Below are 72,089 nucleotides of genomic sequence, written 5' to 3'. Positions count from 1 at the left end.
ATCTCAGTTTGAAACAGGAAACATGAGCTTTATTACATCTGTTCCTCCAGCACAAAAAGCAGAATGGTTGTATGCTATGATTATCTATTACACCATGCCCACAAAGCATTTTAAAGGCATATTCAATAAGGATTCACGCCCGCGATTACGCGCAGCTGCATGGGTCCCGGTACCGCAACATTGCGGATTTCCGTTCACACCCCTGATGCGCACGGATGTTGTGGCACCATAATATCACTTTACACTCGCAGACCTGTGTAATCGCCGGCGCAAATCCTAATTGAATATGTCCCTAAGGGCTGTTTGTACTGCTGCCTGATTCTATCTTTCACCTATGCCACAAGCTGCTCCGGTTAAAGGGACTCGCAGCCAGCTATGATTCTGTCCCTTCTCCATGATCACCATCTACCAGTATGCTCCTTTCACTCCCGGCAGGTAAATCAGCCACTTCTGGATTAACTATAGCTCAAGTGAATGACAAATAGTTTCTGCCCAGCACTGTGAAATAGATGATGATGAGAAGTGGACATCCTTTGTTGGAACCTAAACCGGATTATAATTTACTTTATGTGTCTCAGCATTGACACTTGTTTCTATTACCAACACTGGACTACTTTTCTTTTCATTCATCCAAGGTTACCTTTGTACACTAGTGTCAGTTTATGACACCATATAGTTGCTTTTGCCCATTCAATTTCTTTCATTTGTGGCCCACACAATATGAGCCCAACACATCACTCTCTCTAAACACAACCATCAGATTTTCATTATCACCTTTTTGCGTCCTTGGCCATACTTCATGCAAGTTACTTAAAGGGGCTGGACCTCCCCCCCTGATGTCCAAATAGGCGGTGCAGATAGTCCCTTATCCTTTGTCCATCTTCTTCATTAAAAAATGTTTGTAAATATGCATATAAGGGAACAAGTACACCTTGCACACTGTCCCATTAATTTCTTAAAATGCCCGTGTTCCCAATCATTTCTAACAAAAATGGGAGACCCTCTGCCTTTCTCGCTTAGTCACCCTTTCTGACTCACCCAAAACCTTTTTTGGGAAGAGTTAAGTGTGCCAATCACCTTTATCTATCTGCCTAGTACTGTTGGCCATCTGTCCCCTCCAGACTACTAACTTGGTCCATCAACCACCCAGTCTCGCACTATTTCCACCATAGCTGAACTGTTAACAGCCACTTAAAAATTACAAACCCAAAACAGCCTTTTGACCCCACTAAACTCAAAGGGGTCTGTGGCAGGCTCTCTTCTACAGGCCCTTCAGGTTGACTACTGAGGGTCTTACAGTAACAAACAATGCTTACAGTAACTAAACAGTGGTGCTTACAGTTACAAACAGCCGTACTTTTACACATTTTAGGAAACAGAACAGTATAAAGTAATTTACACAAGTGTGACTTTTGTTTGACTAAAAGGGTTACTGAGTTAAACTGATGAACTTAGCCACTGTGAAATGCTTTTTGCATTGTCACTAACTGACGTCTATAGTTTCCATCTCTGAAACATTTTAAAAATGACAAGATATAAATCTTGTGTGAAGAATAGTCTGTTGTGGGAAAATATATTTACAAGAAAAAAGCATCCTTTAACTAGCAATGTTGAAGTTCAATGAGTTTCTACTGACTACTGTCATATTTGCAAATATTAAAACCAATACATAACAATTCTCTAGAATGTCATTGTATGCTGCAGCATTAAGATGTTGCTTCACCGAACTAAAATCCAATCAGAACTCCCTAAATGTATACCACCTCATATAAAGGTGGTTGATGCAGCCATTTTGTAAGCTGAACCAATAATTATTGGAATAAAGACTTGTGATTTACAATTACTAGTGGCCCATATAATGGCTGCCTCCACTATCTTTAACCACTTTGATTATTGTGGACTATGCAGTATTTGTTGTTATATTGTAAGGTGACACTGATATAATGTACCATACACCATATTGTACAAGTGAAACATATGAAAAATTCTGATTGCACTGACTTTTTGTAACAGGAACCCAAGGTTTAAACTAGAGATGGTCACTGACCCCCATGTTTTGGTTTTGGTTTTGGATCTGGATTACCTTCGTGTTTTGGTTTTGGCAAATCCGCCCTTGCGTGTTTTGGTTTTGGATTTGTTTGGTTTTGTTTTGCAATTTTTGTAAAAAATACCATATTTTGGGAAAATAACCTAATTCAGTGCTCCACCTGTTTCTTGGATAAGTGAGTCAATAGAAATGCCCAAAGCATCTTTTCTGTTTGGCTCTAGTAGTGCAAATTAAGAAAAATACAGTTTAATCCCTGGTAGGCCGTCCTTAATTCTAACACTTGCCTGCAAATTATACAGACAAGCCTGGTTGTCTTCCTCTCCATCTTTGACTATTGGCAATGTAGCCATCGTCTTTGGGTGTATAATACACCCTACACTTGTAGTTAAATAGAAAAAAATCAGCCTACATTGACTGTACGTTAAATAGAAATGGACAAAGGCAGTTTGGTGTCAGTCTGTAAATTACACCCCCCACTTGTAGTTAAATAGAAAAAAATTCAGCCGGTATAGACTGTAGAATATAAATAGAAATGGACAAAGGCAGTTTGGTTTCTGTCTGCCTCAGCCCCCTCTCCACTTTTAGTTAAATAGAAAAAAGCAGCCTGCATAGACTGAACAATAAAATTCAAATGGACAAAGGTAGTTTGGTATCTGTCTGTATATTACACCCTCCACTTGTAGTTAAATAGAAAAAAACCAGCCAGTATAGACTGTACAATATAAATTGAAATGGACAAAGGTAGTTTGGTATCTGTCTGCATCAGCCCCCCCCCCCTCCACTTGTAGTTAAGTAGAAAGAAATCAGCTGGTATAGACTGTACAATATAAATAGAAATGGACAAAGGTAGTTTGTTTTCTGTCTTCATCAGCCCCCCCTCCACTTGTAGTTAAAAAGAAAAAAAGCAGCCTGCATAGACTGAACAATAAGATTGAAATGGACAAAGGCAGTTTGGTGTCTGTCTGTATCACACCCCCTCTCCACTTGTAGTAAAATACAAAAAAATTCAGCCGGTATAGACTGTACAATATAAATAGTTTGGTGTCTGTCTGTGTATGACAACCTACCCTTATCGTGAAATTGACAAAACAGCAGCCTTTCAAGACTGTATGTGATATAGAAATGCCCCAAGTCCCTTTCCTATTTGGACGTAGATTACACCCTACACTTATATAGAAAGTTTTAAAAAGATGTTGTCATCATCATCTTCAGCATCATCCTCACCCTCATCAGTGTGTACATCATCATCACAGACTATCAATTCATCTCCGCTTTAATCCGCCATTAGAGAACTGTCAGTGCTTGGATGTTGTTGATGGTAAAGGCCTTCCTCGTGGAAGTTGTAGTTCATTTTTATCAACATCATCTTCTCCACAATTTTTGACTAGGTTCCCGGCTGTGCTGAATACTCTTTCAGAGTACACACTGGAGGGTTGGCAGCTTAGGTATTGCAAAGCAAGTTTGCACATGGGTTTCTAAATGGCCTCCTTTTCTTCCAGGCAAGGAAAGGGACTGTCTGACATTTCTATATCAATTACCTCTTGAAAATAATCCTCTACCATCCTTTGCATGTTAATACTCGGATTGGATGGAGTTATGGGCAAGGTCACACATTTTTTTGAAAAATCTTTCAAACCAGCCCATATGTTAAACTGTAGTGGTCTGCCCCCTGCGTCATCCCTGTTTTGCTTTTGAAAGTTTAATTTTTTCCGAGCAGCAGCTGCTTGAGAAACTGAAGGAGGACACGTCGTCAAGCCAAGGCCCAGTTCAGCTGACAACTTGCTGATCAATAGCTCCTTGCAAAGGTTCACATGTCGCTCATTTTGAAGCAAAGAATCAATGTAGGTCTTAAACCTTGGATTAGGCAAAGTGGCCAAAACGTAGTGATCCAAGTTCAAGATTTTAATTACTCGAGGATCATTGCGAAGCGAATTAAGTACTTGATCTACAAGGCCAACATACTTTGCGGAATTCCTTTCTTTCATCTCCTCCTTCAGCTTCTCAAGCTGCTTTTCCAATAGTCAAATTAAGGGAATGACTTGGCTCAAGCTAGCAGAGTCTGCACTCACTTCACACGTCACAACTTCAAATGGTTTCAGCACCTTGCACAGCACAGAAAGGATTCCCCACTGTGCAAGAGTGAAATACATCCCCCCTCCTTTTCCAATGTCATGGCTTGTGCAATACGCTTGGATGGCTTGCGCTGTTCCTCCATCATCTGAAGCATGTACAGGGTGAAATTCCACCTAGTTAACACCTCTTGCTTAAGTTGGTGGCAGGGCAAGTTAAACTGTTCTTGGAGCTGCTGCAATCTCCCACATGCTGTGGCAGAATGCCTGAAATGCCCTGAAATTTTACGGGCCACCGAAAGCATCTCCTGCACCTCACGGTTATTTCTTAGAAAGCTCTGCACCACCAAGTTTATGGTGTGAGCAAAACAGGAAATGTGATGGAATTCATCCAGCTGTAATGCTCGCACAATATTGTTGGCATTATCAGAAATGACATATCCTGGGGAGAGTCCAAGTGGTATAAGCCATGTATCAATAACATTTCTTAGTTTGCGTAACAAATTGTCAGCTATATGCCTGTTAGTGAAGTCGGTGATACAAAGAGTGGCCTGCCTGTGACAAATGTTACGTAGTGGTGTACATGCTGCTCCTGTTCCTGCTGGTGAAGGCAAATGACCAACCCAGTGGGCTGTCACAGTCATATAGTCTTTGGTTTGCCCACTTTCACTTGTCCACATATCTGTGGTTAAGTGGACAGTGGGCAGAATGGCATTTTTCAGTGCAATCACTACATTTTTACACACTTTTTGGTATAGTTGTGGAATAGCTTTACGTGAAAAATGGTGTCGCGATGGAATTTTGTAACACGGACACAAAACATCAATTAATTGTGAAAAACAGCTGCGTTTATTGTGGATATTGGACGCAGATCTAACACTAACATAGTAGCCATGGCGTCTGTGATTTGCTTTGCGACTGGGTGACTGCTGTCATATTTTCTTCCCCTAGCAAATGATTGTTTCACAGTTAATTGTTGTAATGTAGGACTGCTCTTTTTCTTGGTCTTCTTCTGGGGTGAAGATTCACCCCCAGCAGCAGCAACAGCAGCAACACTTTCTTCAGAGGAATCAATTATAGTGCAGGAGTCATCCAGCCTTAATAAGTGGGATGCAGGGCTAACTCCGAGCGCTACTGAGGATATTGATGAGGATGGTGTTGTGGGTGAAGAATGCAGCCGTCGGGATGTAGGTGACAGAAAGATCCTAGCTGATGATGGAGTGCTTGTAATTTTTTTTGAAGTACTTTCAGCTTTTTCCAAAACCTTGCCATGAACTCTCGTCAAATGTCGTAACATGGATGAGGTTTCAAGATGGTTAAGGTCCCTCCCTTGACTGACTGTGGCTTGACATACACTACAAATGGCTATACAACTGTTGGCAGGATTTAGGTAGAAATAATTCCACACATAAGAAGTTGATTTTTTTGTTTTATGCCCAGGCATGGCAATGACCTTTTTTTTTGTCCCGTGCCAGAACTGCTGCCACTGGTGCAGGACTTACACAAACAACCTCATCCTCATCAACATCCTCATTAGTGCCCTGGTCGCCTAAACAAATCTCCCCCTCATCCTCTTCCAATTCCAAAGTGGCATCCTCAATTGGTGTATCACCGGCTACACTCGTGCTGTTCAGGCACATATCAGCAGAAATGCTGAAAGGGCCCTTCTTTATGGATACACTAACAGAATGCTCACGATTACACATACCACTAGTGGATGGACTCTCAACAGGGATTGGTGTCATTTTTGATTCTGAGCATATATTTTCCTCTAATACGTTACTGTTTTCTTGCAGCTCGGCTTTCACGTGTAACAGTAGTTGTGCACCACTTTTGGACTCCAAATTACTTGGTCTTGCTTGGTCATGAGTGATTGTACAAGAAGAAGGCTCAGTAACATTTTTTGATCTGCCACTAATAGAGAAAGGTGAAGGCCTCATTCTTTCTTTGCCACTGCGTGTGTAGAATGGCATGTTGGCAATTTTTTCTTTTTCGGCAGTTAACTTTTCCTCAGTTACAGTTGTTTTTCGCTTCAACACGGTAAAAATTGTTTTGCTGTGTGTTTTTTTTCCCTGATTTAAAAAGACTATGTACTTTTACGTAGGCTTTACCAGAGGAAGTACAGGGAAGACTATCATCAGGACTGGTGCCAGCACCTGCTTGCTGATCCTGCTCATATGTGGACTGCTTTGAATCCATTTTAATGAGCCCAAAGCACTTGTAGTGCAAAATATTAAATAGATAGTGCTGCTAGATAACACTTTCAGCACCAGAAAAATTGTTGTTTCACACTGGGGAATATGGGACACCCCAAAGCAATTGTAGTTCAAAATATTAAATAGATAGTGCTGCTAGATAATACTTTTAGCACCAGAAAAATTGATGTTTCACACTGGGGAATATGGGACACCCCAAAGCACTTGTAGTGCAAAATGCAATACTGCTGGTATATTTCTATTTCTGGAGGAGGGAATATGACACCCCAAACAGTTGGTAATGTTTGCAAAAATGCCTCCTTTATCCACCTCTCTTCCTGCTATAACAATTGCTAGAAGAATTGCTAGAAGAATTGCAAGAATAATTGCTAGAATAATTGCTCTCTCCCTGCTCTAATGCTGCCTGTGACCTAACCCTTCTCTCTCCCTCTGTCAAATGGCGATGGATTGCAGTGGAGTCGGGTATTTATGGATTTCAAATATTGCGAGAACTGAGCTCCGAGATCCGACAACATCACAATGACGTTTTGCCTTAATTTCGATTCTGAATTGGCGCCAGAGTACCGAGCCTTCTCGGCTCGGTACTCGGATAGGTGAAGTTCAGGCGGTTTCGGTTCTCGGGGAACCGAGCCCGCCCATCTCTAGTTTAAGCTGTCATATCCCTGTCAGTATACAGAGAAATAATGCTGCCATGTAAATTACACAGTGAATATTTTCTCATGTCTGCAGACTGTATGTGGTATTATAATTATTTAAAATTCTATATTTGTTTTATGAAAGATTTACAGTGCAAGTTATAATTTTATTTGACTCAAGAGATCTTAGGGTTTAACAGGCAGATTCCTTTATTTATAACAAGGGGTCTCCTATCTTTCCTAGAGATGCTCAGACAAGGTTCCTCGAGAACCGAACACACCCGAACTTAGGGGATCCGAGTACCGAGTCGAGCCGGCTCGGTGCTGTTGCACTCCCTCGGAATTGAAAATTAGGCAAAACGTCATTGTGACGTCTTCGGATCTAGGGAGTTTTGAATTCCTTTTTAAGATCCAACATAGCGAGGGGTGGGAGGGAGGGCGGACCCCCTTTCTTCTTTTCTGCCACTGCTGTGTGCCAATGTGTCCTAGATGTGCTAGGACCTGCCGTGTGTTTGTGTCATTGCTCTGTCGCTTAGCATCCAGCCAGGTCGCTACAGTATTTGTCTGAAAGTGTATGAAAATAATATTGTGACCTGTGAGGTAGTCAAAATTGACTGCAAATTACTTTAAATTAGTGTTAATAATAATGTAGGAACAAAAAAAAGAGCAAAATGATGTGATTTTAGCATATTTTAGTTTTTTTTTCTAAAAAATCCAAAACCAAAACACAGGAGGCTGGTTTTGCCAAAACCAAAACCAAAACCAAAACACAAAGCTAATCCAGATTCAAAACCAAAACCAAAACCAGTTCACGGGGGTCAGTGAGCATCTCTAATCTTTCTAAGGCACCAGGAGTTATTTTTATTAAGACCAGTCTACTAACAAGATTTTCTATCTCTATGTAATGCACCATATTAAATCTTTTATCGGGCAATATATTTAACCAAATGTCATTGCGGAAGCTGAGCTGTTGTACTGGCTCGCAGCAGTAAGAAGAGTCTTACCATTTGCCAAGCCAGTCCTAGGATCACTTATGGATGCTTGAGCAGGCTCAGACATGCATACTGGAACTGTAAGTCAGGGCTTGGGCTTCCAATTCCAGATTCTCCCTTTAGTAGCACACACAATTTCATGAGCCTCTTCCCTTGCATTCCCTCAGTGGGCCATTCATGCCGCAGTCTGACACTGCCTGTCAGTGCAAGCAGACTTGTGATTGGCAGTTCAACTGTTAACGAATCACAAAGCTTGCTGTATTTCCATTGCACCTCTTAGCTAGAGAGTGGGATGAGCCATTCGACTCCTTTGTAAGAGCAGGAGACAACTCATAGCTTCTTTAGTGCGCACACCCCTCCTGTACTAAGAACAGATCTGACAACCGTTTACTTCATAGCAAAATACTCTGTTGTTAAGTGCAGAGAGCAATGCTAGAAAGGGCGATCTTCCTAATCAACCTCTGCCCTCTGTATCTGCCACTGTAAACACCAGTATTACAGACTAAATAATTAATAAGTCAGCACAAGGAATACAATTAGAGAAAAAATAAGCCTGCGCTTGGTATATCCCACATTATATACGGTACCAGCTGCACAGCAATATAAATGCCCTATATGCATACAAAACAAAATGACAGTTGTCAGCGCTTATCCTTAACACTGCATATCTGTGTTTATGTAGCAAAACGAAAACATGAGGTATTAGTTCAAAACATTTAAGCCTACATGCCAGGGTCTAGGGCACCTCATTATATGCAGGTCCTACATTGACCTATATGCTGTAAATACCATTAAAATGCAGTTAAATTTAGAAGCACTCACCTCCCAGGTTTAGGGGCTTGCATCTAGCAAGAACTGGCTTGTGAGCCACACCCAAATGAGCCTAAAATAGGCTTGAAGGACAGTTTCCAAGCCAACCCTTGCTAGATGTAAGCCCCTATACCTGCATGTAATAAGGAGCCCTTGACGCTAGCATGTAGGCTTAAATGTTTTGATCAAAATATGAACTAATACCTCATATTTTCACATGGCGTATAATTGTAGCATATAACTGTTTTGATCTAACATCAGTCTAATTTGTCAGAATACTCATCATCGCATGTGAGTTGTAGAACACAAAAAATGATGAAGTTTTAGTAGTTTTTATGTTGCTGGTTTACATACAGAACTATGACCACATGTGGCCATTAACGATTGTAGCACATTGTTCCCAAATGCTAGTAGAAGTGGCTTTTTTTTTTATTAAGCACAATTTGGGATATTTTAATGTATAATTAGTAAAAAAAACTATTCTCTGTTTCTATTTTTGAAAGCATAGACTATATAACTTTTCTTCCTATAAGAATTATTTTTTTAGATTTCATCAGAGATATATATTATAAACACAACTAAAATTTATTGCAATGTGCAAAATACAGATTCTATTTTGTGCTGATTTTTAGTCAAATAAGTGAGTAGTTTGCTTCCTGACTACAATTCAATGTGTCATGTATCACACTAATTATCTGCTGATAAACTACTATCAATAGAACTACCTGCCTGCTAGAGAATCATCAATTACCTATCTTTACACTATAGCATTCAAAGCAGCAAGACATTTGACAGGATAGTTGTAACACTAGAGTCTTATTGGTAGGACTATGACACCAGCTCAGTGTCGCCACCTAGTGGGAACAAAGCTTTTACAGGACTCCATCTATAAACGTTCCTAATCATGGTAAATTAATGAGTCCTTTACCTGTTGGGGGTAATTAAGGGGAGAGATCAGAAGTTTGAGACGACTTTTACATTTTCATAATTGCCCAGTTAACAATAAAGGGCCTCATTTAGAGTTGGGCATACACCAAGTTTTGTGATGTTAATATATGCATTTTCATACTGTACATGCTTAACAGAATATGTCCTTTCTAGATGTGTATCTTAGGCTTGTGCTCCCTTACACCGTAAGTGGATGCTTGCCTGCCCCTGTTCTGACACTCCAGGGGGTAAATGTATCAATCTGCGCATTCTGCAAGGCAACGATATTCGGCCAATATTCTGCGATTTTGCAGGGCAGATTTATAACGACAATGTCTTTACAGGCTTCGGGTTGTTGTTTACACCAAAATGGGGGAGAAACGTGACTCTGGCCAAGTAATGATTGTTGGTGCCAGGTGAGGTAGTTTTAGTTTCTCAGAAACTACTGATCTCCTGGGATTATCACAAACAAATGTCTCTAGAGTTTATGGAGATTGGTGTGCAAAACAAAAAAACATCCAGCAGAAGTTCTGTGTGTGCGAAAACGCCATATTAATTAGATAAGATAGAGGAGAATGACCAGACTGGTTCAAGCTGACACTGACATGAAGGCAACAGTAACTCAACCATATGTCACAACAGCGATATGCAGAAGAGCATCTCTGAACTCATTGAACCTTGAAGTGGATGAGCTACAGGAGCAGAAGGCCACACTAGTTTTCCCTCCTTTCAGATAAGAACAGGAAACCGAGGCTACAATGAGCACAGGCTCACCAAAGCTGGACAGAAGAAGGTCGGAAAAGTGTTGCCTGATCTGACAAATCTCGATTTCTGCTGCAACATGCAGATAATAGGTTCAGAATTTGGTGTAAACATCATGAATATATGGATATATTCTGCCTTGTGTCCAAGGTGCATACAGGTGGTGGCGTAATGTGTGGGAAAAGTTTTCTTGGCACGCATTAGAGGGTAAATGTATCAAGCTGGGAGTTTGAAAAGTGGAGATGTTGCCTATAGCAACCACTCAGATTCTAGAAATCATTTTGTAGAATGTACTAAATAAATGATAACGAGAATCTATTTGACTGCTATTGGCAACATCTCCAAAACCCGCTGGAAACTCACAGCTTGATACATTTACACCTATGTCAATTAATACCAATGGAGCATCCTTTAAATGCCACAATCAACCCATCTTCTAATGGCTACTTACAGCAGAATAACGCGCCATGTCAAAAAGCACATGTCATCTGAAGCTGGTTCCACGAACATGACAATGAGTTCAGTGTGCACCAGTGGTCTCAATATTCTACAAGGTTTTAATTTTTTAATGATATTCAATAACACTGAAAACAGGGCTTTTTTGCATGTGATATAAAAACTGCATTACACAAATGATTAACATTAATATTAAAGATAAACACCAAAAACTTGAAACCCTTTTATAAAGTTCAACAATATAAGCAAGTCGTGAAAATAAGTAACAGTAATAGATATAATCTTTTGTCAAGTGTTTGAATGTCAATCAGCTCTCCTAGAGCTAATAATATATCTTCATTGTGTTCATAGAGGATGTCAAAACAACTATGTTTACTCCATACATCGATTTATATGTATGTAGTTTTAAAGGTCAGTGTTTGTTGATGGTGTAAAGTTCTGTGTGGTGTTATGTCACAGCAGTGTTCAATGGGTGAATAGAACCAAAGTATGAATAGAAACATCAGCATTATTCTGTACTCCACTCAAACTTTGTCTCTTACCACACTTGACAACTTTTTGCACCTCAGAGGGGAGGTCCAAGGGGCACATGCAGTGGGGCATGATGATACAATTCACAAGATCTCAAGTCTGCCCCCCACAATTGCTCAATTTGCAATCTTGTGAAGTGTGCTCCTGGTGACCTAATCTGGGGTCCTCCAGCACTAGTGGAACCCCCCCTTTCCCAGAACACATTAACACAGTTCACATGTGGGCATACACTAGCGCAGTGCAAAGATTATTGGGCGCCAGGTAATCTCAGTTTCAAACAAGAAACATGAGCTTTATTACTTCTGTTCCTCCAGCACAAAAAACATAATCATTGTAAAAATGTACACTTTTAAAACACCTCCTCCTGCACATTGCTTAAGCAGACACTAAGGCTTTCTCTTTATCTCTTCACATTCCTGCACAATATTTAGAAAGTAACAGCCGTTACAGACCAGCCGCTGCTGCTGGGAGCAGTAGTCCACAGGCACATCACACAGGCTTTTCAAATTGATTCAGTTAGCCTGACGTCAGGCATGCAGTTAGCCACCTCACAGATCCTCCACGACCTCCATCCCAATATCCAGGTACTCTCTTCATTCATAAGGCACAAACATCCCCTCCTCCATGGACTCCTCTGCCATGCATTCTCAAACCACACACCCAAATAGCTACGCTGCACTGTTTGGTGAATCCCCTCCCTCCCTCAACCTAGTACCAGGCTAATCTCCAAAATGAAGATCTGTTTTTACAGAAGTTATGGCTCTTTACAATGCTGTCCACATGACATACAGAAGAGAGCCTCTGGAAAGTATAGTCAGATGAAGAAGGTAAGTGTTTTGTGGGGGGGGGGGGGGGCAGATATACTTATTACATGTGAATACTATTAATTTAATGTCAGGGCATGTTGTTGGAAATGGACCTATTTATTAATTCTAAATGCTAGTAACCTAATTATGGGGCTTGTCAGGGGGAAGAAGGCCTTGTGTTCAGGTCAGTCAGTCCCAATTTTGGGAGACTGTCCCGCTCAATCAGAGACAGTTGGACGGTCTATCCCACTTGACACTGCTTTGTTAATGTAGGGGGAAACCTAACTGTAGTGCAAGTGTATTTGAAGAGGATGAGTAGAGTTGGAGAGCAGCCCAGCACTGTCTAAAATGATAGTCACACCCCTTGCAGGCTGGTCATGCACTCCTGCAGCTTGGCACAGAAACCCCCCTCTAGAAATCCTGCATTTGCTCCTGAATCTGCCCTGCCAGACCTCTAGTACCATGCAATGCAGCACAGTCACTAGAACCCTGGGCAATCACATTGACTAAAGTTGGCTCTGCTGAAAATCTGTCCGTCCTAGTTTCTCTTTGAATGCTTGTTGTGTTCTAAGTCCTGGCTTGTGTATCAGCACCTGTTGCCCCATATATCCCTGTTTATGTGGTATGATCCTCTACTACACCATGCCCACAAAGCATTTTTTGTGTGTTTGTACTGCTGCCTGATGAGAGCTGCACATCTGTCTCTCACCTATATCACCAGCTGCTCCAGTTAAAAGGACACTCAGCAAGCTATGATTCTGTCCCTTCTGTGAGGTCACCACGGGGGGAGGGGTGGGGATGTCCGAGCGCCCAAACACCACAGGGGAGGAAGGCCCCTGACTTTGTGTGCAGGGCACTTGTTTTGCTGTAAGGGAAAAGGGGAGAATACGGGAGGGACAGCTCCACAAGATGAGTGCACCAAGGGAACAGCCCTCGCCACGGCTATACTCATGTATGCGAGTCTACGATGATGACTCCCTCTGTTCCTTCCGCACACCTTGTCTTACGACCAGCACCTGTAAAACAAGAGAGACAGCACAAAGAGCAATCCCTTTCCCAATCCCCCATTTACTCACTCAATCCCGAGGGACCGCTATGGGACTCACCATACCTTGCTTCTCCTACACGGACCACTCCCACGTCCTGAGACGCTGTACCCTACATGCCTTCGCCCGCGGCCCGAGCCCTGACTGTTAAGCCCGCCTTGCCCTGGGGCTCAGGACTTAGGTGCCCTTCCGAACGGATGGAGGGGTTCTATAAGCCACTCCAGAACTCTACTTGGTAACTACTGTAACAAAGGGAGGCATTTAGTTGGCAATATGCAGAGAAAGCATGGAAGTAGAGCTCTCTCTCAGGACCAGCCAGCTTTCCCAGTGTTGGTCTCAGTGCACAAATGATACAAACAAGCTTTTATACCTGATACTCCTCCCCCAGCCTTAGCTTGATGGACAGGTGACACACCCACCTTCTCTTTAAAAGGAAACGCCCCATCACTGGCTCTGTTTGTACTAAAAGACACACCCTGTCTGTTTGCTGAGAGGAAGGATTTCTCTATCAGGTAAGTTAACCAAACTTAAACTATTGTTTGTTACACATAAGTCATCAATCTAGGTGCATTACTGCACAAATGTTTTACTCTACTTCCATGCTTTCTCTGCATATTGCCAACTAAATGCCTCCCTTTGTTACTGTCACGGGCACTAGGAGTCTTTACCCAGGGATCACCAGGTGATAGGCTTACCAGAGCAGTATAGGTGGTAATATGGTACTCTGGTAGCAGGGTGATCACGGAACAGGAAATAGCAGATGATGAGATGCTCAGGAAAGTCTATGACTAGCAGCACTGGCAATATGGAGGTAGTAATACACGAGGAACTGTATGGACAACGGATACGTGAAGGTAGTCAGTGGTCTGCGGTAGCAAGTTGTACCACTGCTATAGTGAGGAGGAATGTCCAACAGAAACGAGGAGGTGATGAGAGTCCGCTGTCTGCGGATAGCAAGTTGTACCGCTGTCTGAGTGAAGGAATGGAATCCAAGTGGAGGTATCCGGGGAGTCAGTGGTCTGCGTTAGCAAGTTGTACCACTGCTATGTGAGAGGATACTGGAGCAGGTGAAACTGGAAACAGGGGTCAGTGGTCTGCCACTAGCAAGTTGTACCACTGAATATATATGTGAGGAGGTGCACGGGGAGAGACTGCAACACAATATATACACGGGCACCTTGACTTTGATCCACAGTAATATGCACAATATAAATGTATAAATGACTGAACAACACTGCCAATATAGAAAGTCTCTTGAAGTAATCCAGCATGAGATAACACAGTCAATGATGGCAATAGACTCAGCGGATAGTACACTCCAGAGGAGAACCAACACAGTCCAGCAAGGTATGCAATACACAGCACAGTCAATGGGAAGTATGCATACCGTGGTTCAGGAGGAGGCAGTCAGACAGAAGTGCAGAGATACCTGAACGGCAGGAGGCCGGCAGGATGCAAAGTCCCTGGATGGGTGAAGCGGTGGTCTAGCAGGTGCAGCGCACAGGTAGGTAGACCAGCAGGGAACCCAGGAAGGCGTGGAGAGCGGATCAGCAGTAGATGGATGCGTAGCGCTGAGAAGTAACAGCAGCGGGTCTCTGCGGGAACACGGAGGTAGCCAATAGCAACCAGCAGGTGCAGTAACGATGGGACACCAGAGCAGAGTTGAACTGGAACAGTTGATCACGGAGAGTAGCGGGTAGCAATAGTGGCAGCAGACTCCAGGAAACACGGGAGAGTTGACAAGGGCTGAAGACTGAAGCGCACAGAGGCGGCGGATAGGAATCAGCTAAACAGTCACGATGAAACACAGACGGGTTGCAGGTTGAAGACTGTAGTGCACGGAGGCAGCGGATAGGAATCAGCTAGCAGTCACGATGATGAAACACAGACGAGTTGCAGGTTGAAGCCTGTAGTGCACGGAGGCAGCGGATAGGAATCAGCTGGCAGTCACAATCATGAACAGGTGAGTGGATGTGAATGAAAGACTGTAGTGCACGGAGGCAGCGGATAGGCATCAGCTAACAGTCCCAATGATACAAGGTAAAGTTGAAGTGGTAAGAAGACTGTAGTGCACGGAGGCAGCGGATAGGAATCAGCTCACAGTCACGATGATACAGTAGATGGTAGAAGTGGTATGGGAACCACAGTAGTAGAAGTGGTTTGGAAACCACAGGAATCAGCAGCGCTGAATACACGAGGAAACACAGGAACACCTTCAGAGGCTCATGGGGAATGAGACTCCAAGATCAGGCAATGTGGTGATGACCACAGGTGCTTAATATAGGGAGGTTGCCTGATCTGCCAATTAAGTTTAAAGGAACATACACTGGAGGTATAGAAAGGGCTGCGCATGCGCAGTCCCTCAGGATGGAGGACGGCCACGGTTCCTAAATGTCCGGGAAGAAGCACTCACAGTCCGGTGAGTGACAGTACCCCCCCTTTTAAAGGTGGGCACAGAACGCCTGGAACCGGGCTTGTCCGGATTTTTGGAATAAAACTTCTTCAGAAGGGCAGGAGCATTAAGATCTTCAGCTTTGATCCATGAACGCTCTTCAGGACCAAAGCCCTTCCAATGAACGAGGAAACGGAGGGCTCCTCGCGAAATTTTTGCATCCAATACCTCAGTAATCTCGAAATCCTCCTCCTGATGAACTTGAACTGGCTGCGGTGCTGAGGGAGGAGTCGAGAAACGGTTGATGATGAGAGGTTTGAGCAAGGACACATGGAAGGCATTGGAAATCCGAAGATTCTTAGGAAGAAGAAGTTTAACACATACTGGATTGATAACTTGAATGATCCTATATGGACCAATAAAACGAGGGGCGAATTTCATAGATGGAACCTTCAAACGAATATTTTTGGTAGATAACCAGACACGATCTCCAATTTTTAGTGGTGGAATAGCCCGCCTCTTCTTATCTGCGAAAGACTTATATTTATTAGATGTCTTCTTTAAACAGGTTTTGACCTGAGACCAGATATTTTTGAAGGTTTGACAAGCAGTCTCCACAGCAGGAACTTGGGTGGGCGGGAGGGCAGGAAATTCCGGAAAAGACGGATGGTGACCGCAGACCACAAAGAATGGAGTTTTGGATGATGACTCATGGTACATGTTGTTATGGGCGAATTCAGCCCAAGGGAGCAATTCTACCCAGTTGTCTTGGTTGGCTGAAGAGAACATCCTAATAAAAGTCTCAAGATCTTGATTGACTCGTTCCGTTTGTCCGTTAGATTGCGGATGGTAAGACGATGAGAGTGCTAATCGTATGCCCAAGGTTTTACAAAGGGCCCGCCAGAATCTGGAAACGAATTGTACTCCTCTATCCGACACAATCTCAGACGGACATCCATGGATGCGGAAGATTTCTTTAATGAAATGTTCAGCCAGAGTAGACGAGGAAGGTAAACCGGACAGAGGGACGAAATGGGCCATCTTCGAAAATCTGTCTACCACTACCCAAATAGTATTGTGATTCTTACTTGGTGGCAAATCAGTAACGAAATCCATACTAATATGGGTCCAAGGCTTGGACGGAATGGGTAGTGGTCGCAGCAACCCTGCTGGAGTTCTGCGGGAGGATTTGAACTGAGAACATAAATCACAGGAAGCAATAAACTCTTTGACGTCTCTCCTCATTGAAGGCCACCAGTAACTACGAGAGAGAATCTCAAAGGTCTTGTGTTCACCGGCGTGTCCAGAAAAACGAGAGGCATGGAACCACGAAAGGATTTTCCTCCTCAGAGTAGGAGGCACAAGGGTCTTCCCAAATGGTAGCATTTTGAGGGATGAAGCAGCCAAAGAAATACATTTGGGGTCTAGAATAGCATGGTTGGGAACCTCTTCTACATCAGAGGACGTCACAAAAGCTCGAGATAGAGCGTCAGCTTTCTTGTTCTTAGCGGCTGGTTTGAAGGTTATAATTAATTCAAAACGGGAAAAGAAAAGAGACCATCTTGCTTGACGAGGGTTCAAGCATTGAGCAGATTGCAAATATGACAAGTTCTTATGATCCGTGAAGATCGTCACCGGATGGCGAGCTCCTTCCAACAAGTATCTCCATTCCTCTAATGCAGCTTTGATGGCCAGCAACTCCTTGTCCCCGATAGTATAATTTTTCTCTGCGGGCAGAAGACCCCGAGAGTAGAAGGCACAAGGATGTAATTTTTGTTGCTCCGAGCGTTGGGAGAGAATAGCTCCTAAGCCCACATTAGAGGCATCTACTTCAAGGAAGAAGGGGAGTGTCACATCAGGCTGTCGCAGAATGGGAGCAGACGAGAAGGCCTCTTTGAGGATTTGAAAGGCTTGGAGAGCCTCAGATGACCATTGCTTAGTATTAGCCCCTTTCCGAGTTAGGGCCACAATGGGAGATGCAATGGATGAAAAGTCTTGAATGAAGCGTCTATAGTAATTGGCAAAACCTAAGAAACGCTGGATGGCACGAAGAGTAGTTGGCTGAGGCCAATGTAGTACAGCATTTACTTTGTCTGGATCCATCTTCAGGCCAACTCCGGAAACTATATACCCCAAGAATGGAATCTGGGGTAACTCGAATGAACATTTTTCCAATTTACAGAACAACGAGTTTTTCCGTAGTCTGGAGAGGACCTCTGCCACATGTTGGTGATGAGAAGGCAGGTCCTGTGAGAAGATCAATATGTCGTCTAGGTAGACAACGACACATACATATAATAAGTCCCGAAAGATCTCATTGATGAAACCCTGGAAAACAGCGGGGGCATTACACAGCCCGAAGGGCATTACTAAATATTCGTAATGCCCATCTCTGGTGTTAAACGCGGTCTTCCATTCGTCACCGGAACGGATTCTAATTAAATTGTAAGCACCACGAAGATCCAACTTAGTAAATATCCGAGCTCCCTTGATTCGATCAAATAGCTCAGTGATCAGCGGAATGGGATACCGATTCTTGATAGTAATGGCGTTGAGTCCACGAAAATCTATACAAGGGCGTAATGATCCATCCTTCTTTTTGACGAAGAAGAACCCAGCTCCAGCGGGAGAGGTGGAAGGTCGAATGAACCCACGCTGGAGATTCTCCTGTATGTACTCAGATGTGGCTTGAGTTTCAGGTAACGAGAGAGGATAGACCCGACCCCTGGGAGGAGTCTTGCCAGGTAGAAGGTCGATCGGACAATCCCAAGAACGATGAGGAGGAAGACGTTCAGACTGAGCTTTATCAAACACATCGGCAAATGAAGCATACTGAGGAGGGAGTCCCGGGGAGGAAGATGAGATGGAAGATCGCTGTACTTTAAGAGGAATAACTTGAGAGAGACAACGATGGTGACATTCAGACCCCCAAGACGTAACTTGAGGGGTGCGCCAGTCAATCTGGGGAGAGTGACACTGAAGCCATGGAAGGCCTAAGACAATCGGACTTGTCGTAACTGGAAGAATTAAAAACGAAATTTCTTCATGGTGTAGTACACCAATCTGAAGGGTTACTGGAGACGTACTCTGGGTGATGAGACCATTGATGAGGCGTGATCCATCTATAGCCGTCACAGTAATGGGTGTTTTTAAAGTGATCACTGGTAGGGACCATTGATTCACTAGTGATTTAGAAATGAAATTTCCTGCTGCTCCGGAATCAATCAATGCCTGTGACTCAAAGGATTTGGTAGCAAAGGAAATCGTAACATCAAAAGCGCAGACTTTAGATTTCATAGACAATGGAGAGGACTCCAGGGACCCTAACTTCACCTCTCCAGAACTAGTTAGGGCCTGGCATTTCCCGATCTCTTAGGGCAAGAGCTGAGCATATGCGTGGAATCAGCACAATAGATACAGAGTCTATTCTTTACTCTTCGTTTCCTTTCCTCTGAAGATAATTTGGAACGTCCTATCTCCATGGGAATCACAGAGGATGGAGCTGGACGAAATTGAGGGTTTAAACGAAGAGGTGCTTTGACAGCTGTTGTTTTCTCAGACTCTCTTTCACGAAATCTCATATCTACACGATGGCAAAGAGAGATCAAATCTTCTAGTGACGAAGGAAGCTCTTGGGTAGTCAGTGCATCTTTAATTTTATCAGAGAGCCCCTGCCAGAAGGCGGCAACTAATGCTTCAGTGTTCCACTGAAGTTCAGAGGCTAAGATCCTAAATTGAATGACATACTGTCCTACTGTATGGGAGCCTTGTCGCAAACGAAGAATGCTGGAAGCAGCGGAGGTCACACGACCTGGTTCATCGAACACACTTCGGAACGTGGAAATGAATTTGGCACTATCTTGTAGAATTGGATCGTTTCTTTCCCACAGGGGGGAGGCCCAAGCCAGGGCTTGTCCCGAAAACAATGAGATAAGATAGGCCACTCTGGAACGATGGGTAGAAAAATTTTGAGGTTGGAGTTCAAAATGGACTGAACATTGGTTAAGGAAACCTCTACAAGTTTTGGGGTCCCCGTCATATTTTGACGGAGTAGGCAGGTGAAGCGTAGGAGCTGTAGACACCTGGGATGGCACTGGGGAAACGGAGGAAAGCACAGGAGCTTCAATATTAGCTGTAACAGTCTGTCCAGATGTTCCTTGGGAGGTTAATGATTGGTAACATTGAAGTAACAGCTGTTGGCGAGCATCCTGTTGCTCCACACGGCTGACCAGATGCTGCAGCATCTCTTTAGCGGTAGGTTCCGTATCTGGGTCTGTCATGGCCTGATCTTACTGTCACGGGCACTAGGAGTCTTTACCCAGGGATCACCAGGTGATAGGCTTACCAGAGCAGTATAGGTGGTAATATGGTACTCTGGTAGCAGGGTGATCACGGAACAGGAAATAGCAGATGATGAGATGCTCAGGAAAGTCTATGACTAGCAGCACTGGCAATATGGAGGTAGTAATACACGAGGAACTGTATGGACAACGGATACGTGAAGGTAGTCAGTGGTCTGCGGTAGCAAGTTGTACCACTGCTATAGTGAGGAGGAATGTCCAACAGAAACGAGGAGGTGATGAGAGTCAGCGGTCTGCGGATAGCAAGTTGTACCGCTGTCTGAGTGAAGGAATGGAATCCAAGTGGAGGTATCCGGGGAGTCAGTGGTCTGCGTTAGCAAGTTGTACCACTGCTATGTGAGAGGATACTGGAGCAGGTGAAACTGGAAACAGGGGTCAGTGGTCTGCCACTAGCAAGTTGTACCACTGAATATATATGTGAGGAGGTGCACGGGGAGAGACTGCAACACAATATATACACGGGCACCTTGACTTTGATCCACAGTAATATGCACAATATAAATGTATAAATGACTGAACAACACTGCCAATATAGAAAGTCTCTTGAAGTAATCCAGCATGAGATAACACAGTCAATGATGGCAATAGACTCAGCGGATAGTACACTCCAGAGGAGAACCAACACAGTCCAGCAAGGTATGCAATACACAGCACAGTCAATGGGAAGTATGCATACCGTGGTTCAGGAGGAGGCAGTCAGACAGAAGTGCAGAGATACCTGAACGGCAGGAGGCCGGCAGGATGCAAAGTCCCTGGATGGGTGAAGCGGTGGTCTAGCAGGTGCAGCGCACAGGTAGGTAGACCAGCAGGGAACCCAGGAAGGCGTGGAGAGCGGATCAGCAGTAGATGGATGCGTAGCGCTGAGAAGTAACAGCAGCGGGTCTCTGCGGGAACACGGAGGTAGCCAATAGCAACCAGCAGGTGCAGTAACGATGGGACACCAGAGCAGAGTTGAACTGGAACAGTTGATCACGGAGAGTAGCGGGTAGCAATAGTGGCAGCAGACTCCAGGAAACACGGGAGAGTTGACAAGGGCTGAAGACTGAAGCGCACAGAGGCGGCGGATAGGAATCAGCTAAACAGTCACGATGAAACACAGACGGGTTGCAGGTTGAAGACTGTAGTGCACGGAGGCAGCGGATAGGAATCAGCTAGCAGTCACGATGATGAAACACAGACGAGTTGCAGGTTGAAGCCTGTAGTGCACGGAGGCAGCGGATAGGAATCAGCTGGCAGTCACAATCATGAACAGGTGAGTGGATGTGAATGAAAGACTGTAGTGCACGGAGGCAGCGGATAGGCATCAGCTAACAGTCCCAATGATACAAGGTAAAGTTGAAGTGGTAAGAAGACTGTAGTGCACGGAGGCAGCGGATAGGAATCAGCTCACAGTCACGATGATACAGTAGATGGTAGAAGTGGTATGGGAACCACAGTAGTAGAAGTGGTTTGGAAACCACAGGAATCAGCAGCGCTGAATACACGAGGAAACACAGGAACACCTTCAGAGGCTCATGGGGAATGAGACTCCAAGATCAGGCAATGTGGTGATGACCACAGGTGCTTAATATAGGGAGGTTGCCTGATCTGCCAATTAAGTTTAAAGGAACATACACTGGAGGTATAGAAAGGGCTGCGCATGCGCAGTCCCTCAGGATGGAGGACGGCCACGGTTCCTAAATGTCCGGGAAGAAGCACTCACAGTCCGGTGAGTGACAGTTACACTACTTAGGAACCGAGTGTTCCCTACACTATGTCAGGACCTAGCGTCCCGCTAGCCCTGAGCCGAATTCCCACTACTAACTATAAGGGCCTACTGCCCGCTCACCATCAGGGACCTTATGTCCCTCTAACAGCAAGGACCCGAAGTCCTACTATGCTACCGGGCAGCCACCCTGCTACGCTCCTGGGAGCCTATACCTCCCCTCAGCAGAGGCCTCTTCCGCTCTACACTTCCAAGGGCCTCGTGCCCTGCTACACTCAAAGGGCCTCGTGCCCTCCTAAAGCTCAGTGCCTCTTGCCCTCCTAAAGCTCAGGGCCTCTTGCCCTCCTATAGCTACCAGGGCCTTGCGCCCTCCTACAGCTACCAGGGCCTTGCGCCCTCCTATAGCCTCGTTCCATCCGTCTCTCTCCTACTCTGTGCTCCTTCAAACGTGCACTCAAAACTCACCTCTTCCTCAAAACCTACCAACCATCTACTTACCCCCCATCTCTTCCCTTTGCTCGTCCTCTCTTCTCTTCTCTTGCCTCAACTGGCTCCTCTTGTGCTTGGTCTGTTTACCCTCCCTTAGGATGTAAGCTCGTATGAGCAGGGCCCCCCCCCTCCTGTCTCCATATCTGTTCTCCCGCTCCCTTTTTACTGCATATGACTAGCCGGAGTTTCTGAAGTATTGGTACTTTTTGTTCATTGTTCTGTATGGTTTCACCCTGTATAGTCTACTGTTAGTACTGTGTGCGGTGCTACGGATATCTTGTGGCGCCTAACAAATAAATGATAATAATAATAATATAGCTACCAGGGCCTTGCGCCCTCCTATAGCTACCAGGGCCTTGCGCCCACCTATGCAACTAGGGTCTTGTGCCCTTCTATGCAACCAGGGCATTGCACCCACCTAACTGTCTGGGGCTTTGCGCCCTCCTAACTGTCTGGGGCCTTGCGCCCTTCTAACTATGGAGCCTTGTGCCCCTCCTAACTGGCTACGGGCCTTATGCCCTACTAGCCTACCTATCGGGCCTTGTGTCCTCACCGAGAAACTACGGGGGCCTTGTGCCATGGAATCCCTACAATGGCCGCCGCTACCTGTGCCACAGGCCTATTGCCTGAACGGTGCCCCCGGGCCTTGTGCCCGACCTAATAGAGTAGTTTATAATCACCTGCTCCACGCAGGACACTGAGCTTGTCTCCCCATCTTCGGGTCTTCCACATTCTCCAGCCGCTGGCGCCTCTTCTCCTCTTTGGTGCTCCTGGAGTCTTCTTGGCGGGGGGGCGCTCTGAGCCCTTACAAGGGCTCCCCGCCGATGTTCTCTTCGCCGGCGTTTTCTTTTCCTTCTTCGGGCGGCAGTGTAGCTCACTGCCCTTACTAGGGTTCCCTGCCGCTTCTGCTGCTGCCGCTGGCACTGGACAACGGAAGGTGTCCTCTCTCTTCCTCTCCACCGCTGGACAGCTGTAATGGCGACTCCGGCACACTGATGTCATCAGCCAGTAGTTCAAATGGCCGGAGGCGAGCCAGGATAGGCTCTCCGGTCCGGCCACTAATTGGCCAGCAACGGGAAGTGAGCCGTGATTGGCTCACTTGCCAGCTGCTGCTGGGACCTGCAGGGAGGAAGGAATACTCACCACTGGAATGGTGAGTAGTTTCTTCCTTCGCCCTCTTCTCGGGCACCTTGTCGACGGGGCACCTCTCCACACCTTCTCCATGATTACCATCTACCAGCTCCCTTCACTCTCAGCAGGTAAATCAGCAACCTTTGGATTAACCATAGCTAGAGCTGATTTTGACTGTGAAGAGAAAACACAGCCATTTGATGTGAATGACAAATATTTTCTGTCCAGCATTGCGAAACAGATGATGATGAGAAGTAGACATCCTTAGCCCCTACAAGGGCTCCCCGCCGATAACTTCCATGTCGTCTTCGCGTGGCAGGGTAGCTCCTAGCCCTTACAAGGGCTCCCTGCCATTTCCGTCTGCGTTTTTTTCTTCTTCTTTTGCGTTTTATGTCCCACAACATCCTCTTTCTTCTGCTCCGCCGGTGAACTAACTGAAAAATAGCGGTGCCCGGCGGCTTAAATAGCTGCCGGCGTGCTGGCGTCACTCAGCGCCGCCGCAACAGCAGATTGGCCTGCCGCGGCGCCAAAAATTCAAACGGCTGAGGTGAGCCAGGATTGGCTCACCTATCCGGCCGCCAGATGGCCAGCAGGGGAAGGTGAGCCCTGATTGGCTCACTCGCCCTCCACTGCCGGAACCTGCGGAAGAAGAGGAAGACTTACCAGCGCTGGAACGCAGGTCTGCTGAGTTGTCTTCTTTCTTCTGGAGTTTCAGCTTCACCCTCTTCCAGGGCACGGCAGCGGAGCACACCTCCACAGTATCATCAGCTGTTGTCACACTTTCTGACTCACCCAGACCTTGTTTGGCGGCAGAGGTTTCTCCTGCTGACATCCTCCTTGCCTCCCGTGGACAACTGCAACAACAGTCACTCTAGACATTTTTTTGTAAAGTGCCTTTCACTGCATCCATAGCAGTCTGCCATTTATTTCTTGGAGAAGACAAGCATTTTACAAGTAAAATCATCCTTTAATCAGCAATGTTGAAGTTCAATGAGTTTCTACCGACTACTGTCGTGTTTGCAAATATGAAAACCAATACATAACAACTCTCTAGAATGTCAGTATATGCTGCAGTATTAAGATATTGCATCATTGGAATTAAAAACAAAACATAACAGTGCATTCCAGTTAACATTTTTTCCTAGAGTAATGTTTTCAGTTTGAACAATTAAATATGACTTCAATTCAATACAAACAATCTCACTAACTGATTTGTGATTGCATTAACCTTAAAGGTTGAAGCGTAAGCTAAAATTCACATATTGGGCTATATGTTATTTATAAAAAGTGTGTGGAAATTAAACATTGTAAAGTCATTAGTGGCTCATACAGCAGATCTGAGTAAATCATAATTTGATGTATTTATTTAGTCATTCACTTTGTCTGAAATTGCACTCATTTGAGTAAATGAATGTCATTATAGGGTTTATATAATCTATATATCTCATTTATGATGGTAGTGCTATTAACTGTCATGGTTCCCTCCAGAATTACAAATATTATCAGTAAAACCAAAACACCAAAAGACGGCAAAGAATTCCTATAAGCTCATCTGAGCTAGTTTAGGTTTACAAGGTGTACAGAGTTTTTGGTGGCTGTCCCTTTATTTCAAGTTCAAGAATAATTAATAAGATGGTGAAACCATGCCATTAATTAATACTTGGTTGTCAGAGGAAGAAGTCCAAAGGCGACTGAAGAATATTAAGATAAATAAAGCTCCAGGTCCAGATGGCATACACCCAAGGGTCCTTATGGAATTAAACTCGGAAATAGCTAGACCGCTATTCTTAATTTTCAGAGATTCAATCTCATCAGGCTCAGTACCAAGGGATTGGCGAATAGCAGATGTGGTGCCGTTGTTTAAAAAGGGGACGAGATCACAACCAGAGAATTATAGACCTGTAAGCCTGACATCAATAGTGGGGAAACTACTGGAAGGTATTTTAAGGGACAGTATTCAGGATTACTTGGTACGCAATAAAATTATTAGTGGGAATCAACATGGATTTGTGAGGGATAGGTCATGTCAAACTAATCTAATTAGTTTCTACGTGGAAGTTAGTGGGAACTTAGACCAGGGCAGGACAGTAGATGTGGTCTACTTAGATTTTGCAAAGGCCTTTGATACAGTGCCACACAAGAGTTGGTTTACAAAATAAGGGAACTGGGTCTAGAAATCAAAATTTGTACTTGGATCGAAAACTGGTTAGAGAAAAGGGAACAGAGAGTTGTGATAAATGGAACATTTTCTAATTGGTCAAAGGTCTTAAGTGGAGTTCCTCAAGGTTCCGTGCTGGGACCACTCCTTTTTAATATATTTATTAATGACCTTGGTGATGGTTTAGAGAGTAAAGTTTCTATTTTTGCAGATGACACTAAACTCTGTAAGGTAATAAAATCAGAGCAAGATGTAGCTTCTCTACAGAGGGACTTAAATAAACTGGAGGATTGGGCGGCTAAATGGAATATGAGGTTTAACACAGATAAATGTAAGGTTATGCATTCAGGGATCAAAAACAAGAACGCAATCTATAAATTAAATGGAATTAATTTGGGAGAATCTATAATGGAAAAGGATTTGGGAGTGCTCGTAGACAGTAGACTTAGCAATAGTGCTCAATGTCAAGCAGCAGCTGCAAGGGCAAACAAAGTATTGGCATGCATAAAAAGGGGCATAGATGCAAGGGAAGACAGTGTAATTTTGCCACTGTATAAATCATTGGTAAGACCTCATCTTGAATATGCAGTACAGTTCTGGGCACCACTCTATAAAAAAGATCATTTGGAACTAGAAAGGGTTCAGAGAAGGGCGACAAAATTGATAAAGGGTATGGAGTCATTAAGTTATGAGGAAAGGTTAGCCAGTTTAGGCATGTTTACTTTAGAAAAGAGGCGTCGAAGGGGAGATATGATTACTATGTACAAATACATTAGGGGTCAATACAGAGAGCTTTCATGGGAACTTTTTACCCCAAGGACCATACACAGGACACGTGGTCATCCCCTAAGGTTAGAGGAGAGGAAATTTCACAACCAGCAAAGGAAGGGGTTCTTTACAGTAAGGGCAGTCAAGATATGGAATTCATTGCCAGGGAAGGTTGTGATGGCAGATTCAATAGATATGTTTAAGAAAGGGTTAGACAAATTTTTAGCGGAAAGGTGTATCCAGGGATACGACCGTTAATTTAAAATAAAGGATAGTAGTGGATATAGGGTAAAAATTGGATTGCAATATTGAGTCTGGGGGGATTTTCAAAATTGAAACAGATGGGCGGTTGCCTACTCTGGATTAATTTCAAATATAAGTGCAGGATCGCAGGACATCCAAAATAGGTTGAACTTGATGGACTGGTGTCTTTTTTCAACCTCATGAACTATGTTACTATATGTGCAAAGTTATATAATCACCAATTATTGCATTATATAAATTAACTAAGCTTTGCAATTAAACAGGTTACCGCATTCAACCCCACCATGATCACCATATACTATGCAGCCTTGGAAAAAAAATGAAGGTTTTCATAAAATTTGATGTGGATTTTGTAAACCGTAAAATTTACTAAAGGCAAAACCAGACATCAAATTTCATGAATCAAAACAAAACTTATGGCAATCCACTGCCTAATAGATTCTGACACCAGAAATAGATCAAACTGCATGCTGTTTTCTCCTGTGAGAAATGACAAAAATAAAATAAAAAATTGAATAAACTTAAAAAGTCCCCTCCTTTACATTCCCTAACACACCAGCCTACTTAGTATTGTGTCTGATCCTCTTGGAAGGAGGCGAAAAAATATAGGGTCTGACCTAGACAGCACCAGCTCAATGATGATTTGCACTGGACCCCTACTGGTACCTCTAGCCATTGGGTACCAGGGTTAAAATGTCAAAATATAGTGTATCCTCGTTTGGCACTACAGATGTAAGCTTGCGCTGACAGCCTATGATGGTTATTGTATGCTGGTGCTTTTAGAACTACAGTTGCAGGTGCATGTGTATATGCACAGTTGTAGTGTCATAGTAGCGTGCACTAGAAATGCTGCCACCATATTAATGAAAGTGCAACAGGCTGGGCTATTAAGTCATGTATGGGTTTTACCATCCGTTCTGGCCTAAATCGCATGTGGTTAGTCCTAAACTGCATGTGGTTTAAGGGTTTGCAAATTACCATACATCAGATGTGATTTGAGTTTTCACCCTCCAAACCACAGGATGATAAATCCTGCAGTTTGGATTTGAAAACCACATCCAATGTGTGACGATTGAGCGGGCAGAATTAATAATGGGCTGGATGGAGCTCCAGGCCACTTCCCACAAATATGCCCATAAGCAGTGCTGATGAATTTTTCCTTTCGGTTCTAGACTCCTTGGTCCCGCAGGTACCAATAGTTATGTTAATGCCGGCATGTAGTCACTGTAAACTAGAATGAAGAGTGCAGCTTCTCTAGCGTATGATGTAACACCTTCCCTACACACCATTACTGCCAAGAATGCACATATGAGGCAGTTATACGTGTTCCACAGTGGAGTACATATATACAGTCACAGTGCCACGGTTGCTCTACTAACAAAAAGCAGGCTTGTTTTGAATTTTTAATTATATTTGCCAGTTGCAGTATATTATTTAGGAGCCTATGAATATAACAGCGCTGTATTTAATACATTTATAATATCATTATTGGTCAGGAAGTTTTGTTAACTAAGAGCCCCCCCCACACCCATATATGCATGCATGTACAAGAACACAGGATGATTGTGGAGTAACCAGAGGGACCCCAACACCACGAACCTCTAGTGTGAGTATCAGAATTCCATAAGATCCCAGCTACGTTCCTAGGGGTATATTTTCATTATCCTAATTTTGGATTCTTTCTTAGGGAATACAATCTGTGGGAATGTGTTGGATATCCTAACCTGTGAACATCGGGACTCTGGGTACCTGGAGCTAACTTAAAAACTGTTACCTGATCACATTAAGGAGAGATTGATTTTAGTCTATAAGAACTACTGAAAAACTTGTGCATTAACTATTCACCATCATACAGACTGCTATCCATATCATGAATGACTTTTGTCCAAGTAGTCTATCTGGTACACCTAATTAGAAACTACACTTAAAGTACTTGTTGAGCATTTCATTCCAAAACCATGGGCATTAATATGGAGTTGGTCCCCTCTTTGCTGCTATAACAGCCTCCACTCTTCTGGGAAGGCTTTCCACTAGATTTTGGAACATGGCTGCATGGATTCACATTCATTCATTCACAAGAGCATTTGTGAGGTCAGGCACTAATGTTGGGCGTTAAGGCCTAGCTTGTAGATGGCATTCAAATTCATTCTAAAGGAGTTTGATGGGGCTCTTTGCAGGCCAGCCAAGTTCCTTTGTCAGTTTCAAGTTTCAAGTTCTTTGTACATCGAGGCATTGTTATGCTAAAACCTGAAAGGACCTTAACGAAACTGTTGTCACAAAGTTGGAAATATACAATTCTCTAGAATGTCATTGTTTACTGTAGTATTAAGATGTTGCTACACTGACACTGAGGGGCTCACGCCAAACCTGGAAAAACAGCCAAACAACAGCAACTGTCATTATTGATTTAGCCAGTTTTTCTGCGTTTCGTATATAGAATGCTGGTTACTTATATTGTAAGCAAATATTTTTTTCATATCTCCCCCTTTGGTGTGCGCCGGAGTCAACTATCTTAATGTAAGTGTGAGCTGCATTGTGTGTGTGTTTTTTGTTCTCTCTGTCTCTCACTCCCCACTGTTTGAAAGTGGATAATAATAGCCTCTCATCTAGCACATTTAATATAAAATTCATATATTGCAATTGTTTACGATACACATAATAATGTATTTCATGTTAATTACATTTTGACACATATTGGATCACAATCTAAATATGAAGGGTTTATATACTAAGAATGTTCAAGTAACTAGTTGTATGGACAAATCACATCCATAACAGGACATGCAAAAGTGTTTATATAGTTATTTATATAGCTGCTAATATTGAATAACACAAAGGTGCATTGAGTTTAACCTTTCATAAACTCTAATTGTGTAGATAGCATTGCGAGAAGTCAAAGCAAAACCCCAATATGACAGATGCCTATTTAACCTCACAGGGAGAAGAAAAAAATTGCCTTCTGGCCTGAAATGGCACTTGGATAAATTTCCTGGATCAATCATCCCCCTAATGAACACTACTAATTAGAGCTACAGATATAGCTATAATTGTAAGAAAGGTATCCAATCCATTTTTACAGCTGATTTCCATAACATTAGTGACCTAATTGTCATTCTGAAGCTTTACAATGAGAGCAACAGCCTACCAAAATTCAGTGGACTGACTTATTTATTTCTTTATTGCATATTATGGGTGTTAAAACCAGTCTCCAAATGTATTTGTTTTGTAGACACTTTAGATGGAATTTCAGATGGAATGTTTCCATAATCACAGTGTAAACATGAACTGGCAGTTCTCGTGTTTTGGTTTTGCACATGCTGTTGGCTGATTGGACGCTGTCATTATTACATTATTATACAGAGCTATAAATCTCTCAATAGATGTACATCAGATGGTACACTTGACTTCTCAATCCTCTAGACCAGACTAGACAGGGGACTCATCCATCATGGAACAGGTTTGTTTTCCCCTTTTATACAGATTATAAATATCGAAAAATAAATAAACTGTTTTTAGGACTATCCAATGTTTTAGAAAATTGGTAGATTTAGGAACACTTTTGTGTGCCTTTTTGGTAAACATTTTACATATTTTGTTAACTTTTACATACAAATCAATCTGATATATGACAATCAAAGAGCCACAAATGTTACATAGCACTTCTAAGTCAATTTCAATATTATTGAAATTGACTTAGATATTGATATTAGCGGACTCTATAGGGTAGCTTCACAATTTCAAATAATAATTATAAAACATGCTATTTAGCCATTTAATTACCATATAAGCCTGATTTTGTAGTTTATTGTGTGCATTTCTGTGCAAGTAAAATACACTAAGAACATATCTTAGCAGTTCCTCGCTAAAATCTCTGCTGCTCAGAGTTACTTCAAATATCTCCTTTAGAAACAAGCACAAGTTTTAATTGGAGAATTGTTTATGCACATTATATTTTTTATGTATTTAATCTTCCATTTGTCTTTTTTTCCAATTACTATATATATATATACAAAATTGATTGCGATTACTATTAGGCCTACTACCCGGAGCATAGCTTCTTAATGTACGAGTAGGGATCCAAAACATGACCCACTATGATCCTCTTTTTGCCAACAAATTCTGTACTGTGACAATTCATAATCTAATTATTAATCATATTTCAATATTTTTGTGCCAATCCCTTTTCATTTTATGATCAGTTATATACTTAACAGAGCAGTAAAGTCATTAAAAGAAAATGTAGTACAGTATGTGACATTATATATAAAAAAAATGATTTCTGGCTTGCAATTATTACCATTTATTTATATAGCGCCACTAATTCCGCAGCGCTGTACAGAGAACTCATTCACATCAGTCCCTCCACACCAGGCTTATAGTCTAAATTCCCTAGCACACACACAGAGACACATGGACTAGGGTCAATTTGTTAGCAGCCAAGTAACCTACTAGTATGTTTTTGGAGTGTAGGAGAAAACCGGAGTACCTGGAGGAAACCCACGCAAATACAGGGAGAACATACAAACTCCTCACAGATAAGGACATGGTCAGGAATTAAACTCATGACCCCAGTGCTGTAAGGCAGAAGTGCTAACCACTTAGCCCCTGTGCTGCCAATACTGATTTCCATACATAGTCTGGGCTCTTCCAAAAAGGTCAAAAACAAAAAAGTCCTAAACTGTACATAATGGTTTACTGGTATGTGTATCCAGAGCTGTATTTACAGTAGTGTAGGCAACTGGGAACCCTAAAATTTTCTTTTCAGGATGTAGATTATGTCTGTGAATCATCTTGGTATCACATGAATCTGTTTTTCATTAAAAACTTACTGCCATTAATAACCTTATATTGAGTCAGGGCATTGTTATTGCAATTAAAATGGATATGTGTAAAAGGGAAATATTAAAATATGGCTAATATTTATCCTGTTTGTTGTATCAATAAAGACCACTGTTTTGGGCTCCCCACAAATAGATTAAGAACCTCTGATTTGGAACAACAATCAAAATGTCAGTTTTAAGGTGAAATATTGGCGTATGTTAAGATACCTTTCTTAGATCAATTTGATTTTGAGACTTTTGTGCAACAAATATAACTGATTAAGAAATAGCAGACATCATTTTCAACAGCTATAAACATTACCAAGAGATTAAACGGGCTCTTGATCTAAAATGTGTTTTTTATATTATTCTTACATGTACATTGTGAAATATATATAATTCTTTATGTTACTAAGCCATTGGCTCTTTAAACTAATAAAATATTTCATTTTGGATAAGACAATGTTTAAACTGAAATATTAGTGACACGTTTGAGATATGTATCTTAAACACAGGTTTTCTACAAGAGTACTGTACCAATGCTCAAAAGGTCACATTTCTAGATACATAATACACAACCGGTTTCAAACAACAGCTGAAGGTTATGTGTTGAGTGAAGTTAGTGCAAAGTATATATATAAATACAATAGGATTATTTGTGCCAGTCACAAACATTTTTTCATATAGGATCAAAAGAAAGAAAAATTCTTTATATATATATATATATATATATATATATATATATAGCACCCAACTGTCCAAAATAAAAAATCTGAACCCTGCCTGCCAAAGTAAATTAGCATCCACTTATATACCTCACAATTATCTGGATTTAGGCATCACAGTCCCTTTACTAGATGACTGTCCAGTGAGTCAGATCTTTTTTCCTGACTGCTTAGACTTTGTACTGTAAAATAGCTGTAAGTGGGTGTCACTTTTTCAGCCTTTAACCTTCCACTGTGAATGGTATTTGCCACTTTTCCATACTTTTATTAGAGGAAGTGAGGGGAGTTAGGGATGACCTAGCGCTTCAGATGTAGAAATAGGTAAGCACCCTGGGGGAATTGACACGCCTCCATCATGACAAGACCACACCCCCATCATGGCACACCTGAACTTGTTAATTAAAAATGGAAATCACTTGGAGAACACTTCACAAAATGATTAACAATATTGGCCAATAGTTCCATTTCCGACGACTTCATTGTTAATTTTTTTTAATGGTCTGAATAAAAGTTGTGTAAAAAACATTGTATGGGGTATAAATAGTCACAAAATGTACACTTGTTCATTTTGTTGTTTTTCTATGATTTTTTTATAGAATTGGTTGCTCAAAAATGACCTTTTAGCAAGCAGTTTTGTTAAAAACATTATTTTACAAACCAATTTTGTTCTGAACTTAAAACTTCTTTCAGTCCAACCAACCAATTTCTTGTTTGTGAAAAACACTAATATTTAAGGAAACGTAAAAGTTACCAAAACGTTTTGTTCATCTTGCAATCTTATATCTATACAATCTCATAGTTTAATAGTAGTTATGAGCACAAAATACATATGTAAATATTACTCGCAAAAGCTTTGCCTGAAGAGTAAAATATTTAGATAGGATTTATAGATTTCATTTTCTCATACTAATTACGGGTCTAATGCTGGTCACATACAGGCTGTTTGTGACAAGCTTAGTCTCCAAATTGGACACATTTATGCCAAATTGGACAGATACTGCTATGTGGCCGGTTGACACTGCAGTAAAAATAATTGTACTGTTTTCGGGCATGACTGGAAATCTAGTAAACAGGTGTTCGTTGCAGGCTGATTGTGAGGACATGTGAGTGGATTTTCAGAATCATTCTCAGTGATACAACACACTCTGATACACTGGCAACTTGCCAATATCCCTGTGTCTGTGGCAGCTTAGTCAGGCATACATTAGCTTCAGTATCACAGACATTTAATTGACATAATGTCTTTTTGGAGCTGTAGCCTAACATGCTACAACATCTGCCATGGTGCAGCATTAGATTGAATCTCTATTCAGTGTTCTTCAGTCTGCTGATGATCCTGTCTACACCAAAATTCATCAGCCAGTTTCTCTCCAACACCCTGACGAATATAGTGTAACCTAATGGAATGTTGTGCACCCAGGGCTTTAGCAGTAGACACTGTAGGCACATGCCCAAAGGTGGAACCATAGCAAAATAGGGGCCAGGCAATTCCGTTCTTGCTTCTGGGGCCCACACTTTGCTCTGAATAGAGTTCAGAACACATTCCTCTTTGCTCTTTTGAGAACAGAGCAGTTGCTTCAGAGGGAATGGGAGCCTCAGAGAGGGTGGCAACCCGGCAATACCAGGCTCCCCCTCACCTCCGGGTTCCTGTAGTGGTTACACCACCTGCACCAAATAATACATAACCAGTTTTAACTAAATCTTAAGAACAGTCTGCACCTACCATCCATTTAATTAGTCACAAGAACAATATAAGGCATGCTTAAAATTTGTGGTAGAAAGAGTAGGTTGCTACTAAAGATGAACAAAATTACAGCAAAATTTCACAAGAATTGAGCTTTGGAACAGTTTGTATGGCAGAGGAACGAAGTCCTGGAGATATAATTTTCAAGTTCTATTGTTGTTTCACCATTCCATATAATACCTTACTTTAGAGTTAAATGCATTTGTGCCCTGAACTTCTATAGAAGAAGAAGTACACAAGAAAAAGTCTATTTATGTGCATATGTTCAGTCCAACGCATCCCAAAGTACGTTCACCTCAAACACAGTAGCATTTGGGCCATGCTTATGTCTGGCATACAAGTGTGTACACTTAGGCCCCACAATTATATTGAGATGTGTCTTGATAGTCTTTGTGGTAAATACTAAAGTCGCATTACCCTATTCATATACAATATAATAATGTAAAGAAGTGTCATAAACACATGAGAGAACAGTGTCATGGCAGTGGTTAATAAAAATACAATCCACAATTTCAATATAAAATGTAACTAAATGTAAACACAAATACAAAACACAGACTGTTGCCAGCGGAAAACTCTAAGGTTTCTGAGAGAGTTGTGACTGCGGCTGAACATGATGCGCATTCGCACGGAGGGGTGCTATTAATTAACAAGTGGTGTACATTTTTCAGTGAGATTTTTTGTGTCAGAAAATGGTGTTTCACTTCAAAAAATGATGAGTATGTGTAGGTCACCAACCCGTTTCATCCTATACAGGGGTTCCTCAGGAATATATACCCATGTATAGGATGAAACACAATGGTTACCAAAACATACTTTATTTTATATTCACCTCTTTGCAAAACATCATAGTGATGGTATATCACTTGGCAAGAAGAAATTAAACTTACTACTAATGTTATTAATGGGATAGAAATATAACAGACATAGAAAAAGCTGATATATTTTTCCAGAATAAGTTGGGCTTCAAGTATTCATTAGTTTATCTGACTTTCTGACCCATGTACTGGCAAACCCAGGCATATACTCAGAGAGTGTGTGTGTGTGTGTGTGTGTGTGTGTGTGTGTGTGTGTGTACTTGTATTTCTATATTTGTGGGAACCTCAGCTGTAGTGGGGACACAATGAAATGCTAGTTGATCCTTGCTATTATACTCAGCATCAAAATCTGGCATGTCCCAATGAGTCACTTTTGTCAGATAAAAAGTGTGTGTGTGTGTTTACGTCTGTAAGTGAAAGTGTGTGCACTTCACCACCAGATGTTGGTGGAACAATAGGCTTCTAAACACTTTCAGCCACATGCGCCGGAAGTGAAGGGGATTGCTGATTTCACGCCCTTTTACATACAATGGGAATAAGAGAGACTGTCACAGTCTTCTCGCTCCAAAAGGATAGTAGGGATAGCTGAGCATGACACAGCCTAGTGGTGGTTCAGACTTTAGCCTGGAGAGCAGTGGAGACGACTATATCTCTGACACTTCAGAGCAGAGTGGTTCAGACACCAGCAGTGGCACTAGTAAACAAACAGACTTGTTCTATGGACAATGATTCCAGACTTTATGGCAGAGGTGTTTTATACACAGAAGGTCGGAAAGATGATGTGGTATCCATACAAACACTTTCCCAAATAAAATATGGCACCAGGGTGTATAACAAAAAGCAGTACTGCCTTTACTGTGAGAAACCTCTCTCAAAACTTACCCGGCATATCGAGCATGATCTCAGCAATGAGACTGAAGTTTACTGGGCTGTGCAATTTCCCAAGAACTCAAAGGAAATTTGCACATCTTTGTAATAGAGGCAACGTTGCACACAACTCTGAGGTAATAAGTGCAGTGTTCTGATTCTATGCAAACTACCAGATACAGACATGGTTCCTGAAGGTTTCATGCACTGTGCTGCCAAGACTTGTTTGCAAGAAAATACCTGTGGTGACACGTGTAGACAAGACATGTAAACTAAACCAATGGTACAACAAAATCAAGCCTGGCAAAAGCAGAGTCCAGTTTTTGTCTGTCTTTGCTCAGCATGTTCCACCTGACATCAATGGTGGCTTTTGGAAGTTTTTGAGTAACATGACCCCAAATGAAATAGAGATGGGGCAGCAAACAAGTGGGATCAAATATTGGCAACCATGAGTACATAGTTTCAGTAGTTTCGAGAAATGGGAAGGCTACTGCTACATGTCAAATGAGCTACCCCTTTGGAGAATATGGAAGACTTTACCATTCCATCCAATATTTTGCATGTAGTAGACACAATGAAATCAGTACATTCAAGTCACCCCCACTGCCACTACAAGTTGGATATGGCTTGCAAAAGTTTTTGTGCATTGTGGAATGTTGAGCAATGATGGAGGGCTGCACTGCTGCGGTGAAAAATACACATAACTTTAGTAAGATCTGTGAGGCAAGATGGAATAAACTGATCTCATTGGCTGCATTGAAAACTCTGAAGGACTCGAAGTGGAATGTTCCTCAGCTCTTAGCTTTCACAGAAGATGTAAAAAAGATACATTTGATGAGAAACAGCAGGTGTAACAGAGCAATTTATCCACTGAGCCTTCAATTAAAACTTGACATTGCTAGCATAGGTCACCCTGGCACAGGTGATTTAATCAAAGAAGGGAATGGAAAATTTCCAATATACTGTTGACTACCTTGCTTTCGAAAGATACTACATGAAAATGCTGATTGTAAAGTTTTATAAAATTGTCAATAAAAAATATTGTCAAAAAATCTTGTGTGTGTCTGACCTATGCATGAACATTAAGGGTAGAGATGGGCGGGTCCGGTTCTCCGAGAACCGAACCCACCCGAACTTTGGGTATCCGAGTACCAAGCTGAGCAGCTCGGTACTCTCCCGCCCATTCCGAATCCGAATCGAGGCCGAACGTCATTGTGACGTCGTCGGATCTCGGGGCTCAGTTCTCGCGATACTTCAACTTTATAAATACACGCCTCCACAGCAATCCATCGCCATTTGACAGAGGGAGAGAGCAGGGTGTAGTCATAGGCTAATTAGAGCAGGGACAGAGAATACAATATTGTTCTTGCAATTGCTCTAACCAAAATCGCTAGTGCAGAGAGGAGGATAGAGGTTTATTATTTTTTCTTCATATTTGGCACTCCCCAGAGCTTTTGGGGTGTCCCCCATAATTGTGCATTAATATTTCTGGCTGTCAAAAGTCATTTCTGTCAGCAGTATCTACTAAATAATTTTTAGCACACCTCAGTGCTTTTGGGGTGTCTTCCCTAATTGTGCATTAATATTTCTGGCTGTCAAAAGTCATATCTGTCAGCAGTATCTACTAAATATTTTTAGCACTCCTCAGTGCTTTTGGGGTGTCCTTCCTAATTGTGCATTAATATTTCTGGCTGTCAAAAGTCATATCTGTCAGCAGTATCTACTAAATAATTTTTAGCACTCCTCAGTGCTTTTGGGGTGTCCTCCCTAATTGTGCATTAATATTTCTGGCTACCAAATAATTTTTAGCACTCCTCTGTGTTTTTGGGGTGTCTCCCATAATTGTGCATAAATATTTCTGGCTGTCAAAAGTCATATCTGTCAGCAGTATCTACTAAATCATTTTTAGCACTCCTCAGTGCTTTTGGGGTGTCCTCCCTAATTGTGCATTAATATTTCTGGCTACCAAATAATTTTTAGCACTCCTCTGTGTTTTTGGGGTGTCTCCCATAATTGTGCATAAATATTTCTGGCTGTCAAAAGTCATATCTGTCAGCAGTATCTACTAAATAATTTTTAGCACTCCTCAGTGCTTTTGGGGTGTCCTCCCTAATTGTGCATTAATATTTCTGGCTACCAAATAATTTTTAGCACTCCTCTGTGTTTTTGGGGTGTCTCCCATAATTGTGCATAAATATTTCTGGCTGTCAAAAGTCATACCTGTCAGCAGTATCTACCAAATAATTTTTAGCACTCCCCAGTGCTTTGCGCTCAGAATGGATTCAAAGCAGTCCACATATGATCAGAATGAGCAACCAGGTACTGTCACCAGTTCTGATGTTAGTGTTGCCAGTACGTCATTTGGCCAAGGCGATGTCAAACAACAGAGTGTTTCCAAATTAGTGCAAAAAACAAAAAACAAAAATTTTTTTACTGTATTGAAGCGAAAAAGAAGTGTAACTGAGCAAAAGTTAAGTGACAATAAAAAAAAAATTGCAAGCATGCCATTCTACACACGCAGTGGCAAAGAGAGAATGAAGCCTTCACCTTTGGCTATTAGTGGCAGATCCCAAAAAGTTACCCAGCCTACAATTGGTGCACAACTACTGTTATGCGTCAAAGCCGAGCTGCAAGATAACAGTAAGGCATTAGAGGAGAATGTTTGCTCTGATTCACAAATGACAACAATCCCTGTAGAGAGTCCAGCCAACAGTGGGATGTCTAATCGTGAGCATTCTGCTGATGTGTGCCTTAATAGCCCGAGTGTAGCCGGTGATACCCAAATTGAGGATGCCACTTTGGAATTAGAAGAGGATGAGGGGGAGATTTGTGTAGGCGACGAGGGCGCTAATGATGATGTTGATGATTATGATGCAGACAGATACCAAATTGCCTTTCTCAATTTCTATTTATATTCTAGATTATATAACGGCTGAATAGTTTTCTATTTTACTCCTAGTGGAGAGAGGATCTGATGCAGACAGATACCAAACTGCCTTTGTCCATTTCAATTTTTATTGTACAGTCTATAACGGCTGAATTTATTAGTATTTTATACAAGTGGAGGGGGGCCTAGAGAGACAGAAACCAAACTGGCTTTCTCCATGTCAATTAATATTGTACAGTCTATAATGGCTGAATTTTTTTTATTTTTTTTAAAAAGTGGAGGGGGGCCTATAGAGACAGAAAGCAAACTGTCTTTTTCCATTTCTTTACATATTTAAGTATAAGTGTAGGGTGTAATATACATCCAAAGATGATGGCTGCATTGCCAATATGCATAGATGGAGAGGAAGACAATCTGTTTTGTGTGTAGAATAAATGAAGGCCTACCAACAAAGAATTAAACTGTTTTTTTGGATGATTTATTACCTCAACAATTAGATTACTTATCTCTAAAACAGTTGGAGCACTAAATTGGGTTATTTTAGGCACAAAAACATGGATTTTCCAACAAAATAGCAAAACAAAACCAAACAAAACCAAAACCAAAACCAAAACACGCAATGGCGGTTTTGCAAAACCAAAACCAAAACCAAAACACGATGGTAATCCAGATCCAAAACCGAATCCAAAACCAAAACACGGGGGTCAGTGACCATCTCTAATTAAGGGCAGCCTCTAATCCGACATTCAGTAGAGCCCAAATTATTCCTATTGTAATGAATTTGGTAGTCTAAAATGAGTAGCATAAAGGCAAAGCTCATCAAACTAATTTTCAATGGGACTGTAGCTATATATGTAATGAAAGCAATATTGAGACTTAAAGGAACACTAAACTCAAAATAAAATGTTCAGATATGAACTATGAAGGTACAATACATTGTTTGATATTAACCTGGAATTCCACTGCAGCTATGTTAAAAAGTAAACTGTTATTTCCCAACCCCATTGCAGACAACTGCAACTCCTCCCACATCTTTAGGACAGTGTCCTGAAGGGGTTTAGTGATATCCATACTACATTTCTGCAAATCAAGTCTGCCTGTCAGTCACTGTCTGCTTGCTTAGTTAGGGAAGTACTGCTCTCCGAATGTGGCAACCTGCTGCAAAGGATTTAGAACGTGATGGACATAGTTTGTTAAATATAAACACTTCAGTAATTGCATGTATATTATTCAGCTCAGTAATACACAGCTTTTAATACATATTAATGTCAAATATAAAACATTAAATGATGCAAGGTTATACTCCTTGTGTCCCCAACCTCTCCTGTGAGCAATTACCTTTCCTCTATGTCCCTCCCTCCTCCCTCATATCTCTCTTATATCTTCCATGTTACCTTTTATCTTTCCCTTATCTTTTTCCTTTCTCTGTTCCTATGTGCCCCTATCTTTATTCTAGGTACCCCCTCTCTCCCGTCCTACTTGCTCTCCCCTGTGCCTCACATCCTACTTCTCTCATTTCTACCTTCTTCATCTCAATGTGCCCCCTCATTCACCACACTGTACCCCCTCCTAAACCACATTGTGTCCCCTTCTTTATCACATTGTGGTCTCTTCATTACACTGCTGCCCACTTCATCACTATGCCCCGTTCATTACACTGCGGCCTCTTCATCACTGTGCAACCTTCATTTCACTGCTTCCTCTTTAATTACTATGCCCTTTTAATCACCCTAATGCCCCCTCCGTTTTTTACTTACCTTTCTGTTACCATCTTTTCTTCTGTTTTCTTCTCTTCCTCTTCTGCCTTCCTTTCTTCAGTGTGCTGGCTCCTCTCTGTGCTGCGCCTCACTGACAGTATCGAGACGTGAAGTCATGCCCGACAGTCAGTAAGGAGGGAGCCGCCACTGGCACCAAGTAGATATTTACAGGACTGGTGGACAAGCGTTCCACCAGCTCTGGCCACCTGCAAGGAAGTGGGGCGAAGAAGTGACGGTATATCATATGTCGACCAATGATAATAATTATATGTATTGTATATGTCCAAATTCATTGTTTTCTCCCAGAACACCACTATAAAATGTGAAGCCAGGAAGGGGATGGGGGCAAGTGCCCTGTCTCCAAAGTCTGTTGCAACTATGCACTAGAAGTCCTAGAAAAAATTAGTATATCTACAAAAGATTAAGCTGAATATTGAATATTTTTCTTTGTCCTTTCCTGCACCACCCATTTCTAACCCGACCTATGTAACTAATAGGAGTAAAGATGTAATGGTAGAAATGCTTAACCACACAAGTATGGAATATATTCATTGCATCAGTGTGAGCAGGGCCGGACTGGGACTAAAAATCAGCCATGGCAATTAAAGCACACAGGCCCACCTGTTGTGGGCTCCATGCACTATATTGTTGCACACTGATACTGGCGCAGTGCGCGTTGCTTGTGCAGTACAATATGATGTAGTATGAGTGTGTGTGTGTGGGGGGTATTTCTTTCTCCTAATGACCCTGAACATTACATTGTTAGCACCCCAATTACATCAATAAATACCATGACAATACATTATTAGTACCCAAATTACAGCAATAACTAACCCCCCAGACACACTCATACTACATCAATCACCCCCACATTACAGCAACCAGCATCACCCCCCCATTACAGCAACCGGCATCATCCCCCAAATTACAGCATCCGGCATCACCTCCCACATTACAGCAACCAGCATCACCCCTACATTACAGCAACTGGCATAACCCCCACATTACAGCAACCAGCATCACCCCCCACATTACAGCGTCCAGCATGACACCCCACATTACAGCGTCCAGCATGACCCTCCACATTACAGCGTCCAGCATGACCCCCCACATTACAGCATCCGGCATCACCTCCCACATTATAGCAATACCATCTCCTACTTATTAGCAATACTAAGCCCCAAACACACTACAACATTGCCACCAGCACGCCACCCCCATACTACAGCAATACCACCAATTATACAGGTGCCACTGTAGGAAACCAATGTTTTGCTTTTTTCAAATCTCCCACAAAATAGCAACAACGAACAGAATACTTACACACATATAGGTAACAGGTACCCTTTTCCCTCAATTAAATAGTAATGGCAGAATTTTCATGAATCATTCCACATGAAATAAAACTCTAACATATATCTAAAAAAAAAATAACTATTGAATGATCATTTGAACCCACACGGCCGCATTAAAAGTATTTCCATCTACAGCAACATGTCAGAGAAAAATATTTTTTTTTACTACATTAACTGGATATGCGTCTTTTCTATTCATTTTAAATAACACAGTATATAAATTAAGGGGGATAAAGGAGGTGGGTGAGAGATAATTGGATGTGATCCATCAGTTTGATTAGATAGGAAACATTTAGATTATTTACCTGGAGACGTCTAACCCCTTGACTCACAGGCAGGGCTGACAAGAGGAATTTTGGGCCCCGATACAGCAACTTCTTTGGGCTCCCATCATATTCAACAATGAAAGACTTGCCTTTGGCAGAAGTTCATATGATGCCACACCGTAGTGTGCCCAGTTCATATTATGCCACATCGTAGTGCCCCATGGTCATATTATGCCACATAGTATTACCCTCAATTCATATTTGGTCATGCAGAAGTGCCCACAAATCATATTATGACATAGTAGTGCCCCTGAATCATTATGTCACAACAGTGCCTCCAAATCATATTATACCACAATAGTGCCCCCAAATAACATTATGCCATAGCAGTGCCCCCAAATCATTAGTAGTGCCCAGACAAAAACTCATTCACAAATAAAAATTGGTACAGCATATCAGATACTGAGTTTGAGTCCCAAGACCAGCTTAATACATCATTTACAATGGGACCAAAAATAGATATATTGACACAATCACAGATAAAATTTATGACAAGCAATGATTTTTCCTCCTAATTAAAAATCTCTGTACAGATAAATATGCAACAAACATTACAGCGCAATAATGAGCAATACATAGTGTTAAACATTATTGGATACGCTGTAGTGTCCCCAGTTCAAGAAAGGATGGTTAAAAACACATTGCACACGAGAAAATATATGAACTTACCTGATTATGGCATCCTGTTTTCTGTTCTCCTACTGGGTGCTGGGCAAGGAGGGATCAGCAGATGTCAGCTCACACAGGAAGTTGGGAGCAGGAACAGAGGGCAGTGGTCGAAGCAGAAATTTAGAAGTGGGGGTATGGAAGATATAAGTGAATGGAGTATGAAGGCTTGATTTTTTATTTTTTTTAACACTTGTCCCCTCTGTGCATTTCCATTCTTCATTACTACTTGTGTTTTATGATGGCTGCATCCCTGACATTCCCATTCTTAAGATGTCTCTCCCTTTACACTTTCTATTACCTATGTCCCTGCACCATCTTCTCCTTTGTCCCTCTCACTTAACCCCCTGCACCACCTACTCTACTGGCTCACTCACACGTCTTTCTGCACTGTCTACCCCCCTGGCACTCACACGTCTTCCTGCACCCTCTACCCCCTGGCTCTCTCACCCCTTTTCCTGCACCCTCTACCCCCCTGGCTCTCTCACCCCTCCTCCTGCACCCTCTATCCCCCTGGGTCTCTCACCCCTCTTCCTGCACCCCCTACCTCCCTGCCTCTCTCACCCCTCTTCCTGCACCTCCTACCACCCTGGCTCTCTCACCCCCTCTCCCAGCACCCCCTTCCCCCTGGTTCTCTCACCCCCTCTCCCAGCACCCCCTTCCCCTTTGGCTCTCTCACCCCCTCTCCCAGCACCCCCTGGCTCTCTCACCCCTCTCACAGCACCCCTTCCCCTTTGGCTCTCTCACCCCTCTTCCTGCACCCTCTATCCCCCTGGGTCTCTCACCCCTCTTCCTGCACCCCTACCTCCCTGCCTGTCTCACCCCTCTTCCTGCACTTCCTACCACCCTGGCTCTCTCACCCCCTCTCCCAGCACCCCCTTCCCCCTGGCTCTCTCACCCCCTCTCCCAGCACCCCCTACCCCTTTGGCTCTCTCACCCCCTCTCCCAGCACCCCCTGGCTCTCTCACCCCTCTCACAGCACCTCTTCCTCTTTGGCTCTCTCACCCCTCTCCCAGCACCCCTTACCCTTTGGCTCTCTAACCCCCTCTCACTTCCCCTTTGGCTCTCTCACCCCCTCTCACTTTACCTTTGGCTCTCTCACCCCCTTTCCCAGCACTCCCAACCCCTTAGCTCTCTCACCCCCTCTCCCAGAACCCCCTTCCCCTTTGGCTCTCTCACCCCCTCTCCCAGCACCCCCTTCCCCTTTGGCTCTCTCACCCCCTTTCCCAGCACTCCCTACCCCTTGGCTCTCTCACCCCCTCTCCCAGCACCCCCTTCCCCTTTGGCTCTCTCACCCCCCTCTCCCAGCACCCCCTTCCCCTTTGGCTCTCTCACCCCCTCTCCCAGCACCCCCTTCCCCTTTGGCTCTCTCACCCCCTCTCCCAGCACCCTCTTCCCCTTTGGCTCTCTCACCCCCTTTCCCAGCACTCCCTACCCCTTGGCTCTCTCACACTCTTCCCCCCCCCCACGAGAATTATGGCACCCCTGCTACCCCCCTCCCCCAAAGAAAATCGCGGCACCTCCACTGCCCCACTCCCCCCCGTGAAAATCGCGGCACCCCCCAAAAAAAATTGCGGCACCCCTGCGACACCCCCGCGAAAATTGCTGCACCCCCGCGACCCCCCCCTTCAGTAAAAAAATTAAACATGAAACTCACAGCATACAGCATAGCACAGCTTAACGGTGGAGGGAGCTGAGGAGCGCGCAACAGAGTTGGCTGGTTCCCGGGGAGGAACCAGCCGCCACGAAGACAGGAGGAGTCAGGCCGGCCCATCCAGCCATAGGCCCTTCTGGCATATGCCAGAAGTGCCAGATGGCCAGTCCGGCCCTGAGTGTGAGTAAGAAACACACTTGTGATAATATTGCTGACCACACATTCTGGAATAGTTTACTTCCTTTCAAGACATGGCAATGAATCAAATTACACACAATAATAATTCAGTCATGCAATAGTTAACAATATTTAAAGTAAATGTCATGCAACATATCTCTGATATGATTTGAATTTTATATAGCAAATGAGAAAGAGAATGCTTAGCCTCTTACAGCCATCATGACATTTGTGTTTACTTTGTGTTTATTTAAAATGCATTTTATTTCATTTGTTTTGTTGTTGTTGGGCTATCAAGAAAATAGGAATGATGGGATTTGGGTAGAAGGCAAGGGCATGTAAAAACATTTACTAATTTGGATGGTTCATTTACTCACAATGGTTAAGACAGAATCATTTTGAGATATGGTCCTGAATACATTTGAGAGACCCAACCATTTTATTACACAGTAGCTCACGGTTGAGGTTTTAGTACATATGAAATATTATAGAAAACAGGCAACTTATTAAATTTGACTTTAGCTGTGAGCAATACTACTTTTGATGATTCCTAAAGTGTACACACAAAATGAGACTTCTCACTTGACTATATATTTTCTGTCCTAGCCTGAAGATCCTGAGGATTCTAGGAATGACTTATCAGAAGAAAGTGAACATCAAGATTCTCATTTCAGTGATTATATGCATGTGAAACTAGAGGAACATGCACAACCAGAACTCAGCACCAGAGAACGTATCACTGAGAAAGCCAGAGAAGTCTGCTCAAGTGGCCCAAAACTACTTGCCAACTATCTATTAACACTCTTCCCAGTACTCAGATGGTTTCCACGTTACAAGATCAAGGACTACCTGCCCGGCGATATCACATCTGGCATCATAGTTGGCATTGTTACCATTCCACAGTCAATTGCTTATTCTCTGTTAGCCAATCAAGACCCCATCTATGGACTCTACACCAACTTCTTCTGCTGCATTATCTATTTCTTCACAGCAACTTCCCGCCATAATTGTATTGGAACATACGGAGTGCTGTGCCTTATGATAGGCGAGTCTGTGAACAAGCAGCTGAAAGCTGCTGGGTACATTACAGACGGGACCACCACAGCAGTAATAAATGCAACGCTAACTAATGGAACAGTATGTGATAAAAGCTGCTATGCCATTACTGTGGCCACAGCATTAGCCTTCACTGTCGGCATCTACCAGGTAAGCCAAAGCAATAATTAAGGATATTAATTGATCGAGGAAGCAAGATTTTTTTTTATAGTATTTTACCTAGCACTTTCAGATATTTTCCAAAACTAAAAACCACAAATTGTGTATGATCATGGATTTAACACACATCTTTTCATATATTAGTTGTATGAATGGTTTATGAGTACATTCCTTAGAATATATTATATACAAAATAATATATTAAAAGGTAGGTATTTGCATGACTGTATTTTACATTAGATGCTAGGTGTTATGGATTGTTGGTATTATATTAGATGGTAGGTCTATGTATGTCTAGGGTATTAAACTTTATTAGATGGTAGGTGTATTACTGAATGGTACATTATATTAGATGGAAGCTGTATGAATGGTGGGTATTGTAAACTGTATTAAATGGAAGCTTTATTGAAGATTGTACTAATATATTAGATGGTAGGTGTATTTTATGGTTGGTATTGTTTTAAATGGTAGGCATGTGTATGATTGATGTATTAAACTGTATTAGATTGTAGGTGTATGGCTGGTGGGTACATTATATTACATAGTAGGTGTATGTATGGTTGGTATGGTGTTAGATGGTAGGTGTATGAATGAGTGTATATTATGTTAGATGGTAGATGTATGGATTGTTGGTATATTAAACTGCATTACATGGTAGGTGCATTGCGGGTTTGTATGTTATATTAGTTGGTAGGCATATGGATGGTTAATATTGCATTAGATGGTAGGTGTATGGATGGTTGGCATGTTATATTAGATGGTGGTCATATGGAAGTTTGGCATATTATATTAGATAGTAGATGTATATATGGTTGGTATATTATATTCAATGGTAGGAGTATGAATGGTTGATATATTAAATTGTATTAGTTGTTATGTGTATGGCTAGTTGGTATATTATATTAGAATAGGTATGTGGAAGGTTGCTATTATATTAGATTGTAAGGGTATATTGATGGTTGGTATATTATATTATATGGTAATGGTTGGTGAGCAAATTTATTTTTATTCTTTTTTGCATGGGAAGGTGTATGAATGATTGATATTTAATTTATTAATTCAACATTGTTATGTGCTCTTTGTGTTCTAGATACTTATGGGGATCTTTCAGTTGGGCTTCATCTCCATGTATTTGTCAGAGCCCTTGCTGAGTGGTTTTGTTACTGGTTCATCCCTCACTATTCTGACCTCACAGATGAAGTATCTCCTTGGATTAAAGATGCCTCGGCGTGATGGGACTGGAGCTCTGGTTTTGACTTGGATTGACATCTTTTCAAATATTAAGAACACCAATATATGTGATTTAGTAACTAGTATAATTGCAATAATCACCATTGTGCCTGTCAAAGAAATTAATGATAGATTTAAGAGTAAGATGAAGGTTCCATTCCCAGTAGAATTGATTGTTATTATTGTTGCCACACTGGTTTCCTATTACTTTAGTTTTAATACCAAATATAAGTCCTCAATATGTGGCACCATTCCTACTGGATTCCAGACCCCGAAAGCCCCAGATTGGACAATGATTCCTAGTATAGCTGCTGATGCAGTACCAATAGCAATAATTGGATTTGCAATGACAGTATCCCTTGCTGAAATATTTGCCAAAAAACATGGGTACACAATCAGCACCAATCAAGAGATGATAGCTATTGGCATGTGCAACCTGATCCCATCTTTCTTTTCCTGTTTTTCGAGCTGTGCTGCTCTTGCCAAAAGTCTTCTAAGAGAATCTACAGGTGCCAATACACAGCTCAATGGCATAATTAGCTCTGCTGTGTTGTTACTTGTACTACTTGCCATTGCTCCTCTGTTCTATTCACTTCAAAGCTGCATATTAGGGGTCATCACTATTGTCAGTCTTAGGGGTGCTCTAAGGAAGTTTGCAGACACTCCAAAAATGTGGAGAATTAGCAAAATTGACACAGTGGTCTGGTGGGTCAGCATGTTGTCTTCTTCCTTAATCTCAACTGAGATTGGGCTGTTGGTGGGTGTTTGCTTCTCTTTGCTCTGTGTGATTATTCGCACTCAGCGGCCAAGGGCTACACTACTGGGTAAAGTCAGTGGGACAGAGATTTATGAAGATCAGTTCACGTACAAAGAGATAAACAATATACCTCATGTTAAAATATTCCGTTTTGATGCCTCTCTCTATTATGCTAACAAAGACTACTTTAGAAGTTCTCTATATAGCAGAACAAATATTAACCCTCCTTTAGTGTCTGCATTACAAAGGAAGGCCAAGAAAGAAGAGGAGGCTGTGTCAAGGCAAACAAGTAATAGGTTTATTGCCAGGTTTAACTTGATTAAAACTGTAAGAATGAGAAACACACCCTCTAAAGTCACCCTTCCACAACTTGACATTCACTCACTCATTATTGATTGTGGTGCCATGCAGTTTATAGACTCCGTGGGCCTCAGTCTTCTCAAAGAGGTTCGCAAAGACTATGAGGAGATTGGAATTCAAGTGTACCTTGTAAACTGCAATCCATCAGTGCGCCGCTCACTCATTGATGGTGGATACTTCAGCAACACAGGTGGTGATGTTGAGTTGCTTGCCTTCCATAGTGTGCATGATGCCGTCACATTTTCTGAGAGGAAGTTCCGAGAGAAGCAGAAAGAAATTCAGCTAATGGATAATGCTTTCTCCTTTGACCCAAATCAAACTATTAGTGATGACCTTAGAAACTAAAATTGTAGATGGAATTCTGGATACAAGATGAGCAAACTGTTTGCCGTATTAAAATTAATTTACAGAGAATATAAAAATTGCCACTATGGAGGACACTAGCACATTTAAGCAGCTCAAAAATATTACGACTTTAAGAAACATCTTTAACACCTTTTTCAAAAAAGAAGACAAACTCATTGCATTTTTTTAAAATCAGTCTGAGTATCTTTAGTACTCATCAACAGCATTCGCAAATCTGCACATATCACATGGAATTAAAGTATGTCTCCCAGGAGCGCTGAAGATTAAAAAATTGAAACAAAAAAAACTTACATACACCATACGTGGTTACCAAAAACATGTCATTGTAGGTTTCAAAATCATTGTAAAGTCTGTGTGTAGACAAGTCTTGCCTCTATATGTACTTTCTTCTTCTTCTTCTTCTTCTTCTTCTTCTTCTTCTTTTTCTTCTTATTATTATAATTGCTATTATTATTTTTGTTGTAGATTTGCAGGCACCACAGTGCTCTGCAGTGCTGGACAATAGGGAAAACAGTATATACATAAAACAGGGACATATAAGGTGACAAAGATAAGTGCAAACATGAAAACAATGATCTTGAGTTATTTTACAATGTAATTGATTACGTCATCTTATACTGACTGGAAATTGGCAACTCCACTGTCAAAGCTACACACACTGTATATAGCTCAATATTGGTATTACTATAGTAAAAAAAATACTGTGAACATTACAAGTATAATGTAATAAATAAGAAAGAAATTGAATAAACCACATTTCATCTTACTGTTTTACTGTGTTGTTTCTCACATTTTTTTAAAACAGTTTCACACTAACAAATCAGTGTCTCCATTATTTGCACCATATTGTTCATTGGTAAATGTAAGACAACTAACAGATGCCACTAAATCCAACAAATTAATGTAGCAGAGCACTGTGGAAGTCCCACTGATGGGATTTCTGAATGTCAGTAACAAATTATGTAGTTGTCTAAGGGACTGTCCTTAGTCAGATATGTTATCTTATTTGTAGAGAATAGTGAGCAGGACTATTAAAGGTAGTCAAACTAATTTCCAGCACTGATATACACTATATGGACAAAAGTATTTGACCTCACCTGTTAATTATTCGATTGAGGTGTTTCAGGGCCTGATTAAGGGTTCCAGCTGCCCCAGGCTAACACACCCCTTGCCGCCCCCCCCCCCTTCCCGCGCCGCCCCCCCCCAACCAATACCTATATTTCTATATTTATACACAGTCTTCAAAGTGGAAGCTTAGAACAGTTTTACAATTAAGGCAGTAGAAGTGGAAGTATGGAATTACACAGTCTACCAGCCCACTTCACCCTGTGTGTGTGTGTGTGTGTGTGTGTGTGTGTGTGTGTGTGTGTGTATATATACATGTGTGTGTGTATATGTATATATATGCACAAAATTGTAAAATATTAATACATAAAAACACATAGTCCTGATTCATTAAGGAAAGGAAATCCCCCAAAAATTGTAACTTTGCACGTGGGCAAAACCTTGTGGGGAAAGGTTTATAGTTAGGGTAGGGCATGTTCTAGATCAACTTTAAATTGCAGTGTAAACATAAAGCTAACAAGTATTCGTGTGCTACATGAAAAAACAGCCAGTATTTAACTTGTGTGCAAAATAATAAACTAATATGCATCCCTTGCATTGTAACATGGTTTTGTCCAGGTGAAAACTTACTTATTTTTTTTAATTACTTACATTCATGAAGCAGGCCCACATAAGTTTGAAAACACATTAAAATGTCACTAAAGTAAAAATACACATTCAAAGTTAAGACAGATTGCACTGTTCTCTCTTACCTGATCTTGCAGCGTAGACTACCTGATGTTCTCTCTTACTGGATCTTGCAGCGTAGACTACCTGATGTTCTCTCTTACTGGATCTTGCAGCGTAGACTACCTGATGTTCTCTTACTGGATCTTGCAGTGTAGACTACCTGATGTTCTCTCTTACTGGATCTTGCAGTGTAGACTACCTGATGTTCTCTCTTGCTTGTTCGTGAAGCGTTGTTGTCAGTTGGCTTCTGGAACATTGGGGTCCTGTATTGAAAATGTGCAAAAATGCAAAATGTTAACAAACCCTGAATGATTCAAACACAACACTCCATTATGACCAAATAAAACAACCCCTTACTACAGGCATATATAGATAATAAAAGATATGAAAATTATTTATAATAATATACTAACATCTACCAACCCATGACAGTCAGTTAATTAGCCCCCCAGCCCTTAGCCAATTTATAATTTTTATGCCACCTGCAGCTTATTTACCCCCCCCCCACCCCCCGAGTCATGATCTCACCTCTGGCCCCCATATAGAGAAAAATATTTATCCCCCTGCACCTTATCCCCCCCCCCGCCCCCAAGTCATGATATGTGCCACTCCCCCCCACCAGTCATGATCTGTGCCTGAGCCCTTCCCCAGTAATTATTTGTGCCTGAGGGCCCCCCCCCAGTAATTTTTGGTGCCCGAGGGCCCCCCTGAATTTTTGGTGCCTGAGGGTCCCCCCCATGAATTTTTGGTGCCTGAGGGTCCCCTTCATGAATTTTTGGTGTCTGAGGATCCCCCCATGAATTGTTGGTGCCTGAGGGTCCCCCCCATGAATTTTTGGAGCCCTAAGTTCCCCCCTCCATGAAATTTGATACCTGAGGGTTCCCCCTCCATGAATTTTTGGTGCCTGAGGTTCCCCCCTCCATGAATTTTTGGTGTCTGAGGTTCCCCCCCCCCCATGAATTTCTGGTGCCTAAGGTTCCCCTCCCCCTGGGTTATTATCACTCCATGGGCAGCCCACAGTGCAGTTTACTTTTTTTACTTACCTGCCGAAAAATCTTCTGTGCGCTCCGGCGTCCAGCAGTGACTGTTTCTTCAGCGCAGGCGCGCTCTGTCTGCTTAGTGTGGTCTCGTGAGATGTTAACATCTCACGTGACCACACTGAACAGCGCACCGCGGCCGCAGTGATGGCAGATGACAGCCCCTTTCAGCATACTATAGCATGAGTATGGAGTCATAGGCGGACTCCATACACCACAGGCGGACCCCGTTAGGAAACATTTTCGCGGGCGGGCGGGCTGGGGTTGAATGGGAAAAAAAAATAAAAAAAAATAAAAAATCTTTCTATTACCCAGCGCTGCTGCGCCCCCCCCCCGACCTGGCGCCCCAGGCTGCAGCCTGGTCAGCCTGTTGGCTGATCAGGCCCTGGCCAGAGGTGTATAAAATCAAGCACCTAGCCTTGCAATCTCCATTTGCAAATATTTGTGATACAAAATGGGCTCAGGGACTTCAAACCTTTTCTGTGGAGTGTTGAATCACGCTTCTTTGTTTGGCAGTTAGATGGGCGAGTCTGGGTTTGGCGGTCGCCGGGAGAGTATTACCTGCCTGACTGAATTATGCCAACTGTGAAGTTTGGTGGAGGAGGGATAATGGTATGGGGCTGTTTTTCAGGGTTTGGGCTAGGCTCCTTATCTCAAGTGAAGGGCAATTTTAATGCTTCAGCATGCCAAGTCATTTTGGACAATGCTATGTTTCCAACTTTGTGGCAACAGTTTGGAGAAAGTCCTTTTTTATTCCAACATGACTGTGCCCCAGTGCACAAAGCAAGGACTACAAAGACATGGTTTGATGAGTTCGGCGTGGAAGAACTTGACTAGACTGCACAGAGCCCTGACCTCCACCCCATCCAACACCTTTTGGATGAACTGGAACAGAGATTGCAAGCCAGGCCTTCTCATCCAACATCAGTGCCTGACCTCATAAATTCCCACAGAAACACTTCAACATCTTGTGGAAAGCCTTCCAAGAAGAGTGGAAGCTGTTATTGCTGCAAAGGGGGTCAAACTTCATATTAAAGTATATCATTACAGTCCCTGTTGGTGTAATGGTCAAGCGTACAAACATTTTTGTCATTATAGTGTAGATGACATTACCAAATAGAAAGGAATTAGTACCTATTAAAAAAACCATGATCTTTTTGTGGATGACATCCTGCTCTCACTCACCCATTTGGAAACCTCCCTCCCCAACCTCTATAACGTTCATCAGGACTACAGTGTCATCTCTGGATATAAGATCAACTACTCAAGTCTGAGGTCATGTTGGTCCATTACCCCCCTCGGGAAACCCAGGTCATTCAGTCAAATTTCAATTTCAAATGGCAAACTAGATGAATTAAATACCTGGATTTACCTCACTTCCCGCTATGACCTTCTGTTCCATGAAAATTTTCCTCCTCTATTCTCTCGGATGCAAGCTGATCTGACCTCCTGGAACTGCCTTATTATTTCATGGCTGGGCAGGATCATCATTGTGAAAATAAATATCCTCCCCAAATGGCTCTACCATTTACAAACCCTTCCTGTAGCGGTGCCTGCATCTCTCCTCCATAATATCCAACAAGCTCTCTGTCACTCACCGGACTGTGAGTGCCATTTCCCGTGTGTTCAGGAACCGTGGCCGTCCGCCATCCTGAGGGTCTGCGCATGTGCAGCCCTTATCAAGCCTTCAATACCTGTTGCTTTTAATTGATTGGATGATCAGGCAACCCTCCCTATTTAAACCACCTGTGATCATTACCTGGTTGCCTGATCTTGGAGTCTCATTCCCCATGAGCCTCTGAAGGTGTTCCTGTGTTCCTCGTGTATTTAGCTTCTGCTGATTCCTGTTTACTGCTATTGCGGTTGCCAGACCACTTCAACTCTCCTGTGTTCATCGTGCCTGCACTCAGCTGATTCCTATCCGCTGCCTCCGTTACTACTTCAGAGTTCCGGATTGTCTCAACTCTCCTGTGTTTATCGTGTCAGCTCTCCGCTGCCTCCGTTACCACTACTACTGGATACCAGACCGCCTCAACTCTCCCGGGTTCAACATGTTTCCAGTTTCACTTGCTACTGCTTCCTGAGTATTGCTTCTTTGATTCTGGATTACCTGCCGTGCGCTGCACCAACCTGATTACCGCTTCCACCCTCCAGTGGTCTCTCCTCCTGCCGGCCTTCAGCCTTCAGGTATCCCTGCACGTCGCTCTGACAGCCTGCTCTCCTGAACCGCGGTATGCATACTTTCCATTGACTTTGCTTTTGTATTGCATATCCATCTGGACTGAGTTGTGTTCTTCTCCGGATCCTCCTATCCACTGAAGCTATTGTTACCATTGACTTTGTTTTCTATTGCCTGGATTGCTATTAAGACTTTGTATAGTTCAAGCAGCGCTGGTCAGTTATTGTTGTATTGTGGATATCATCGTGGGATCAAGTTCTGTGTGCCCAGTGTATACTCTGCTTTATATTCATCTCCTCGTGCCCCTCCTCACATATATATATAGCAGTGGTACAACTTGCTGACGCAGACCACTGACTCCTGTTCCCTGTGACACCAGTTTCAAGTATCCTCTCACATAGCAGTGGTACAACTTGCTACACGCAGACCACTGACTTCCCCGTTACCTACCTTCACCTGGATTCCATTCCTTCACTAAAGACAGCGGTACAACTTGCTATACGCAGACCGCTGACTCTCACTACCTCCTCGCTACTCCTGGACATTCCTCCTCACTATAGCAGTGGTACAACTTGCTATACGCAGACCACTGACTCTCCTCACGTTTCCTTGTCCATCTGGATCCTCGTGTACATTCATCTACTCATTACCAGTTGCTGCTAGTCATAGACTTTCCTTGAGCATTCTCTCACCATCTGCTGTTTCTCCTGTTCCGTTGTCACCCTGCTACCAGAGAACCATAATGCCAGCTATATTACTCTGGTAAGTCCATCATCTGGTGATATCCTGGGCAAAGACTCCTAGTGCCCGTGACATTCTCATTCATTTTATATGGAATCAAAGCCCTCCACGAATCTCGGGCAATGTCTCAAAGAGGTCGATCCCTGGGGGTGACAGAGTTCACCGTGATGACAAACTCTATTATCTAGCTTATAGTTTCTCCCACATTGTTACCTCTTATGCTTCACCAGGCTCCACCTCCTAGCTTTAAATAAAATCTGCATATTGTAACCTCCCTGACCTAACGCCCCTATGGGGCCTATTCACCGCATTCAGACCCACCCCTGCCAAACTACTTCCTACCCTCAAACCGGATACCCAAATCTGGGACACTCACTCTTTCAAACTGAAACTTACATCAGCGATATCTCCCTTAACCCCCAATTGGCACAACCTCCTGTTCCTCCCTAGCATCTCTGCTACGAGATGTTGTGGATGGACCAGAGCAGGTTTTAAATTCCTTATAGACTTTTTAGCCAATGCCACTGGTTGTCCTTTGTGGAGCTCCAACAGAAATCTCTGTCCCAGATACAAAACCCCTTTGATTTTTTTTAAAATCAGTCACTTCCTCCGCTCCCTGCCACCGACCCATGTACTCCGAGCTCTTACGCCTTTCAAACACATTTGCAAACAGTGTCCTCTAGCTAAAGGCATGATATCTTGCCTCTACACTCTCTTTCTCGAGGTTGCACTTCCCTCGCCAAGATCCCATAAAACTGAATGGGAAGAGGATCTTGCTTCCCCCCCAGATGAAGAAGCATGGAAGGACATAAGACTGGGGATAGCCAAGAGATCCAAATGAACTAAATTAAAAGAGACCTCCTACAAAATCTACTACCACTGATATTATTCCCCCCAGAGACTTCATATTATGTTCCCTTCCTCCTCCCCTGACTGCTGGTATGGCTGTGGTCACGGGCCACCATGGTCCATATATGGTGGACATGCCCGATTATTGTTCCCTTCTGGGACTCGGTTCATGTTCTCCTGAACTCTCTTTTTGAAGCTCCAGTAACAAAGGACCCCTGGGTATTCTTGCTCTGTTACACCTCTCATGAGCTTGACAAATTTTCTAAAAAATTGACTATGCACAGCTAAATCCCTAATAGCCTTGATTTGGAAACAAACTTCCCCCGCCTCTATCTGCACTCCGACACCAGTTCTCCGATGTCGCAGTCATGGAGGAGATTACTTACTACCTTCACAACAGGGGCTATGTCTTCAATCATGTCTGCCCCCCCTGGTTGGTCTCTGACCACAGCCTCCTGTCTCCCTCTATCCCTGTGCATCATCCTTCCATGGTGCCCCATGGGTGGTGAGCAGCAACCCTCCCCAGCTTCCTCCCTTCCCTTGTTTTTGTCCTTCTCCTTTTGATCTACCTAATGATTCCTCAAGCAGCTCTACTTTGTGGTCCCACCCTCTTAACCACCCTCCCTGCTCCTCCTCCCTATGTTCTATCTTGGCTAATTTCGATGCTTTTTGCTTATTGCTACCCTTTTAATATGAAAAACTGGTAATCTGTTAGTCTCTATTGTATCATGTCAACTATTTTACTGTGATTCTGCCACTATTCCTAGACCTGGGCAGACTGTGGTTCTCTGCTGTGCACACCTCAGCCTCAATGTTTTTGCTCTCTATACTTTTTCTTGACTGATCGTTCAAAATAAAGTTATAAAAATAAAAAAATACATGAGTGTAATTTCATAAGGGGTAATGTGTATCCTGTAATTTGCAAGGTGAAATCTATGCCAGTTTAAATACTCTCATGGTACATTTATTGCAAGACATCAGTCGTTGGAGAGCTGAGTTTTCTGTTACTTTGTTTGTGTAGTCCCTTATGCTGCCCTATGGGAGCTAGGTTTCACATCACCTAGGATAAAATATATAAAATGTTCACAGACATCTTTGGCACAATAAGGTTTGGCTACAATTTGCTATACTGTAGTTGTGCTATGTATTTCTAATCTTAAATATGTTTTAAGACATGAACCTTAGGATACTGACATAATGACATTAAAACCATATTGTATAAAAACACAGAAAATGTATGTTTCTAAATATAAACAATTTTACACACTTGTTAAATAGATACTTAGTCACAATGTTATTATAAATGATATCTGCCATCTAGAAAAGAAATGTATACAGAAAGTAAAACCTTCCAATGATCATGAGATCGTTTTCTGTTTTTTTCCTAAGGTCTTATTTCTGTATAATGTATAGTCTAATGAATTGGCTTGATAAGTATCTGAGTTTACCTGTGCTTTTTTATTGTAAGAAGTAATTTGGTTGTGAGCAGACCTTTTAGTTCCGCATAGGAAATATCTTGTTTGTTGTAAGTATCCTTCAGAGTTACATGTCATTTTTCATAAAATGCAAAATGAATGAGGAGATCTCACCCGTTGTAATAGTGATATACAGTGATATACACTACCAGTCAAAAGTTTTTGAACACCCCCGTTTTCCCAGTTTTTGTTGAAAGTTAAGTAATTCATCATCGACATCAACATTTATTTATATAGCGCCAGCAGCTTCCGTAGCACTTTACAATTGGAAAGAAACAGCAATAAAACAATACTAGGTAATACATACACACAGAGAGGTAAGAGGGCCCTGCTCGCAAGCTTACTATCTATGGGTTCAAGACCAGTAAATAACTTGAATAACTTGAAATGTTATAAAGGTAAGCGGTAAACTGCTTGAGGTTAAAAAAAACTGAAAAATAATGTAAATTTTAGAGGCTTTTTTCAGGGAACAAGCAATGGGTTGACAACTTACCACTGTTCTGCAGCAATAGAAGTACATTATCCTTTGACAATTGATGCAAACATTTGCTATAGGTGTCTCAACTTTTGTTGATTACAAACCCTGTGTCTGCATAAATGCAGTGTTTGTACAGACTTTATTACACCCTTTAAAGCATTATTTGAACAATATAGTACTGCAGGAAGCAGTATATTGCTATCAGATTGGCGAGATAAATGCAATTAATAAAGGAAGACAGACCATTGTAACCCTTAATACAAAAGTCTTCCCTTTAGAGAAATTGCAAAGAAAGTCAAAATGTCAGTGAGTACAGTTTTCTACACCATCACAAATCACTTGGAAACTAGTAGAAACTCTGACAGGGAGAGGTCTGGCAAACCCAAAGCTACAACGGAAGCAGAAGACAAGTTTCTGAGAGTCAACATAAGCAGCTCACAGGGCAACAGCTACAAGCATAGCTTATCAGTGGTTGGAGTAAACAAGTCTCAGTTTCAACTGTGAAGAGAAGACTTTGAGCTGCAGGTTTGACAGGTCTAGTGGCAGTAAGGAAGACAATGCTAAAAGGGAAAAATAAGAAAAGAGGCTTGCCTCGGCCGTGAAGCACCACTACTGGACTACTGAAGACTGTAAGAAGGTCTCGTGGACTTATGAATCAAAATTTAAAAGCATGTGTGTGTGACACCTACTGTCATACATGGAGGAGTGATGGTCTGGTGCTCTTTTGCTGGATCCACAGTCAGTGACTTGCACAGAGTAACTGGCACCCTGAACCAAAAGGGCTACCACAGCATTTGGCAGCACCATGCAATATCCTCTGTGATACGCCTAGTTGGTCAGAGGTTCACAGCAAGATAATGACACAAAACATACCTCCAGGCTATGTCAGAGCTACTTTTGAGGAAAAGAACAAGATGGTAGGCTACAAATCATGGAACGTCCAGCACAGTCTCCAGACATAAAACCCATTGAGCTGATTTGGGATGAACTGGACAGAAGGGTGAATGCAAGGCACCCTACAAGTGCCACAAATTTGTGGAAACTTCTGCAACATTGTTGAAAAAAAACTTCCCGAACAATAAGTCCATTGTAGAAACAATGCCAGAAGTGTGTTCGGCAGTTATATCTGTAAAAGGTTGCTACTTTGAAGAGTAAAAAATTGAGATAAAATTTTGTTAAGTAAAATTATTTTAAGAATTTTTTTTTCAATTATTTATTTATACTTATCTTTAATTTCAGAGCACACTGAACATTAAACTGTGTACATTTCAATAAAAAGTGGAAAAGCTTCTGACCTGTAGTGTAAGTTGATCTCCTTTTTAGGGTTGGATTCCACAGTGTCTGTTCCGCTCGCAATGTTAGACACTTGTCTCTGCTTATGGGGATTTCTGCTGTGGCCTCAGCGATAAGTTTCAGATCCTTATCCCACCCTCAGAGCCTGTGTTTAGGAGCAGTTTTCAGCCATGATCATACAAAAGTTTCTTCAGATGCAGTTTCCTTGATTCTGGTGCTGTGTTTCAATACATATATAGGGCAGCACAGTGGCCTAGTGGTTAGCACGTCTGCCTCACAGCACTGGGGTCATGAGTTCGATTCCCGACCATGGCCTTATCTGTGTGGAGTTTGTATGTTCTCCCTGTGTTTGCGTGGGTTTCCTCCAAGTGCTTCAGTTTCCTCACACACTCCAAAAACATACTGGTAGGTTAATTGGCTGCAATCAAAAATTGACCCTAGTGTCTCCCTCTCTGTCTGTCTTTGTGTGAGTGTGTGTCTATATTAGGGAATTTAGACTGTAAGCTCCAATGGGGCAGGGACTGATGTGAATGAGTTCTCTGTACAGCGCTGCAGAATTAGTGGCGCTATATAAATAAATGATGATGATGATGATGATGATGATGAATACAACCAATGCATTTTATCTAATATAATCCAGACTTCATCAGGGATAGTGTATTAGCGTTTGTTTCATTTCATAGGGTCCTTATTTTCTCTGCTGGTGTCTAAGTGCATTGATTAGCATCATTCAGTTTACAAATTGCCTACCTTTAAATCACTGCTGAGTTATCTTTTGCTGAGTTGGGGTACTGTTCATGCTATAACTACAGTATTGGAAAGGAGGATATCTGGGTCACCTGAACTCTATATGTAAGGCATGTCCTGTGCAAGAAAAGTAGTGTCCAGGACTTCTGGCAGAGTAAAAGATACCATATTCTACACTTGTAGTAGGAGAGAAAACTGACTGTGCATAAATTCATGAAGGAATCCGTCCAATTTAGTTCCCTTTGTTGTGAGTCTCTGTACCTCATTCTCCCCTACCAGTTGGGTGTCTCAAATACCCAGAAGGGTACAGAAAAAGGACATTTTATTGTTAAAGGCCTTACCTTAGTATAATTTAAAATATTAGATAATTGTGAAATAATCTACTTGTTGAAGAATTTTAGATTTCTCTAAATTGTTAGTCTTCTTGAAAATGTTACCATTCTGTACCATTGTCTTTATCCCAGCCCTATAATCTTTTTATCTACTCCTAAATCCTCTTGTCAGTTTTATTAAGAGTGATAATCGTTATGTCATGTAGGTGTGGTATGATGTCACTGTTGGAATGACAGGTATGAAAGTTTATAGTAAAATGGGGCAAAAATGCTACAATGATCTAAACCACATATGGACCTTTCGATAACTCACAGCATCTTATTTCAAAACACTAAATTTGTACATAACCACTATTAAAGCTGGTTTTAGATTACTTTTTACAGCACACATTTCCATAATGTTCATTTATTTATTCAGCAATTTAAAAATCAAGATATATTTCTACTCTTATTTAAAACCTAATCGCATTCCTTATTGCGTAAATTCTAGCCTTAGGATAAACTGTCAGGTATACTTAAAAAGGCCACATTAATTCTGAAAATGTATTAAAATTAAGTACTTACTTGGTGAGAAATAAAGTTAATTTAATTACACTTTCTTATGGTCTAGATCTATAAGTGGTTTAACTAGAAATTATTTCGCCCTATCAAAACAGCCCCAGACTTTGTAATTTCAATTAAATGTTTTGACCAAATGACAAAGATCTGTTCCATACAAAACAACATAAAACGCTAATTACATTGTTAGCAGTATAACAATTTTAATGGCATTACATATATTACTTTCTAGCAGCATTTCTTTAAAAACTTGAAGGGCCAAAGACAGACATCACATTGCTGGTCTCAAATATTTTACTGAAACAAAACAAGGGACTTGCATTCAATTCTATCCAAATGGTAAAGTTTTCTGGAGAGATTTATACAATACAAACATATTGCGTTATTATATTTCTCATATTTCTAAAAAATTGGGTAGACAAGATCAGATTTGTGCTAGTAGCAGCGGTGTAGCATGGAGGCATAATGCCTGGTGATCTGGTGCCCCCTCCATCCCTGTTGGTACAAAAGTGTATGTGCTGAAATGGAGCACCAGCACAACCTACAGGGGTATGGTCAATCTGCAAGGGGTATGCCTAGAGATTAAAGCGAACTAGATCTACTATCCGGCCAACCACCCAAATCGACCAGATCACTGACCAAACCATTATTTATCACTCCATTCATTATCTTCCTACTTAACCCCCTTCACTTCTTAGGGTGTTCCCAAACTAAAAGTAAGAATATTAAATAAATTGATAACACAAGTTTAAAAAGTGAAAATTATAAATACAAATTATACAGCATGCATTCACAGTCCTAGCACTCCTTCAGACAAACCAGGTTTAATAATGATACCAAATAAAAAAATTCAATATATTTTTAAAAAAAATATATAGACCTACCACTTGCATTAATATGGCTATTACTGTTTGAAATAAAACATACAAATATTAGGTATCACTATACTCAAGAGACCTAGCTAATTATATTTATAGATAAATTAATTAGCTAACTGGTCTAATATTTGAAAACATCTTTATCCCTATTTCTATCTGCAAAGTACCATAAAACCATTTTTTTGTCCAATATGCATCTCTCCTGAAAAACAATATAATACTCACTAAACTGGAAAAAAAACAGTTAGTCTAGAGAATATGGATTGACCACAACCCAGGCAGATCCGGGGGGTGGGGGGGATCAGGTCTCAAACACACACTATTCCAATGTTCCCGTCGGCTGTGAGGCAGACAGAGAGGCTGATTGAGTTAAACTCAGCACGGCCAGACAGCATCCTCTGCCCATCTGTCTCTGCCGAAACATGTATATATTGTGCTGCCATAGACAGCCCACTAATGCTATTAAAATTCATTTGAAAATACATTAAAATTCATTTGAATTTAAATGGCTGCCTGCGCATTACAAAATCACGTGACCAGCTATACAAAACCATCACATACACCGATCAGCCACAGCATTAAAACTAGCGGCCTAATATTGTGCTTGTTCCTCTTGTCCCGCCAAAACAGTTCTGACCCGTTGAGCAGCAGATCGTTTAAGTCCTGTAAATTGTGAGGTAGGGCCTTGTTATTCCAGCACAACCCACAGCTGCTTGATGGGGTTGAGATCTGGGAAATTTAGAGGGCAAGTCAACACCTTGAACTCTTTGTCACATGCCTCAAACCATTCTTGAACAATGTTTGCAATGTGGCATGGCGTATTATGCTGCTGAAAGATGTCACTACCATCAGAGAGTACATTTGCCATGAAGGGGTGTACTGGTCTGCAACAATGCTTAGGTAGATAGCACTTGTCATAGTAACATTCACATGAATGCAAGGACCCAATGTCACACGCCGGACTCCCGCTGTGTCCTTCCCGGGAACCGGCGTGCGCACTCACTGCTGCTGTCCTGCGTTCCTCCAGCGCTTTCTCTCTCTCTCTCTCTCTCTCCGGCAGGCGGCAGTTCTGCACATGTGCAGAAGACTTCCAAACCTTTTCTGTCATTCTGCTGCCCGCTATTGGCTGCCTAATTGTAACAACCCTATATCTTGCCCTGCTACTCTAGACTCAGGGCTGGATCTTTCAGTCAGTCTATGAGTCCTGTGTTGGAAGCAGCTCCTGTGTGTTCTCATTCCTGGCTCCTGGGAATTCCTTAATCTGCGTTCCAGTGTTCCTGCTCTTCCGGGCTTCTACGCTGCAGACCTTTCCTACAAACCACTTCTAAGTCACTATGCCGCAGACTATCTCTGCTAACCACTGTCAAGTGACGAAGCTGCAGAACATTCTCTCTAACCACTCCCAAGTGGCAACGCTGAGGAACTTTTCTTTCAAATACCACTTCCGAGTGGCAATGCTGCATTATTCCTGCTTATCACTTCCAAGTGCCCTCGCTGCAGTTTACACCTACAAACCACTTCCTAGTGGTATTTCACTGTTCATCTCTAACTCCGGTTGCCAGTAGTAAGGGCCACAGTTCTCTAGGCTCTACATCTTCTATACCTCCCGTGAGTTAATACCTACCTCATCCTACGCTCATTCTCTTGTGGTTCATTGGGAAATTCCATAGGGGGCCGCGACCTGCAAGTGGAAGCCGCAAAGTCCATATTCCCTTGCGGGAATCACTGGCGAACACCTTTCACTTGTTAGACTCCGTGCCCCTAGCCGAAGTCACGCCAATCCCGGCTGAAGTACCAAGATCCAACTGTCCCTCGTTGGTATCGTGACACCCAAGGTTTCCCAGCAGTACATGACCCAGAGCATCACACTTTCTCTGCTGACTTGCCTTCTTTCCATAGTGTTTCCATCTCTTCCCCAGTTAACGATGCACAGGCACTCAACCATCCACATGATATAAAAGAAAACATGATTCATCAGACCAGGCCACCTTCTTCCATTGCTCCATGGTCCAGTTCTGGCCCCACATTGTGTCATGGTCGTCTGTTTTTCTTGATCCAATTCGGGACCCTTGAGTTTTGCTGAAGCAGGAGTGTGACAGAAACTGGAGGCCCTGGTAAAATCTCATCTGGAATGCATTGAGTAGCATTAGTTTAGGACCGGAGTTTACACCAGTGTACGGAAATGGAATCTGCCATAGCAACACTCTGGAACTGTTCGTGGGAACTCAACCCCAGCACCTGTAACCAGAAACATGGAACTGGAACCCGCTACTAAGAACTCAGAATGCACAACACAAGGAAATTCAGAACATAATGGGCTGGAATTGGAGACAGGGACTCAGAACTCAGAACTGTGACTAGAAATGGGAACTCAGGACTATGACTAGGAATGGCAACTCATGACTGTGAGACAACCACAGGCCTGGAACCCACACACAGATACACAGAACTGGAAAAAAGCCCTAGAGACCCAGAACCAGCTCCAGAACTGGTGATACCGGCAAAACCCCAAGCACTGCAGAATAAGCACAAATGATGCAAAGTTCTTACTGATGTATGAGCACTCTAGGTGAATGCAGAATTCTTGCAGAAAGATGAGCAGTTTGGAAAATGCAAGGTATTTGCAGAAAGTTGAGCACATTGGGAAGTGCAGGGTGTTTTACAGCAAGATGTGCACTTTGGTAATGCAGGGAATTTGCAGAAAGATGACCCCTTGGAAATACAGGGAATTCAGGAATAGTGCTGGAAACAACTTGAGCGTGGAGGCATGCACTATCCTCAGGAGAGAAAGTGTGTTGCTCTGGCCATGAACAGATCAAAGGAGCAGGTTTATATAGGGTGTTCATAATAGATATTGGTTGCACAGATCATGTAATCACAGCTGCTGAATCTGGTTGGACTGGAAAGATCACCTGACTGAATCCAAGATGGCCACGCCCATGCAGCTGAACACACAGCATGTGTTTGTTTCCAAACGAAAAAGTGGAGGTCAGGAATGACGCAGTCGACAAGGAGAGACCTGGATAGCAGTGAAAAGATAACAGCGGACATGGTAAGTGTGACTAAGACCCCGATGTGTGACACATTGTAGGCACTTTTGGCGGTGGACAGGGGTCAGCATGGGCACTCTGACCGGTCTGCGACTACACAGCCACATATGCAGAAAGTTGTGATGCACTGTGTATTCTGAGACCATTCTATCATAGCCAGGGGCAGACCAGGGTGGAGAAGGGGCATGTGTGTAGAGATGTGCCCCGTCCAGAGCCGGATTAAGGGGGGGGCACAGGGGGCACGGCCCCGGGCCCCCCTCTCTCTGAAGGCCCCCGGCACGCTGATTGGATCACCTGTCAGTTGGTGATCCGATTCTTCTGCTTGTGTGACAGTGGAGCCCCCCTGATGCAGGCGCATGTGGTTATTGCTAACATTATTTATTATGATTTCATATGATAAACAAATTTTACAATAACAAAACAGTGTAACCTAATTCTTTAGTAAGTTACAAAAATGACTTGATCTACAAACCTATTTGGCACAGCGCAGGTTAAAAAAAGAGAACGTTATAGAGTGCATTGTAGAAAGAACAGGTGGGAGGGGCCTGTGCTGTCTTCCTTTGCATGAAGTCACGCCCCTTGTATGCACTAGTATGATCTGGGTATCAGTCTTGCTATAACAGCAACATGTGCATATTACAGGTAAGCAGTCATGTGTCTGTTCCCTATCATCTCATTGTATGAGGGTCTCAGAAAGTCCTGGGGTGGTTCTGGCAGCCCTTGTTCAGTTAAGGAAGCAGACATGTTTTAGTAGTCTCACTGTTAGCTAAGTGGTTAAATCTTTTCTCTTTCCTGCTTATTTGCTATTACCTGGTTGTATGTACAGTATCACTGGAATTAAACTATTTGTGCAACTAGAAAGAGTTTGAACTGTAAGGGGTGTATTCAATTGTTCCTCCGGGCGCCGCCGGAACGAGCGCGTTAAAACTATTACCGTTAACACGGTAATTACTCACTGAATTTCATCTCGCAGCTCCCTGAGCTGCGAGAAGAAATTCAGCGAGTAAACTACCGTATTAACGGTTTTTAAGCGCAAGTTTACCGTATAAACGGTAATAGTTTTAATGTGCTCGTTCCGGCGGCGCCCGGAGGAACAATTGAATACCCCCCTAAATATCAAAATAGTGTTAACATAAGGTATGTACAAGCAATTAATATCTGTCTGTCTATCTAGTTTTCTATCTATTTATCTATCCAAATACTTATTTCCCTGATATATATATATATAAGCAGACCCTTATATCCCTGAGAAGAGACCACAAGAAAAACTTGGGGTAGTCCTTCATTGGGTGAAACGCGTAGGCTACCTATTCTAAACGGATTTACCAATAACCAACAGCATTCACATCTCTCACTGACAAACCGGCATCACGCTAATACAGACTGGATAATCACAACCGCATGCGCATGCGCGAACTACCAACTTTCACTCGGCAGCTGGATGTCTAACAGCGTGGACGGACACTCGCACAGCGGCTTCCCCATACGGACACCTGTGGACTAGATCCTGCAGAAGCGGGGTGAGCTAACCCCCTTCTCTGTTCCCTATCCCTTGTGTGGTTTACCGGAGCTGTTAGCACCCTTGAAGCAATTGCCAACTTACATTGTTTTCAACTAACTGTTCATTGTGCACCTTGGACGGATACTTGTTATTTACAGTCAACGAGATCACAATACCCATTGTTGTTTGGGCCTTATACACATGGCGAATTTTTAATTGTTTTCAGACTTGGCAACCACTTTTCTATTAGAAAAGTATCAAACAGACGGCTGTCTGTTCTTTGGAACTTTTATGCATACCAGCAGGATTGCTGAATGTTTACTGTGCTTGTTTTATATTATTGCAGCACTAGAAGGTGTAAGTTTATGCCTCCACTTCACCATTGTGTTTATGTTTCATCAAATACTCATTAACTCATTCACTACCATTGTTTGTATGTACAGGCGCCTGGGGACTACCCCAAGTTTTTCTTGTGGTCTCTTCACAGTTCAACCAGGGAGGAGGGGACCTCCTCGTTTACATTGTCCCCATTTTGGCAGCCATCACCGATATTAACTGGTGTTTGCGCAGATATAAAATATTTTTCTATACGACTACCCTTATATCCCTGAACCTGTAACATCTCTTTATCTCCCTGTCCCATCACATACATCCCTGTTGTGTATATATAGGAGCAGCCACTTGTACACCTGATCATGAGTACTCTCATTAGAGGCTAGTATAAAGTAGTATGTGTATTTATAATGAATTTGTGTAATCTATAGTAATATTTTACCTAATGTTGCATATATTTGTCTATAGAGTACTCTAGTAGCTGCATTTGTGTAGGTCTTCTCCATAATACAGTACTTTTATATAATGTTGTACCTATGTATCTATCATATATATATATTTATTTCAGAGTTATCAATCACTCATATCTACATATATTTCATATCTCTGTATTCAATATATATATATATATATATATATATATATATATATATATAATGTATAGATGGTCAAAACTGATGCACATTAAAAAAAAATGACAGTATCAGTGCTAGTTTCAGGGACGGGCTGGGACAGGGAGCTGGGTGGCATATGCCCGCTTGGCCGGACAGGAAAAAGACTATTTTGGGCCAGTCCCTGCACTGGCCCAAGTCTCTATTGGAGACCAGCCACCTTCTATCAGTGGCCGCGGATCCTTCCGGTCCATCCTCCCTCCTTCCCCTATGTGTGGCCTCCTACTCGTGTCACATAGGACGTGGACCACATGACAGGTGCCGTCCCATGTGTGAAGAGAAACGAAGCCATACAGCGCACGGATAGAACAAAGTTAGTGGGGGTAGTATGTTAATATAATGTGTGAGGTAGAGGGGGTAGTATGTTAATATAATGTGTGAGGGAAGGGGGGTTCTTAATATAATGTGTTTGTGAGTGGGGTAGTATGTTAATATAATGTGTGTGTGAGGGGGGTAGTATGTTAATATAATGTGTGAGGGGGTGTTCTTAATGTAATGGTGGATTGCAGGTGGATGCTAATTATTTAATGGGTGCTATTTTATAATGGGGTGATGGTGGGGCAATTTAATTTAATAGTGGGGTCTATCAATTTAAGATGGGGTGATTGGACCTTAAAATTTAATGCTAGGGTGGTTTGGAAGCTCATAAATGAATGTGGGGCTGTTTTGGGGAAAATTAGGTCTTTTTATTGAATGTGAATATGTGAATTAATGCCATGGTTGTGGGAAATGGTTATATTTTTTAAACATAAACGCCATTTAATTTATTCATAGGACTGTTTGGAGGGATGGAAATATGTTTATATATTAAATGGGAATACTATTGTTTTAATGCTGGGGCTGGTTGGAAATTTCTAAATTTCATGTACCCATTTTTTATCCAAATAAGGCATTCCAGAATCCAGACAAGCAGCAACTGAGCTAAAGAAACCAGCATCCACAAGTGGTGAAAGTGACAAGAACAGGTAGGCGAGAGCAGGACAGTCTGCCAACTGTCCTGAATCTGGTCGGCAGTCCTGAATTTGGATGACTGTCTCGCATAGTCAGGATTTGGTCCGACTACAAGGACAGTTGGAAGGTATGTCCTGTTTCACCGTGTACTGCTGGTGAAGGCAGAGCTGCGTGCACCTAACAGTAGTGCACACAGTATTGCCTGTGTATTTGTATAAAATGATAACCATGTTACATCATAGGGGCCCCCCTGTCTAAAGTGCCCCGGGCCCCCCAGAGCCTTAATCCAGCTCTGGCCCTGTCTCCGGTGCCCGTGAAATGGGCGAAGATGGGAGCTGCTGCCGTGTCCCTGGAGGGACAGAAGATGGCTCTGGCTGCTGTGCCCATCAAGAGGGTGAAGAAAGAAGAGGAGAAGTACTTACCGTTCCTGCGATCCAGCGTTGGTAAGTATTTGCTTCTTTTCACAGCTCTGGGCAGCGCAGGAAGGATGAGCCAATCAGGGCTCACCTTTCTCCGCTGGCTATTCAGCGGCCAGATAGGTGAGCCAATCACGGCTCACCTCCGGCCGTTTGAAAGATTGGCGCCGCGGCGAGCCAATCAGCGCTCACGGCGGCACCCAGTGATGACGCCCCCGCCCAGAAGAACAGAAGAAACCAGCATCGGAGACGTCGGCGGGGAGCCCTTGTAAGGGCTGAGGGCGCCCACGCCCGGAGAGCTGCGGGAGACAGCTCGCTGAAGAGGAGAAGAGGTGCCGCCGGCTGGAGGGTCTGGAGACCAGGAAAAGAAGACGGCGAGACCGAGCTGAGTAACCTGCGTAGAGCAGGTAATTATACTCTGTGTCAGGTCGGCACAAGGCCTGTGGCCACAGTCGGGCGCTAGGCCCATGGGCATAAGTTAGGGGCACAAGGCCCAGGGAGCTGGGCACAAGGCCCTTATAGGTAGTGGGCTATAAGCCCATAGTGTATAAATGGCAAAAGGCCCTTGTAGATAGTTAGAGGCCTAGAAGCCATAGTGAGGAAGGCCACAAGGCCTAATTAGGTAGGGACTAGTGACCCTAGGTGACAGGGCACAAGGCCCTAGTTAGGGGCTGAAAGCCCATAAGTAGAAGGGCACAAGGCCCTAGTGAGTGGGGTCAGAGTCCAAGGTAGAGAGGGGGCTAAGGCCCATAGGCAGAGCACCAGGCTCTGGAGTCAGCTGGGCAGAGAGGCCCATGGTGTAGGGCATAAGGCCCTGGTTGTGTGCAGTGGCGTTAGAGCCCTGTGAGAGTAGGGTGAGGTCCTGTGTGTGAGGTGAGTACACTAAGAGGAGTAAGGTAACAGTAGAGCAGAAAGCTCCTTTTGGTGCTGTAGTAACCGGCTGGTTGGCTAGCAGCTGTGTACTCATGTATTAGCTTGCCATATACTGTAACATAGTTTTATTCTGTCTGTGCGGCGAATATTGCTTTGTATATCGTATTTTGGTGTCCTGCATATTTCTTTCCAGGTGCAAGACGTCAGGCCCCCATTAAAGGTAGGCTCTTGTACTTGTGGTTTTCCTGAATTAACCTGTACTGTGGGGACAAGTGTAGTTACAAGCTTACACATAGCCAGGGAAAGAACACACATAGTTTTCCCATCCCGTAGGTCCCTGGGGTTACGCTGGTTTCCAGAGGGGGTGATTGAGTATCTCACTGGCAGTGCGGCACAGCTCAATTGAGTTCCAGGGGCGGCCCGTTGTTCTGGTTGAGTGCCCCAGTCCTAAATTCCGTGCAGGTTCTCTGGCGGTTCCATGGGTGGGATACGTGTTCCGACCTGGGTGGAGGCAGTCGGCGGTTCATTGCGGTGACGATTGTCTGTTCCATGCGGCAGTCGACTCTCAAGTTGGTGTGCTGTTCCAGTGAGCCTCTTTCGGTATGACCTGGGTGAGGGGAACCGCCCTCCTGGAACCCCCTGCCGGCCATTAGAGAGTTGTTTGGGTCGGGTCGCCTGTTGTAGTTAAGTAGTTTTGTGGGTGTACATCTTAGCCTCACTGGTAGAGCAGAGGGAGGCTGTGTGTTATCTGTCGCCCACAGGTGTCGGGGAGGAGCAGGAGAACAGGACCGGAAGTGGGAGTGTCCCGGTGAGTATAGTACTCGATTCCCCCTTTCGGTTAGGCCCTCACAGAGAGGTGAGTGGGGTACTTGAGGCGAGACTGTTCCTGGCCTCAAGTGCTCTTAGTCCCCCGCGCCTTGGCAAGAGAAAAAGCGAGGTGGCGGCAAGCGAGCTTGATTAGAGTGTCTTCGCTCATTGCCGTGGTCTCGGACAGCCCTTTCCTGGTAGGCACAGTCGTAATTTCTGTCTCTTCCTCAGAAGGACGTGGTTGGAGGCGACAAGGGTTGCGGTTGCAGATCTGCTGGGATAGGACAGTGACTGGGGCATCGTAAGCTGACAGGAGGTGACCATTGTTTGTAAGGTAAGTTTATCCGTGTGCATCTGTCCTGTTCCCCACAGGCGCTTACATGTGCATGGAGTCAATTTACAGTAAAGGCGTTCCCCAACCGATACATGCGATTCAAGGTCCAGTACATGCAAGTTCAGATTGTGAGTTTCCTAGCTGAAAGTTTGAAAACACCCTTGCCGCTTAATATCAGCGTGTGTTTTTCACATGATTTCGCAAGACCTCCTCTGGATCCCCTAACTCTTCTTCTCTTGTTCTTTTGAAGGAAGGGAAACTTTTTTCTTATCGCAGAGAAATGCGTCGGGTGTTTGTATTCATCTGCTGTTGGTCCTTGCAATGACCCCTGGGTTTTTGGATTCATAAGGAGTACCTGCACTCATTCAATGTGCCTCTGATGAAACGGCGTGCCTGCCGAGAAACTCGTCAGGCCATTGGAGCTCAGCTTCTCGCTTCTTGCAAACGATCTGGCCATTTTTATATACCCCGGGGTAGGATTCCTGATTTTTTCCATCTACACATCCCGGATGCCCGCGGAGAGACTTGAGTTGTCAGCCGTATAACAGCGTTTCATTACACAGGTTGGAGTTAAATTACGCTACACTTTCCTTTATATAAGGTTAAACATCTCTACGTTATACTGTGTTTATTCAAACTCTCAGCGGAATGCACACATAGCTGTGCTCATTATTGAGATAGCCAGCGCATTGATATCTGGCAATTGACTATCCATCACTATCACGATTTATCCATACTATGCTAAGATCTGGGATCCTCCCTGCATTATCATTTTAAATTGTTTGGATAGTGTTCCTACTACGAATGACAATATTATTAATGGTCATTTATTTTGTTTACTTTTTTTATATATGTGCATATGTTTGCATTTTTTAACTATTTCAAAGGTTTATTAAATATATGGTTTAAGGTTTGCGCTACTTTTCTTCCTTTTTGGTTATATTTGATCTGATATCAATAGGTGTCAGAGCCTAAAGTTAAAGTTAGCTGCAACTTAACAATTTTTTTAGGTTCATTAAGCGCCCGTGTATAGTTTTTTGTTTTGTGTATTTTTCATATGACAGATAAGTACCTGTCACAATTTAACATTGAGTGGTGCTATTTGCACCCAGTGGTGCTTTCATACTGGACACCTATACATTGGACATCTCTGTACATATCATTTGAGCCCTAATAAGGACCGATCATATTATCTTCTACCTCGAGTTCTCCACTACGCATATTTTTTCCCTCTGATTGTTGTGTGCTTCTCCTGGCCTTTTTTATGGAATTATATTTTTTCACTTTTTGTTTATAATTTTTGAATGTTGCATGCAATATACCAATATAATAATATTCTGGATCTTTATATGACCACCGATTAATATATCCAAAGGGACTAACCGAGGATAATATTGGGACTATTTTTAGACTATTTTGTCATATTGTATGTTAAACATTTGCTCAGGTGCTTTTATGCGGTACTTACATATGAGTGTAATAAATTGTTTACCTTTATAGATTCACTCTATGCTTCGTCCTCTCTCTTTCTTTGGTTTATTTTGTATTCTCATGTAAGAAGTTGCTTTGCTGCCTCTCTTTCATGTCAAAGACTTGTGCCCTATCAGGGTGCATTAAAAACACCGGATGAGTGACATTATGTCACTCATTCAGTGTTTCAGACACCTCATAACCACTGGAGTTAGAGGCAACCACCTAGGTTTGCCTAATGGTAGCAACTTCCATGTGCGCAGTATGGATCTTGCTAAAGAAAAAACTAGCCTCCAATTATATTACAACACCAGCACATGCCAATGATACATGAAAAATGTGTCCAAAATATATGTTAGTTTCCATGCTCTTTCAATAAAATTTCCACAGAATACAGTATTTGCAGCCTATGATATTTAAATTGTTGTTCTATATTTATGTAACTTCTTCTGTCCTTCCTACATTACATGGATCTCTTCCTTATTCCGTTTACATTTTAAGCAGTGACCTTTCCACACAACACTTGTACAGCAAAGTCCATTTGCATATGCTGATGATTTATAACTTATGATATAACAATAATAATTATAATAGAATAAATGGGTTGCCTTAATTAAACATAATACTATCTAATACTAAATACAAACTAAAAACGCCCTTGGGAGAAGTAAACTGTAATTAGAAGTGATGTCAAGTGATCAGAAGTCGGACAGCGATTAAATATTCTTAAGGCAGTGTTATTTTCATTAATGGTTATTATGATACTGAAGTATTCTACAGCGCAATCTAATAAATTGACAAGTACTGTTTCTGGTAAACTGAGCAATCAAGATCTGATCGTGTTTAAACCTGATCTTGTGAGGAAAAATCCGTTTGTGCACAGTTGTGTTGAACAGTAGATGAAGTTTTTAACGCTTACATTTCCAGATAGCTCTCTTTAGAAAACCAATAACAATATCTATTACAGACAAAAGAAAAGAGCTTATTGTACCACTACATCAAATGTTTTTACACAAAACATGTGGACACCACT

General features: G+C 42.5%; 1 protein-coding gene across 1 annotated transcript; it reads left to right on the top strand.

Moving 5' to 3' along the window:
* Nucleotides 1–29,969: 29,969 nt before the first annotated feature.
* LOC142150105 (sulfate transporter-like) lies at nucleotides 29,970–48,996 on the top strand. Its single transcript, XM_075205346.1, has 3 exons — nucleotides 29,970–30,022; nucleotides 44,968–45,567; nucleotides 46,667–48,996. Exons 1-3 carry the CDS (start codon nucleotides 30,014–30,016, stop codon nucleotides 48,266–48,268), a joined length of 2,211 nt encoding a protein of 736 aa, XP_075061447.1. The 5' UTR covers nucleotides 29,970–30,013; the 3' UTR covers nucleotides 48,269–48,996.
* Nucleotides 48,997–72,089: the final 23,093 nt, after the last annotated feature.

The sequence above is a fragment of the Mixophyes fleayi genome, chromosome 4 (assembly GCF_038048845.1).
Source record: "Mixophyes fleayi isolate aMixFle1 chromosome 4, aMixFle1.hap1, whole genome shotgun sequence".
Lineage (NCBI taxonomy): Eukaryota > Metazoa > Chordata > Amphibia > Anura > Limnodynastidae > Mixophyes > Mixophyes fleayi.
This window is presented reverse-complemented; position numbering and strand designations above follow the sequence as displayed.

Excerpts from the sequence above, each read along its gene's own strand:
- LOC142150105 (XM_075205346.1), top strand. Across the intron at positions 45,568-46,666 it reads TCACTGTCGGCATCTACCAG|ATACTTATGGGGATCTTTCA; the intron begins GTAAGCCAAAGC and ends TTTGTGTTCTAG.